A 71,788-nucleotide genomic window follows, 5' to 3' on the forward strand; every position below is an offset into this window, starting at 1 on the left:
GCAAATCCTGAGTAACTCCATTGGGCCTTCTTGTCCTTTTGCTTACACTGATGTAAATCAGAAGCAACTCGGTTGAAGTCAATGGAGTCATACCAGTGTAGCTATGGGTATGAAAAAGAGATTCAGGCCCACTGACTTCAGTTTACACTGGTGTAACAGCATACAGGATTTTGAACCTTACGCTTGTCTGCATGAGAAAGTCGCACTGATTTAACTTCAGATGCAATCTTAAACATTTGTTTCATTAAGTTAGTGGAAAAGGCTGTGTGGACAGTCTTATTTCCATATAGCTTAAGTCAATTAGGAATCAGTTTAAGCTAATCCAAAATAAGGCACTCTCAAACCGATATAAGTGGCCATCCAGCGATTTGCACCAATTTCACTATGTTTAAAATCACACCTGAGTCTCCCTTTTTGCTGTCTCCTTCACTATAAATGGTGTGTCATTATATCAGCATTTCTGTGTGCTACATACACCCACACACACACATGTACAAGTGTGCAGCAATTTAGTTACAGTCTGATTTCACACACCCTCCTCCCAGGCAGCTATTTTGAATTGGGAGGCTGTTAAACATTAGCCTTCGAAACACACAAGCATCATTTTTGTGATGTATCTTAGGGGAACAGTGATCTTTCCTTAGCTGACCGCCCTAGTGTTGCTGTATGTCATTAATCTGTAGCGGCCTGAATGCCACATTCTGCGAATTGTCAGAAGGCGCCAGGAAGTTCATACATAAAAAGCTTTGTTAACAGTAATGCTTGTTCTCTGGGACTGGCCACCCAGAAATAATTATAGCAACTGGCTTGCTTTCAAGAAGCTGCCGTCTTGGCTGAATGAAATATGGAGGAAACAGGAGGAGCTTAAACAGGTCCCAAATTCTTCCTTGTTAGGCGAAACCAAAACCTCAGGCGGGTAGTCTGAAGCCTCAGCTTTGATTTTTCTCTGCATAAATCCCATTGAAGACTATACTGAAAAACAAACATTTCATGGCACTGGCCTCCACACCAATTGAACTATTTTTCTTGGGTCGTCACATAGCAGCCTGGTTGCTCCCTAACCTGGCTTTCCCCGTCCAGGAAGCCAACTCCTAAATCTTTAGGTTTTGCAAAGCACGGCTCATCCTAGTGCACTGCGCCTTCTAGGACAATGCTTCAGCCTACGGCAGAACAAGCCAAAAAACGTTCCCTAAGACAGGCTCACCAGGACTGTGTTGGACTTGGACTTCTGGCTGTTGGCTTCTGCTTGATCCTTCATCTATCCAGAGTTGCTAAGCTGAGCTTCATGCGGTTTACAATGTGCTGATCTTTCAGATGGGATGGTTGACTCGATGGCCTTTCAACAGAGCCGGTGTTTGGCCTGCTGACTTTGGATCTGTACCCCAGTTGTGTGGAATTCTGCCCTTCGCACAAGTGGCCCCGTGGAAGTCACTCACACGGGTAAGCTGAGCACTGCGGAGCTCATTGCCCTGGTGAAGGGAGTGAAGGTGGTTTTAAGTCACCGTTGCACTCTCCTGAGCCTGAGTCGTTCTGTGGATCCCATATGGCTTAGAGCACCCAGGTAAGTTATCGCAGCTTTCCTGGGCTGCTCTACTGGCCACAGCAGTGGTTCCCAGCATCTCTGCAGCACGTCACTTCATCATGCCCCTTCTGCACTCAAAACTACGGCTTGCGAAGGGTCCTCTGATGGCAGCCTTACAGGGTGTCTGTGCTGAGCCAATCCTCCCTGGGTGTGAGGCTTTTACACTGCTCCAGCCTGCTCCAGTTTACAAGGGCCAGTGCTGGGGTGAGGGTCTTACTCTACATGTCTTGCAAACTCCCTTTGACCTAAGGGGCCCTTTACCCCCAAGTGCTTATCAGGCACTGAAGTTAAACAGGCATTAACCACTAAGAACAGTGAGGCCTGGTCTACACTAGGACTTTAATTCGAATTTATCAGCGTTAATTCGAACTAACCGCTCAACCGTCCACACCAGGAAGCCATTTAATTCGAACTAGAGGGCTCTTTAGTTCGAATTTGGTACTCCACCCCGGCAGGTGGAGTAACGCTAAATTCGCACTTGCTAGCTCGAATTAGGCTTGGTGTGGATGCTAATCGAACTTAGCAGCTCCGGGAGCTATCCCACAGTGCACCACTCTGTTGACGCTCTGGACAGCAGTCCGAGCTTGGATTCTCTGGCCAGCCACACAGGAAATGACCCGCGAAAATTTGAATTCATTTTCCTGTCTGGGCGGTTTGAATCTGACGTTCTGGTTGCACATCGGGGCGAGCTCCGCAGCACCTGCAACGATGCAGAGCTCTCCAGCAGAGGAGTCCGGGCAATCCCAGACTAGAAAGAGGTCCCCAGCATGGACTGACCGGGAAGTCCAGGATCTGATCGCTGTGTGGGGCGAGGAGTCTGTGCTCTCGGAGCTGCGCTCCAACAAGCGGAACGCGAAGACCTTCGAGAAGGTCTCTAAAGCCATGAAAGACAAAGGATACAGCCGGGATGCGATGCAGTGCCGCGTGAAAGTGAAGGACCTAAGACAAGGGTATCAAAAAGTCAGAGCGGCAAACGGACGCTCCGGAGCCCAGCCCCAGACATGCCGCTTCTACGAGGCACTGCATGCCATTCTAGGTGGGTCTGCCACCAGTGCCCCACCAGTGACGGTGGACTCCGAGGACGGAATAGTGTACCGGGACAGTTCCCCCTCCCTGTTCGCCGATGGGGAAGATGAGGAAGGGTCTTTAGAGGACGGCGCAGGCGACATGGAACCCACTCCCGCTTTCCCTGACAGCCAGGATCTCTTCATCACCCTCACAGAGATCCCCTACCAACCCTCCCCGCCCGTTAACCAGGACTCGGAATCAGGGGAAGGATCAGGCGGTAAGTGCAACACACGTATAAACATTTATTTTTTATAACATTGTTATAGAAAAAATAGAAACAGTATTTACAAAATTCTAAATATTAAACTATAATATATATTAAATTATATGAAGAGAAGGTCCACACAAATGGACTTTAAGAAATTCTAAATATTTACAAATTAAAACATTCTAAATATTAAACTATAATATATATTAAACTATATAAAGAGAAGGTCCACACAAATGGGGATAGAAAAATAGTCCTCTAGCGACATTTCTACGAAGGTGTCATTCAGTTCCTCGCAAAGCCTCCGCATGAGGTTCGTCGGAAGAGGTCGCTTGTTGGGCGCTCCGTGGAAGCAGACTCTTCCACGCCAGGACATCCGAATATAGAGTGGAACCATCGCCTCTACTAGCATTGCTGCATATGGTCCTGGTCTGTGCAGTGCGTCCCGTAACATGCGGTCTTTCTGGGCACGAGTGACCCGCCTCAGGGTGATCTCGGTCTGCAAATACTGCATCTAAGTAGGGCAATTAGTGTAGTGTTACTATTGTTAATGGTTTACAATTAGGTTGCATAACAATGACCCTCGCCTAACAGCCACGTGCGAGAGTCCACAGAGAACAAGCATGCATTGATCGTTCCCGTGCGCTGGCGGGAGGGGCTGCTAAAGGCTTATCCTTTCTGCTTTGCACATTGCCTTTAGCAGGAGAGCACAGCTAACCAGTAACTGATAAGCAGTATGTACTGTAAGGCTTACCAGGACTTTGTGCAAGAGGGATGCAGCTATCTTTCCTCGCTTGTGCGCTCTCCAGTGCAATGGCGCCGCCAATGAGAGCGTATTCCGAAATCTCGGACTAGTTCTGAGATCTCCTGAGACTTGGTTCCCTCTTTGGTCTTGTTAACTGAAACTGACTAGACTGTGTTTACTGTTGGCAAACATGTATGTGTTCAAGGAAATCACCTACTTTTTCACATCACACAGCTTCGGCTCCTTCCCGGACTGCCCCGCCATCCCCCTCGCAGAGGCTGGCTCGGATTAGACGCCGAAAGAAAAAGACAAGGGACGACATGTTCCAGGAACTGATGGCCAGCTCCAGAGCGGAGGCGGCAGAGCAGAGACAGTCGAGGGAGAGCCTGTGTCAGCAGCATCGCACACACCTGGAACGGGAGGATAGGTGGCGGCAGGAAGACCAGCAGGCGACTCAAACGCTGCTTGGTCTAATGAGGGAGCAAACGGAGACGCTCCGGCGCCTTGTAGATGTTCTGCAAGACCGCAGTCAGGAGGAGAGAGCCCCCCTGCAGTGCATCTGCAACCGCCCTCCAACGCCAAGAAGTCCTGTCCCCCCCTCACCCAAAGTGACAAGACGGAGGGGCGGTAGGGGCCGTGAGAACTGTCCCTGCACCGCAGCACACCGATAATGTTAGAGACAACTGTCGCGCTGTAAATTTGTACAAGCTCTTTCTTTACAGCATCAACCAGTCCCAACTCCAAGTTCAAACCCCCCACTGTGTATTACATTATTAAAAGCGGTTTGGTGTTACTGACTGTTTCCGTCACGTTTCTGGTGTCAGAAGACTTTCTGTTGTTCTGTGGGGGGGGGGGGGAATTGTAATGTCACTGCATAGCCCACAGTGCCATGCTACAGACTTGGCTGCAGGGTCAACTGCAGGGCACACACAGACTGCAGTCACTAGGCACCAGGGACAGTCTGTGTGGTGTATGCTGCCCCGGGTCTTTCCTTGATGTGTATGCTTGTGCAGGGTCCTGGTGCCTGACATCCCCGAATGTAAAGGCAGGCTTCCCTTCACATGCATTTGGACCGTAGTCACGATCCTCCCCGGTGCCACGAGCCCCAAAAAGAGACCTCATCCAGGGGCAGATACTCACCCTTCCCCCACACCCTCCCCCCTTCCAACGCCCAAACCCACAGCCGTCATGGTAACCCCTATCCAAGGACAGCACCCCTCGCCCCTTCCTGCAAACCCACCCATCAGTGCACACCTTAACCAGCACAGAATGCTTCCATGTTTCAACGAATAAACAGAAATGCAAAGTCAACGAAAGATTTATTATTAATTACTAAAACATGTCCTTAGTTTTAAAACGTCCTTGGGAAGTGGGGAAAACTTGGTTTATGATCAGGCTCTCTTAAAATCAAGTGGACAGTCACAGGTTACCCTGCTCTGCGAGGAAACTCGCTTTCAAAGCCTCCCTGATGCATATCGCTTCCCGCTGGGATATTCTCTCAGCACGGGTGTCTGGCTGATCGTAAACAGCAGCCAGGCGATTTGCCTCAACCTCCCAAGCGGCCAAAAAGGTCTCGCCCTTGCTCTCACAGAGATTGTGGAGCACACAGCAAGCAGCAATAACTACGGGGATATTCTTTTCGCTGATGTCCGAGCGAGTCAGTAAGGTCCGCCATCTCCCCTTGAGACGTCCGAAAGCACACTCCACCACCATTCTGCACTTGCTCAGCCGGTAGTTGAAGAGTTCCTTTTCAGTGTCCAAGGCGCCTGTATAGGGCTTCATGAGCCAGGGCATTAGCGGGTAGGCCGGGTCCCCGAGGATCACTGTAGGCATCTGCACATCCCCAACCGTTATTTTGTGGTCCGGGAAGAAAGTGCCTGCCTGGAGGCGTATAAACAGACCAGAGTTCCTGAACACACGCGCATCATGAACCTTGCCCGCCCACCCGACGTTGATGTTGGTAAAACGTCCCCTATGGTCCACCACAGCTTGCAGCACCATTGAAAAGTAGCCCTTTCGGTTAATGTACTCGCTGGCCTGGTGGGCTGGTGCCAGGATAGGGATGTGAGTCCCATCTATAGCCCCACCGCAGTTTGGGAATCCCATCGCGGCGAAGCCATCTATGATGGCCTGGACATTTCCGACAGTCACTACCTTTGAGAGCAGTTGCTCAACGATTGCGTGGGCTACTTGAATGACAGCAATCCCCACGGTAGATTTGCCCACGCCAAAGTGGTTCGCTACTGACCGGTAGCTGTCTGGCGTGGCAAGTTTCCAGAGGGCTATGGCCACTCGCTTCTGCACAGTCAGGGCTGCTCGCATCCTTGTGTCCTGGCGCTTCAGGGCAGGGGACAGCAAGTCACACAGTTCAAGGAAAGTGCCCTTACGCATCCTGAAGTTTCGCAGCCACTCTGTGTCATCCCAGACCTGCAGCACTATGCGGTCCCACCAGTCTGTGCTTGTTTCCCGGGCCCAGAATCGCCGTTCCACACCATGAACTTGACCCATTGCCACCATGATCTCCACTGCCCGGCGTACCCTGCTTTGTGAGAGGTCTGCGCCACTCTCCTCACCGTGCTGCCGGAGCCTCCTCGCCCGGTTTCTCAGCATCTGACTGTGGAAGAGGTGGACGATAATGTGCGAGGAGTTGACAACGGCCATAAGTGCAGCGATGATCGCAGCGGGCTCCATGCTCGCAGTGCTGTGGCGTCCACGCTGTAACCGACCAGAGAAGGGCGCGAACAGATTTCCCGCCGGCGCTTTCAAGGAAGACAGGGAGGGCGGGATTGACGGTTCAATGACGACACATTTTTCCCCCCAGCATGCATTGGGGGGAAATCCCACAATTCAAATGGGCAGCGGGGAGTGCGGGAACTGTGGGATAGGTTCCCACAGTGCACCGCTTCCAAAGTCGAAGCTGGCCCCGTGAATGTGGACTAAGAAGTTCGAATTTGTGTATTTAGTATGGATACACAAATTCGACTTATTAAGGTCGAATCCACAAATTCGACTTAAGTAGATTCGAAATAGTCCTGTAGTGTAGACAAGCCCTTCTTACTTTACAGTAAATACGATTTATCAAGATGTTTTCTCTGTGTAGATCTCACTGAGGACATCCCCTCCCCTCCCCTGCATGCATGAGGGATTGGAATCATGGACTAGTAGTATCTGTTGCAGCCAGGCCTGTACCCAGCATTTCATATGGGCCAGAGCAGCCCGGGCTGCCTCTCCGTTCCCTCACTAAAAGTCAGAATCCAGTAAAGAGGTCTCCAAAGGCACAGGGGTGGAGAGCAGCTTGTGGGCTCCACGTGGTTAAAATATCTCAAGGAGCCACAGTTACTGCAAGGTGGGAGGCATGGATCAGAGTTCATGTCGTGCTCCCTGTTAGTAGCCAGGAAGCCACTGATCCAACCAGCAGCCTAAATTCAGTGATGAATCCTGGTCACGTGCCGCCTGAGGCACATGGCACTTATGCTAAGACTGCCAGGTAAGAAACCGTTCATCTGTCTTCAGGTCTTTGGATCCCACTTATGGTGACTTGCTCGCTACCGCTCACCTGAATTTGGCATCTGAGCTAGTTGCCAAATCAGGGCATAATGCTGAGGAAAGGTTTGGGCTGGGCACCAACGGACGGCCTTGCAGCGTGTTGACATAGAAATATTTCTTAGTCTGGCTGAAGAAGCCACCTGGGATCTCACTGAGGGGGCATATCTGCTCGCTGGTTATAGCTTGTAATGCACTGAGTGATCCACTTGGCTGAACTCGGGGAAGAGGTGGCCTGACCTTTCACAGCCTTCCCCGAAGCCACAAATAAATGGGGTGATTGCCGGGATGGCTCTGTCCTGGCTCAGGAATAAAGAAGGGCTCTGACAGCACCTGCAGCGTGATGCTTGGGCTCTCCTGCATTTGAGTGTGGTTTGGTGAAGAAAACAGAGACGTTGCTGGTTTGGGTCAAGTGAAGCAAGACTCCACCAGGGCGGCGCTTAAGGTCTCAGCCCCAGGAAGGCAGTTTTGAACATGAGGTGACGAGAACACTCGGATGAGTGTTCAAAAGGAGGAGGGGCTCCCAAAGGCTCGTCAGACCTACATTAACGTCCCTGAATGTGGGAGGGCCCCCTTCTGAAGGCAGTGTGTGTGGGTGAACCAGTCTTTGAGCGATTTTGGAAAAGTGAGCTGAGAGAACACTGTATGGGGTTGAACAGGAGGGTGATGCAGCAAAATGGAACCTGAGAGTGTAGCTACGCAGCTGAAGACCTCCAGTAGTGTCTCTCAAAGCCCGGGGTCAACTGCCTTTAGCTTGTGGGGCTCAGGCTATGGGGGTTAAAAATGGCAGTTAAAAAAGGGCTTGGGCTGGAGCCCAGGCTTGGAAATTCAGCAAAACAGGGAGGGTCTCAGAACCCAAATGTCTACACTGATATTTTAGCCCTGCCGTGCAAGCCCGAGTCAGTTAACCCGGGCTCTGAGACTCACTGCCGCAGGTTATTTTGGTTTGTAGCCACCCCCGAGAGAGCTGATGGTGACGCCCCATGACATGAGTGAGAGGACGTAAGCCAGACTTTTGGGACTAGGGACTTGCACTGGAGCGAGACCATGTGACACCCAGACAGAAAAGCTCTTCCACGCTGAACTGGTGGAGGGTTTCCAGCTCCATATCAGGAGCTGCTGGCCAGCCATGGAGCAATCCTAGGCTGTGATGCTCAGCCAGCCAATGTCTGATCAGTCACTTGTAGCGCCATGGGTTCTGGGTGGAGAATTTGTCCTCAGTTCTGGGAGTGTAAAGCTGATAGATTGTGGAGAGGAGTTAGTGGCTGTGTTGACAAAGGTCGTTAGCTTTGTGAGCCAATACTATCTGGGCCAATAAGGAGCTATCAGAATCACAGTGGCTGCAATCTGCCTGATCTTCTGTATCACCCCTTAGGTGGGTGGAAGAGCATGCAGACTTTGGCCCATAGCCTAAAGGTACCATTAAAGCACCAATGATTTTCAAAGTTACCGCTTGGTTGCTGCCTGACCCCCGTAGGTACCTTAGTTTCTGCTGGTCAGCATTGACAAGGCTGCCTAAGCCCTGCCCTGACCCGGCTGCTAACGAGCAGCTCAGAGTCCTCGCTCGAGCTGATGTCCAGGGTATGTCTATGTTGTAATCAAACACCCACGGCCGGGCTGTGTCAGATGACTTGGATTCAGGCTGTGAGGCTATAAAATTGTGGTGTAGAGGTTCATGCTCAGGCCGGACCCTGAGCTCCGGCCCCCCACATGGGGGGGAAGGGGGAGGGGTGGGGAGGGTCTTAGAGCTTGGGCTCCAGCCCGAACATCTACACTGCAGTTTTACAGCCTGTGCCTGAATCAGCGGGTATGGGCCAGCTGCGGGTGTTTGATTGTGGCACAGACTTGGCCTCAAAGCAGGATTCCCACTTCCTCATGCACTGTATGGGGAGCCTAGGTACCTAATGCAGGGGTGTGAATTCCACTGGGCCGCAGGGCACCTGGGGATTAGGTGTTGCACTGCTGAGTGGTGCAATGCCTAAGCACCTGGGGCCTTGAGAACAGCATGAAAGACTCTGCGCTAGTACCTGCTCTGGCCCAGAAGCAAGGGCATTTGCTGCTGGCAAACAGCTCTAAGGAGAAGAGCCCCCATCTGTGGAATGTAGGCTTGAGGGGTCCATCAGGGACCATTCATAGGAGAGAGGCATCATCTGGGCCTTCCTCCTGAGCCTCTGCCTCCTAATGTTCTCGCTCTCGTTGCCTTGGGAGATCTAAGAAAGAGCCACAGCTCACGAAGGGGATCTAAGAAAGAGCCACAGCTCACGAAGGGGATCTAGGAAGAGCCACAGCTCACGGGGCCTGGGCTTGGGCCAGGGGCCCACAATGGCAGGGCTAGAGCTAAAGGGATAGGATAGAGAAGGTGCTGAGGCCCAAGGAGATGTCTCACAGGGATATTGGAGGCACTAAGGCATTCTGGAAGGGATCTTAAGGAGGATCCCTAAAGTCTGCTGGTGGTGATCAAGGGTGTGATCTGAGTTGCTCTCTGGGGGATCCCCAGGAACAGGTTGGGGATGGATGTCTGGAGGAGGGTCCCTGCTAGATTCCGGAAAGAAAGTGTTGTGAGCAAAGAGGAGGAGGAGGAGGAGGAGGAAGTCTGTTCTAGAGGTGATGCTGATAGAGTCTCCTGCTACTGAAAATTTTAATTTTTTCAGGTGCCAGAGAGATTGGTGCAGGTGGCATTGGAACCAAGGCTGGTGCCCTGGTACAATTGACGACTCCGGCACCCCTACAAAGCGTGTGGGTGCTGGTGAGAAGTCTCTGCCAGCACTGGGCTTAGTTCTGCTCAGAGCACGGTGACAAATAATTGGCCCTGCTAGTTTGCCCAGGCTGCTCAGGTCTCAGGGGAAGGGAACTCTTCTGGTTTAGAAAAGTCAGAAGGCCCATGACTCAATTTCTTTGGTCTCTACTGTTCAAAGGAAGAGGATCAGAACCATGAGTTTCTCTTAGACTAGTGCTCAGCTCTGCCCTGCCTCCGTGTAGCTTCAGCGGGAATCTCCCAGATTGTGCCAAATTTGCTGCGAAGGACCAAGTATGTCTGACTGAAAGGGGTTGCAGTCCCTTTCTTGATACCAGCAGTGAACCTTCACCTTCCAGTCCCTTTTTACCACTACAGAACACTGTGGTTTACCCTGGAACGAATGTCTGGAGAATTTCTAGAGTAGCCTTCATAAATGCCAATTAGCTCAAGCTAGTTAACAAAATCAATTAGCTAGAGGTAAAAACGCTATCATGGACATACCCATAGGCCTGGTCTTCACTAGAAAAAGACAAGTGAGTTTTTAGTTAACCCATGGTTTTAGCTAACAGGTGGTAACTAAACACCAGGTTAAGGCAAGATAGCCTGTAATTTTAACATGTAAATTTTAAGATGTAATTTTAGCAGGTCAAGGTAAACCTGGCTCCACCCCCCCAGTCTTTTACATCAACCTACTCCATATTAAAACTACAAACTGCCTGGTTTCCACTAGGATTTTGCCTTGTGTTACCACATTTGCGAACATCAGTTAAGAATGCACCTTTTTTTTCCCTAGTGAGGCTGTACTCATATTAACACAAGGGTGTTATGAAGGCTAGTTAATATTTATACACTCTTCAAAGGACCTGCCATTATCTGCAAAGGCTTATCTAATTCTGGACTGTTTTAAGAAAGGTAAGAGATACTGGTAGCTTTCGCTCACAAACCTTTTGACTGGAACGAGTTAACACATTTCAGCAAACACTTGTACTGAAATAGCCAGGAAAAAAAGGCAGGGGCACTACCATATTCAAACAAAATTGTTTTATTGAGAGTGTAAATGGAAATTTCTTCATATTGCTTTGATGAAATGACAGACAGCAGCTGTAGACAAATATGCTTTTTTTTTTTTTTAAACAAATGAAAATGGATAAGGTAAAAATAAAGCTTTTTTTACTTGTACCTTTAAGCAACATAATCACAATATATACACACAAAGAAAGCTAAAATAAAGCTATGTTGAAACCAAAGCGTTTCAATCAATACATTAGATAATTACAGCTTGTGTCAATAAATACCCAGTTTTTAAACTGTTTAACAGGCAACTTTTTACACAGATACAGAGAGGGGAAAATATATATATTTACAGTTCAGTGCCCTGAAGAAGGGGAAAAAAAGAACCATTTTTTTTTGGCACCAACACAAATAAAATGAATAAATTATAGAAAAAAAATCCATGAAGGCAGGAATCTTCATCCCCATCGTTCACTTTTAAAATGATAGATATGCAGAGAAACCTAGGAATGTTCTAAAACAGAATCTTACATTAGTGCCAATAAATACAGAATGGTACCGGACACTTTTTGTCAGTATTTTTGATGCCGTCTGAAGAATAGAAACTACCACCAGTTAGATAACTGAATGGGATTTTCAGAACAACAAAGAAAAATTCTTGAAATCCTCCATCTGCCAGTAGTTCACCTACAATGGCCCTCCTGCATGGCAGCCAAGTCCCATCCAGCAACTCTTGCTAGGTGAGACTTGTATGCAAGTGTACCATTGCTCTGCACAGCACGGTGCAGGGTCCTCAGTGAGGGTTCCAGTGTGGAAGGAATGCTGGGGGCTCAGTCAGGGTAGCTGGGGCTCCAGGAGCGAAGATGCAGGCTGTCCCAGAGAGGCCAGTGGAGTCTGATGAAGTTAAATCAGACAGCACCAACGGACTCCTGAGCAATGCAACCTGCAGCTATACAGAAACCCAGCTATTAGTCACAGCTGCAAAGGGTCACAGTTCAATTTGTGTTGTTGTAATATGTCCATTTAAAAGTTGACCAGCTCAGGACAAGCGAAGATCTACAATGGACAAAATAGCTCTCCTGGTATGTGAGAATTTCCTAATTGCTCGTAGCTGTGAACAGCTTGCCCTGCCAATTAGAATACCAAATAATCATTTATTAACTAGCAGGTACAAACCATTGTAATCGCTACAGTCAGCTAGATTTATAGTTCAGCCAATGGAAGTGTTTTGCCTCAGCTTTTCATAAGGGTTTTTGTTTTAGCCTAAAATCAGTCAAACTGACACCATCTTTTCTTGCTTGGGAGTCTGCCTATGCTAGCCTAGTCAGCAAAGCAGACACCACGGGGTTACATTCAGAGTATGGGGTCGCTACATGCACCACTTTTGTTTCAAACAGCTAGAGCTGGACATTGAACTCAATGTACACCAGGCTTTAAAAAGAACAAAATGTATTCCCTAGCCCCCATTTGGCTATTGCTCAAGTACAGGTATCACTGTATCACATACAAGAATTTAATCTTTTAAACCTATTTTTAAAGCTGGTAGATTTATACCATGATACCGGGATATACAAACTAGACCAACACACATGAGTACTGTTGGCACAGGCACTTAGTGTACTGCTAAAATACAGATTATGTCCAATTATATGTAATGGCCGGTGACCTGTTTTCAGACTGATTTAAACACACGTGCCTAAGAAGGCCTCTGATACCCTTTAAAATGATACTATTTGATTTCTTATTTATTTTTTTTTAAAAGATGCTCCAAATTATTCAGCTTTACTTTTTTATTTTAGGTTTTTCTAAAACGTATAAAAGCAATAAATAGTCCAATATCTTCATTTTCATCTAATTGACTTGCATCACTTTATCTATAAAATGCATATAAATAGTCTGGCCCACTATGTTTTATAATGGTTAGACCCTTTACACTTCAGTGTACTAAGGAGCACTTAAATCAGGAGCATGAGCAGTGTTGCTATCGTCTGCTTTGCTCTCAAAGTTCTACAGGCTGGAAAGGTCCTCCTCATTACATCTGCTGCTGCTAATGGTTCCTCTGCATATTCAGGCACCATAATAGATCATTATCGATCTCATGGCCAAATCCTTAGGCAATTAAATAAAATTATAAAATAATTTATGAAAAAAGTTTTTTTAAATATAGTTAGTTCATATTATTTCTTGACAAGTTTAGGGGGGTTGTTTTCCATAGCAGAATTATGGACCTCACACAACATTGTATAATTCCATCCATGAAAGGATTTTTAGCTACCAAGAGGATGTTTTTAATTATGAAAAAACCCCAACCCCCCCCTCCCCCAACTTCACCTGGCTTAGGCTCTTTTAGAAATGTTATGCAAAGACGGAAAAGGTATCTGATCATCTCTAAAGTTAATACCTTTCCGCCTCTTTTAAAAAACAGTGTTGTCGTCTTTAGGATCTGTGCTGCTAAAGACTTTTATTACACTTCCAGGTCATTAATAAACCACAGTGCTATTCATGTATTAAAAGGTAAAAAATAAATAAATACAGATATATTATGTAAAAAATATGATTGTACACATAATACATCTGAGGTATTACCAATTTAAATAAGGTTTCATGCTAGTTCAAGCTTCGGTGGCTATTTAAATTCTGGAATTTGCAATAAATAGGTGAAAATGATTATGGATCTAGTGTATGGATCTTTTCTGTAAACTTCTTCAGATTTAAACGTAAGAGCATGGCAGGCTCACTCTTATGCAAATCATTTTTCACAATAAATATGGATTCAAAAGTTGTTTTAAAAAGTTTCTGCAACACTGAATAGTTTCTAGAAGGGGCTGTTGTGTATGACTGGCAATGTTAACAAGGAGTATTTCTTAATAGGTCTTTTTATACAAAACACAGGTAAATTCGTACTTGAAAGTCTTCTATTTTTTCCAAATTATGAAAGTTTATAAATTTTGCACAAACAGCAAGGGAACTGATTGTAGCTGCAGTATTTCAAAGTGTCCATGTTCTATAAAGACAAAAAATAATTTGTCTGCTTAGAAAGCTTTTTGTAGTATTTTCTCCTTCAGTGAAAGTTTGCTCAGTACTTCAGTTTTAATTTCAGTTTTCCTTCTTTTTTTTAAACTTTCACTGTTTCCATTAGTGATGACTTAATGGCATCTTCTAAAAGCTGATTGTCTGTGAAAGGGACTGGGGTTTCTGGGACAGATTCAGACAAGCCAATTAGAGATTCCAGGAAACAGGTGCTCTGGTCTCCTGCCTGGGGAAAGCCAGGAAAATTAGGCAATTGAAACTGCAATGCTGAAAAGTTATCAAGGTTCTCATATTCCTTTAACGAGTTATAAAGAGGTCCCAAGTTGTAGTCGGAAAATGACTGAAAAAGATCCAAGGAGTCAGAGGAAAGGCTGAGATCTGTGTAGCTCTTTGAGCACTGCTCTGCAGAGGATGACATGCAGCAAGAAAGCCCATCACAGTGTGTATCAGCAGTTTCGTCTAGAAAACAACCAGCATCCTGATTGGCATTTTCATCCAGGCATTCGGAGATGTTTGACAAATGGCCAGAGTACTTTCCAGTGCTGAGTTTTTCAGCAGTTGTACCACACTGGTCTTCAATGTTAGCACTAAAGAAGTCAGCTGGATGGAAACAGCTCAAGTTGTCTTGGCAATTATTACTGTTGTCTTCGATGTCGGAATCATTGAAGTGGAGTATTCTTGCCAGGCCGTCGTCATCAATATCAGACTGAGACTTATCTGACGGGACACTCTCGTACTGTTCTTCTGAATCCTCGCTCTGAATGGATGAAATCGAAGAGTCTGTCATATCACTACTACAGCTATTCTCCCCAACAGTCTCCAGGTCCATGTTGAACTGAAAGGCTGGAGTCAGCGGGACAGCTCTTTCCTCAAACACGTTTTTCCCTGCCGAACAGCCAAACTGATGGAGCCTGTCCCGGAATGATGATTCGGGTTCTACATTCCTTTCGCTGCTCTGCTGGTTCTTTTCCAGTTCCAGTTTCATGATGGTGTGGATAAAGTGAGTTTGCACTCTAGCCTGGTTGAATTCTATTCTCCCTTCTGTATTTCCACAGCCATCTTTTGTGCAGCCACAAGGGAACGAAGTGTGATCCATCTGCCAGGAAGCAAAGACGACAACAGTGTTAGACCTGGGAGATTCTACCTCTGCCTAGGTGCTATAAGGCACAGGGCCCGTAAACCCCAGCATAACGTGAAAGAAAGTGACTGAAAACTATGAGGAAACCCCTAAACTACAGCATAGCAAGATCTATGTAGCAGAAACAGCCTCTTTTCAGTGATTCTGAGAAACCATCTTCATAACAGGGCATACCAGGTAGCAGGTAAAAACAAACACTCTTTAGAAGAAGGATAGGTCTCAGTACAACTTAAGACCAAAGGAGCTGAAAAGATCTAATGGGTAAAGCATATACCCTTTCAAAGGAAGTGTGTGTGGAAAATGTTGGACAAATAATATAAATAGCTATGTATTGATTATATCATAGGCACATGTAACAAGAGCTATCGGAATAGTCACTGGGGACTGATCCCAGGACCCAAGCTAGTAATAAGCAGAGCTTCTACCATCTGAAGTAAACAAGTAATTGCTGTAACTGGCACCTGCGGTCGATTCACCCTCTGAGGACCAGCCACTAGAGGGGGATGTGTAAAACGCGCTGTACAGTAGGTTGCATACTTTCCACACACTTCTATCCCCACAGCCATGACATATAATGAATTAACATTTCAAAATCCATGGAATGCATCTCGCAGAACGTATTTCAAGAGGCAAGCAGATCCAAGGAAAAACTGAACACAAATTCCTAAACGGAATTACAACGAGAGGTGATACAGGCCAAGTCAGTCTGAAGTTACCTACAGGCAGAAACTTGCAGTTGGCACGCCCAACTCATTTCTTGGGGGTGGGAGTGTTTTAAAAATGGAGGACTCTGAAGATTGGGTGAAGCTACGCATGACATCACATGCTGTAGACTGTCAGCCCGGCTTGACCTCACTTCAGCATTGGGATATAAACTAAGAAAAGCCAGGAAATCCAAAGGGACACGATCGAGCCCTAACATGAGACCCGAACGCGTTGTTTAAGTTTATGGGCATGTGCTTCTGATGCAGCCCTCTGCTCTACCTGCCTGCTCGGTTTTGGCAAGCCAGTGGAACATTAAATATGCATCACTCCTGCTTTAAGTGATCAGTATGGGAGTACAAATTTCCACACGTGGTGGATTTGCAGAAACATGCAGAATAGAAGGGCATCAGGACATGCACATGACTGCAAAGAAATGCAGCACCCAATGGGCATCCCAAGGTGGGGGCTGTCCAACAGAGATCTTAGAACTTTATCTATACTGTTACCCTCATTTTATCTTATGCTCTTGAGAGGCGTAAGAAGGGCCTAGTTTTCTATGCTCAGAAATAGTCACAAAGATATGTACACATATACCATTTTTAAGGCAGGTAGCCAGAGCTCAGCCTGTCAATTTCAACAGGGTTCCTTTGACAGTTACCATTTTTTAAATGCAAGTTAGAATTAGTGCATTTTACAATCTGGCTTTGCAAGCAGGAGAACCTAATCTATACTACTGCGCTTGCTCCTTGCTAGCGAACCTGCTTTTCCTTCTCCTTGCGTCAAGTCTGCAGATGCTGCCAAAAAGCCTAGCTGTGTACATAGTTCCAATCTGTGCAAGGACCCTTCTGATATTAAGTTTCAGCCTCGTCTCAGTCCCAGCCTCGCTCACATATGTCCCTAATGGATGCAAGGTACGACACACAGCCTGGGTGGCATAGCGAGCGGCACGTACCTGACATTTAATGCCTGCTAAGCTACAGCTGCAGGTCTCTGGATCGCAGAACTCCTGGCAGTCACAGCCGCAGTCTTCACGGGACAGGCGGATGCTGTGCAGCTCCCGTTTCTCCTCTCTGTCGATCTTCTTCACCCCCATGGTTTTGAGCAGAGCACGTCTCTTTTTGGCAGGGTAGGGCTGTAGGAAGAAGCCGTCCTCCAGCTCCACATTGCTCACATCCACGTCATCGTCGGATATGTCCTCAGTAGTGAGCTGGCTGGCCTCCTCAGACTCCGCCGTGCCGTTCACGGTCAGCTGTGCCCAAAGAACAGGAACACAGAGTCAGTGCACCACATACACTAAAGAAATGCATCTCAATCTAGCCAATAGGCCGCTGTACCAACAAACGCACACTTAGAACTAAGCCACAACTACATCCCTCCTCCCCTCCCCCGCTATTACTGCACCGTGGCCTTTCCAAAATGGGTGTCTGCCGTGTGCCTGGGGTAGAGGTGAAGAGACGGCTGTGGGAAGAATCAGAGAATAGTGACCTAAAACTGGTGACCATTAAGACCCAGAGGGGCAGAAACTAAAGGGAGGGAGGTGACAGGTCTAGTCCTGCTTCCGAAATGCAGCAGCTTCTTGGGTGGTGAGGCAGACACCTGGTAAACTGCTCAAGTAGGAAGAGGAACATTTTGGCCAAGGACACCAGGGCAAATCTTTACTCTTCTCAAGGGAGACGTGAGAGGGCCACTGAACACACAGGAACAAGGTCTCCTCTAAAGACTTGATAAATTATATTAAATTAATGGAATTCAGTTTCTTTACTTTTGGAGAACAGAAGAGCTGAGCTGCTCATATCTGCATTTGAACACATGCTTCTAGATAATCTGGCTATGTCAAAACTGATACTTAGACCTCCGAGAGGCACCTAATGGTAAAGTGGCCATAAACTAATCATAAGTAAGGCTGCGGTTTAGTCACGGAGGTCACCAATTCTGTGACTTCCAAAGACCTCTGTGACTTCAGCCAGCCCTGGCTGGGAGCTGCAGGGTCCCCTGCTACCAGTGGTGGCAGGTGGCCTCCCGCAGCTCCCGACCACCACGAGTGAAAGGGGGGACACCCGCTGCTCTTCACAGCCCCAGGTGGCCCGGAGACCACTGCAGCTCTCTGCTTGGGGAGGAGCAGGAGGGACCCCCCAGAGCTTCCGAGTTCGGAGCCCCCAGCGGAGGGGGACCCTGGAGCTCCCAGCCCATCCGCAGCTGCTCAGGCTCCTCATTTTATCATGGATATTTTTAGGAACAGTCAGGGACGGGTCACAGCTTCCGTAAATTTTTCATTATTGCCTGTGACCCATCCGTGACTTTTACTAAAAATATCCTTGACAAAATCTTTGCCTTAGTAATAAGGACTTGCACCAGCTAATGATAAATGATGCCACATGTTATTACTCACCTTCCATTTCAATGCCTCCAGCTTCTCCTCTTTTAACCGCTCCTTGAGTTTCTCCCGCCGAACATTCTCTTGTTCCTTTGAAAATTCTGCCAGTGTAAACTGCCTGGACGAACTGTGCTTGCTCATCATCCCCAGGGTACAGCCACCCCGGCTAGGCACGCTGGTGAACCCCTGGCAGCGTGGAAAGTAAAACACAGTGACCTGGTCGAACTCCACATTGTTCTTCTTTAACCGCTTGGTTTTCTTCAGGATGGATGTAGCTAGAAAGACAGAAATGAAAAAAAGGCACATGACATTCCTCTCCTATGAACAGATGTACATTAATGTTAACAGCTGCAAAACAGTGTACGACTACATAAATCAACAAGTTAGTATTAGGCCAGTATCTCAGCAGACAGATCCTAAAGTGCAATATGCAAACACATTTCAAGGCAGGTGAAGGTGGTGCAAGAAATCATAGCCAATATATTTCTGCTAGCAAAGAACATTAAGAAGCAACTGCTTTTCTCCTCCTCACATTGATTTCCTCAAGGGCATTGACATTTTCTTCAAGTATAGCAGAGCATAAAAAGTAAGTGAGAGTGAGAGTGAGAGAGAGAGAGAGAGAGAGAGAGAGATTTTAAACACCTCAGTGTCCTCTCTATATGCTGTTAGCATCACAGCTTTTAGGGTACTTCACATTTACTCCTCAGATTCTCTTTTGCAAACCCGCAAATAGTTTGCTTACTGGAGCTTATATGGGAGAGCAGACAATTACCAACAGCTGCTTTTATGGTACTTCCTTTTGCAGCCACTGGGAGGAACTATGAATCTGTAGTTTATTCTCAGGAGACTAATTTGAGAGCAGCTGCAAAGATGTTAATCTTTATACAGGTGATCCCAATATAAACATTGGCAACACAACACTGTGGTTTACCTTAAACTGCTATAGCATGCTTTATGTATTTAGAAAGTTTAAAATTATAATCTCTCCAGAGATACCTCGTTTTACATTGTCTAGTGTGAATATAAATTTATAACAGATCGGATTTACTAGTCTACAGGAGTAATTCCAGAATCACTCTGTTGCCCTGCACCTATCAGGACATGTAAAATGGAATGCAAAATTGTGGCAATATTGGTTTAAGGAACTACTTTTCCTGCAATATGAACATGTTAGGAAGAAGAGGCAGCAAAAGACTAAATTAGCTTGTTTCTCCACAATCTCTGCTAGATTCTCATAGAAGGTGGATGAAGTCCTAGTCAGCAAAGAGATAATCAAATTTTAGAGCCCAAACCATTGACAATTATATAAACAAACCTCACATGGCAGGCGGAAAGTCTCCAGTTACTGGGGGGACATCTCTTCGCAATGGCAATGGCCTCCCATCTCACCCTCTCAGCTAAAACAGCAATTTAAAAACTTGCCTTGTCTGTATATGAAAAGTTGCGCCAGAACTTATTCTACATCTTTCCAACTATACCGGTACAATGCCCTAGTGCAGACACACTTAAACTGGGGTAACCCTTGTTTACACTGGTTTAGCTTAAATCAGTAGTTTACTGAACCCTACTGTGCTAGGCACTGTATACACACAGAGTAAAACAATAAATGTCCTGAAGGAGCTTGGAATCTAACTACACAAGACAGAAGAATTATCCCCATTTTACAGATGGGAAACTGAGGCTGCAAAGAGATCCAGTGACTTGATCTTGCAAAGGGAATCATTGGCAGACTGTTCTGAACTCTGATCTCTGGATCCCAAAGCTAGGCCTGAACCATCTCCTTCCTCCCCTGACCAGAACTACTATGTATATGGAATTGGAATGGCCAGCTATAAACTCAAAGGGTGTTTGCAGAAGTGGGGTGGGATCAGGTACCCCTGAAGCTTAGAGAAATGCAGAACTGGAGTTAGTCATGCCCACTTTTAACAGTAAGCCTCATTTACCAACAGATAAACAAACATTTCTTAGTTTAGTCTAAAGGAGCATTGGTGCAGCTATGTTAGCAGCTTCTGCTAAACACATCAGCAAAGCTTTCAAGCTCTCACACTGGTCACTGTCATCATTTTAATGACATCTTCTCACTCGGTACAGCATTATTGTGTAGTCTTGGCTTAACCATTTAAAAATATTTATTCTTTACCAGAACACCCCACCCACAAAAAATAAAATTAATATAATTATACTTTGCTTCCCCTTCCCCCCCCCAAAAAAAAATTATTCTCATTCCTGACACTTTTTAATCAAGCCAGAGCATACAGAAAGTCCATTGTTATTTCACAAAACCCAGAGGACAAAAAAGAATGAGACTCTTTATTATTACAAGACTTCTAATGCCTTTCCAGACCAGCGCATGTTTGTGTATGTCTGCTAAGTGGACCTTAACTGCAAGATATTCGCAGGGCTCAAGTATAATTTACTTGGTAAAGCTATTTCCCTTAGCTGAAGATTATGCGCATTATAATTTTTGGATGACAAGTGAGGGAAGTTCTTATGTGTTTCCCCAAAGCAACCCAAACTGGTAGTAGCTGCTAGGAAAACAAACTAGCATTTGTCTGCACCAGCAACGTGTCAGATGTGTCGAGTTATTTGGCAAGTTCTCCAGTTTGCTTACGAAACCATTCTGAAGTGGTTTGTATTAACTAAGTAAGCCATTGGTTAATCACTTATCCGCTGCCTTTTTTTTTTTTTTAAATGGGCACCTACAACTAACATTTAGGCCCATTTAGATACCTGAAGGTAGATTTAGGTACTTAACTTCAGGCTCCTATCTTTGCAAATGAGGACCTCTATGCAAATTCATAGAGGCCCTAATTGTTCTAAAATACAGGAGTAAACAGTTGCGGAAAACTAGCCTTAAAATGCAGGCTAAGTAAATGGACCATATTTATAAAATTATATGCACTAGACTTCAAAGACTCATTCCATAGTTCACAATGAATAAATCAGTGTCTGCCAAGATCTTGGGAGTGACTGTAATAACTATCCACAGTGATAGTGCCATGTTTTAAAAATCTGTTTGCAAAGTCTTTGCATATATGTAGACTCCATGAGAATACATATACCGTCGTGGGATACTTACGAGTGAAACTGGAGGGTAAGGCAGTGCTGGGCTTGCTGTCTCCCCGGGAGTTTTCTTCGTCTGTTTCCCAACCTGACGAGGCCGAAGAAGAGGAGAAAGGGGAGCAGGAGGAAGAGGAGCAGTAGGTGGCATCATCCTCCAGTTCATCATACTTCCTTTTCAATACTCCACTCATGGTTATTCGGTATTTTTCATATAACTGAAAAATAAAGGAGAAAAATAAAGCATGGGTGACAATGGATGTTCTTCACAAGGGGTGAAATTCGCTCCTGCGCAGGGAGCCAACACAAATACCAAGTACCACTTAAGCCTTATTTTGAGGGCTTGACTGGCATTTCAGTGGCTTCTGTGCCAGCTCTCTGCACATGGCTAAGATTTACCCCTATGCACCTAAAGATCAGAGGGGAAGATGTTTAGGCCACCTACCTATAAGTCACATATTTGCTACCTCACATTTGCAGGGCTGTTCCCTCACAACCTTGATAGGTGGTGGAGCCCACCATGATTTCAGTTCCTACATCCATGAAAGCTGTCCCCTGATTTCCACCATGATACAAACGGTTACTGCTTAAATTGCTATGTTTTTTGAACACATCCAAGCCTCTCTCCTAGGTTAACACACACTCTCTCTCTCTCTCTCTCATTCATTCCATCAACAGAAATGTTAATAAACAATAAGTATTACATTTTGTACAGTAAATCTTTTATGTTAACTCCTAAGCCAAATCACTTACTAGGAAGTTACAGCTCTAGCTTCTTGCTAATTACAAAAAAAAGCCAGTTTGTTGAGAACAATCCCTTGCCATGATTTACTTGCTTCAGTCCCCCGGGGGCTTATTAAATGAAGCACTGAAATACAAATATATCAAATGCAAGAAACAACCCTTCCTCTGTTTCTTTCAGATTCAGTCCACTGTTCACTAAACCATGTGTTTATTTTGTGTTATATATCACACACAGTACCAATTAAAAGCAATAGAGCTAATTAAAAACAAAGTAATTCTGTACTTCAACAAAATTTAGAAATCCAGAAATTTCCTTTTCCAACTTTCAACCCACCAAACAACTTCACATTTAATCCTTTAGCATCTTTGGAATAATAATTTCCTAGAACAAAAAGACACTACACTTTGCATACAATATACTAACTGAATCATATCACTTACTCTACAGCTCAGAATGCACTGAGTCAGAACACTCTTGGGGAGAATTCTGTTTGGACCAAAGACCTTTTCTCCCTATAAAACCCTACATACAACAACCTGGATGCCTCTCTATTTTGATAGAAATCACCACTGGTCTATTTAGGTTTGAAGTGGGTGAGCACGTAACCAGACATCACGACAAGATTATTACTGGAAGAATGACTCACTATGATTCAAACCAGTGCATTTGTATATTTATCAGCAACAAACATGTGAGGCTACAAATCATGACATCCCAGAGCTAGAGTTCAGAAACTTCCTTTGGCAAGGAAATAGGTGCAGTTTATGAGAATCACCCACTCTTACTGACGGAGGGATGATACAGTGGGGCTCCAGTCACTTGGCATGGCACAAGAACGGCTGCTTCTTAGTAAGCAATTTTAGCAGCCTATGAAACTAAGAGGCTATTATCAGAAAGTGTCGCTGAATGATAAGAATGGAACTCGATCCAAAGTCCACACAGCCAAACACAGCTGACATGGGAAGCAAGACAAGCAGAAGGATGCTGCCCCCTTTCTCTTTTCCAGATGCCTTACAAAAAAGGTCGACAATTAAAATATAAAAAGTCACAGTTTAAGAATCGTTAGAAAACATCTAGTGAATGAAGCTTGGCCACGGACACTAACAGTTACCAAGCTGCTTATTACCAAGTTACACAGAACTTCTTGAACTGCATGGAATTCAGGGATCTCACGGGATTGTTCCATTTAACATCCTTAATTCTAAAAAACCCCAAAGGCATCCTTTAACGCGACGCTAACTTAGAACACAAGGATGTGTCAGATATATATTAAAAACAGGCTTGCAATCTTACAAAGCCCAGTGTTATACCTGACTGCCAAAAACTCTCCTCCCCAATCAAGGTGAGACTTTTCTATTAGCACACATGTGTTTGTGACCATAATTGTATACTACCTCTTTCCTTTGCACGTCTAGTCTGTTAATTCTTTAAAAGCTCCTGCCAAGTGTGGGCACACAGCAAAAAAAAAAAAAATGCATATTTCAAAACCTTTTCATGAGGGGATTTTAACATTTCAATGGCATTGCATAAGAATACTTAGCGCATCTATATAGCTCTTTACATCTTCAAAGCTCTATACAAACACTAATTAATTATGTTGACAAACAGCTTTCCATAAGACAATAGTCTCTAAAAGGTTAAAAATTGCCGGCTGTAATGGCCCTTTGGTTATAAGAAAGTTAATCATTTACTACAGCATGGCTTCAAAGGCACTAGGCTATGCAACTTTCTAATCTGAAGCTGGGTTCACTAAAGAGCATTTTTTATATAATATTTTCATACTAGGGAAAAACTAACTGTTTCCCCAGCCTCTTTTTACACCCTTTGTTGACAGCTCTAACATGACAAGGAGACAGAACTAACATTGCAGGTGGTTTAGCCACAGTTGTTTTTTTGGCCTTAATCCAAAACAGATGGGGAGGTGGTGGATTTGGATATCTTCCATCAGTAACACCACATGTACTACCTGACACCTGGCTTAACCCCTTTGCTACTTTCCATTGAGCTCACCAATCCCATTCAGCAAGAACTCCCCAGTGACCACAGGGAAGCTCAGCTGTTAGTATAAATTCTCACTGTACTTATGTGCTTTCTCCCCCATTTTATGAAATGAACACGAACTCGGTAGCTTAAAAAACAACAACCACCCATCTTCTCAGTGTGGGGGTTGAAACAAGCTCTGTGCAGAAGTCTGAGGTTTTATTCAGCTCCATTTTACAAGTCTGTTCCAATGATATCGTTGGAAAATTAGGAATGACTGAGCTAGTACTCAACTACTCCTTCCTCTATTGTTTGTTTGATTTCCCTCCTCCTATTTCAGAGCACTGGGGTGGAGGGGGAAGTAATTTAAAGCAGCCCCAGTCGTGTTAAGGAGTAATCACTCTTCACTCTCTCATGCCTCTATGCTTGTGGACAGCTCATTTGTAAAGCATACATGTGTATACAGCCTGGCAGCTGCTCCTTACGTCACAGTCACCTTCCACCCCAACATGCAGACTTTTGAGCTACATCATTTGCAAGGGATCCCACATTTTAAGCAAACAGGGAGGAAAGTAACCCCTCTCTTTGCTTGTGCCATCTGAGCCGGCCCAGTGGCTACTATGACAGATGTCAAGCAGCAAACACGGGAAACTTTTGGAACAGTCAAGGTTGCACTACAAAAAAGATAAATAAATAGGGAAATAACACAGATCATGTCAAGCTCACTTAAAGCAAAGCCCTCCCTCCCCCCCAATGTAAACTACTGCTTTGGAAGAGTGTTACCTTTGAAATCTGTGCTCACAGACCACCTACACTGAAATCAGCCACAACCATCTTCCAACCCAGCCTGACCAACAGCCAAATTCTGGCCTCTCTTCCATCTCCCTGATTGCTCAGTCACTAATCTGTGCCTCAAGAGAGATATTTGGCAGTTTGGTGGTACCGATAGGCTACCACTGGGCATAAAAGAGAACCAAGACCACAACAGTTTCACTTGCAGGCAAAAAGGTGGCACATTAGAAATATTGAAAGCAAAGGCTACAACAACATACCTGATTGCTTACAAGTTACATTTGTTTTTATTTTGTTTAATGGGCCTGTACATGCACTTCCAAGATGACACTCAAAGTTGGCTGGCCTAAATGGCTGTTGACAGTGGGCTCATTATAAAGTGGGAAAGTATCAATGTGAAAATCAACACTGACCAGAGAAGCACATGAATAAGGCACATACACTGGTCTGTTTATAAAGACACAGCAAATCATGTTACAGATAAACAGATGGCCTTAATGATTGTTGGACTGAAGCACAAAACCATGATCAAGGTAGGTTATAATCCAGGATTACCTAATGCAATGAAGTCCAGTATAAAAGTGCTCACCATGCATAAGGTATTTTCCCCAAGAGTGGGAAGAAGGAAAAAATGCATCACTTCTCTTCATAAGAATGAAGTGAGCTAAACATTTAGAGAAAAAATAACCCACTACAGCATGACAAAGTTATTTCAAATATTTGATTGCACTGTCAATGCATAAGTAGAGATCATGCAAACACAGTTCTTGATCAATGGGGAAAAGCTTTTACTGAAACTGCCCTCCCCCTCCCTTTACCCAAAGCATTTTTCCCTTTTCTGTTTTTGATTTTAAGATGGAACATTTCCCCAGGTAGAGTTTTAAAAACCTTTTCACAAACTACACAGATACAGTGAAGCTGCATCCTCAGTGTCTGGTTGCACCCACCCAAAAAGAAAATCCTACAGAATAGAGTTAAACATTTGAGGCAAAGCCAATTACTTTTCCGTGAGAGCAGAATTCGGCCCAGGGATCTGAACACCGCCTTGAAACTCTGATGTCTCTTAGCCTGTTGAATGATCAGCCAATAAAACCTGAATGCCAATTTATACCCAGTGAGGATATTTTAATTGCAGTAATTCCACAATTAAAATATCTGTATTGGACATAAATATGGTTTTAAGAATAAGCCACCAAAACTACAGAGCAGCTTGAAAAAGGGTCCTATTCTTGCACTCTCAAAGTCTGCAAATACCATATACACTTTTTTTTTATATAACCTGAAATAAAATAATCCCATCTTCCTTTTGGTTGCCAAAAAAGACATTCTGTTCTTGGCTAAGGCTCCTTACTCATCTATTTTACTGAAAACAGCTTTTTGAACAAGTACATAATGCGATGGATGAAACCCGCAGGAATTCCACTAGCACCGCAACTCCCACTATCTTGGGAATACTTTCTAACAAATATTTAGCTCAGATGTGCATTCCTCTCTCTTTTTTTTGAACATCAAACTTAGGGCAGAGGGGGGGATGTCTAGTAGGGGAAGGGGAATTGAAATGGCTAAATCCTATTTCTGGCTCTCAGCAAGTTGCAAGGCAAAGCCCTAGTACACTGGAATGCAAGGAATTAATGTTTTAACTATCCTACTCTTGGACGACATGTAAACAGTAAATATTTCAAGTAATTTAGATTTAAGAAGATTTGGCATTTATTTGGTCAACCAGAGGAAAAGCAACCAAAAACAATAGTGTTCCTTTAGTCTATTTATAACTAACCCCACAAGACATTATGTTTGTGTATGCAAGTTGCTGGTCGTTTTACTGCAGAATATAAACTATTTGCATTTTTACTTCATAGCTGTTATATGCAATTGTATAATTGAATGGTTGCAGGGTAATCAACCAAGTCAAACTACAGAAACTTCTTATACTAATCCAGTTGCTGTAGGTTCTGCATTCACTAGTACCAGGCTGGACATCCATGCTAATAAAGAGCATCAGAAAGGACATCAGCCTGCAGTGACATTTTAAAGTTTGGTTTCATGTCTGAGCAGCCAATGCATGAAGGAATTCAAGATTTGTGCAAAAGTAATTTAAAGTGCAGCTCTACTCTGAAAAGCAACTTCGTAAAAATATTGTCATGGACTTAAACATTTGTTTTTCAGTAACTTTCAGATCAAATCTGTTCCATTTACAAGTAAAAAGATGCCAGCTCTGCAAGCAACCTGGAATCCGAAAGTCTAGGTGGGTTCTTTCTGGCTCATGGATCAATAACAACAAAGAGTCTGCAACTGGAAATTAGTTAGCAATTCTGTTGATCCATGAGTCAGATTAGAATCCAGCGCTGTCCACCAGGGCTATGGTGGGTCTGCACGTCTGACAAGAGCAAATATTAGTTTAAAAACACCACCATGTATTTTAGTTGGGAAGGACACTGAATACACTCACAGAGCAAGTCTGGAGAAAGACAGTGCAATTTTTAGTCTCTCTTTAGACTAGGTGGCACTCATTAACATGCCTCTGTTGACTGCAGGTCAGATGACCTTGGTATCTAGCATTAACAAAAATTGGTGTAGAGCAGAGCTTTTAATTTAACCATCTGAATATCAGATATCTAAAAACAGAGGTGCTTTCACTGAAGCTTCTAGATTACTTAATAATCAGTACTCTCCTGGCATTGATTCACTGAGCATCCATTCATTTAACTATTTTAATTCTCTGGATAGCTGAGTGGTTTCCATAGCATGCTGTTACATGCTCTCGCCTTACAATATCACCAGGTTTGATGTAGGCATTTTGAGGAAGCTACCATAAAAAGAAGCAGCCTAGAAAGGAAAGTGCAAGAAAAAAGGTCTCCTCCCAGTTTCCTGCTCAAGCATGGAGTGAGAAGGGATAACCAGACAGTATTCCAAGAAACACAAGCCTTGCTTTCCAGTTCAAACTAGATCATTTTAACCCAGCTGGGTATGGTTTCATAACCTTACTCTGGGTAAAAATAGACTCTGCCTACCATGCAACAGCAAAAACTGAACTAGTCAGTGCCACAGAATAAAAGCATGAATCAGTTTATAGTGCAAGTTTATTCCTATGCCAAAATATTTTTCATAGGAAGCATTTAAGAACTTTCTCTAACACTTTTCAAAAAGCCAAGCCTGTACTTTCCCCACCAGGCCATTATCTCTTGTTCACAACCGGAAAGGTAAATAAAAACAGCAAAATACATAGGAGATTATCTGATTTGGCTGCTAAGAAATTAAACTTCCAGGTCTCCTTGACAGGGATCTTACTATAATAAATACGAAAATACAGTGTGCACTTTGTCTAGGAAAATCCTCTATTTGATTACCCCTTATGAATAATTCACAACAGGTTTCCATATTTGTCCTCGAGTAGGTACACACTGTACATTACCTTTTCTCCTATGTGTGCACACTTTTCCTGCACTAAATTATTAAAAGGCTTGCCAGCAGCTGTATGGTCTATTAGAGTGAAACACACATCTACCAGATCCTAAAACAAACCTCCCAACCCTGATGGCTTCTCTTAAAATTGCTTAGCAAAAGCTCCAGTTGTAAAATGTTAGATGACTCGTTAGTTCAATGCAACAAATAACTCCACATTTACATTTGTAGATGGCTACAAACATTTTCTGTTGATTCCAACGATTTTTTTTTAATGGGACATTTTACTAGGACATCATTACTTTAGAAAAAAGTTTTCATGCATATCAAGCTTTTTCTAAGACTAGATTGTATAATATGTGTGTGGCATACAATCTAAAGAAAACCTGTTTGGTTTGAGGGGAAAAAAATACACATTCATGAAACTTAACCATTTTAATCCAGGTGTAAACTTGAAGAAAAGTCAGGTTGTTTACTTAATAAATTAAGACAAGAGCCACTGCTCTGGGAAGATGAAACTGATTTGCATACATTTCACAGAAAAAGTCACAGGCTGTGGGGGTAAAAACATCTTCCTGCCTGATGTTTGGACAGCAGGACAATGCAGCTGATCAATTTGTCTCTAAACCAGTAGGTGTTGCTGTGGCAATGGAAAAATACTGTCAGTTCTGCAAATTTGGGTGTTATAACTATCAAGTGTCCCCATTTCTTCAAATATCAACAGAAAATTCAAACTGCAGCCTTTAAACATGGAGAGCATTAGGCTCTTTTTCTCAAGGCAAAACTGAGTGTCACCACCAGAATAAAAAGTTATTCTCTGCATTTACATTTATAGTATGAAACCAGTTTTGATGCATGAGCAGCATTAATATATCCTTAAGGAATGCCATATAATAAATGCCCTGGTTGTTTTTCTCCTGTTGCCACTGGTGTACGAATACTGAAGCTATTTCAGACACCACCTGGGCATCTAGAAAAGAACCTGATTTTAATCGTGAGTCATGGGCAGAAAACTACATCCAAAGGCATCTCCACTAGCTTGCCTACTGGGAAGGGATCTTATGCAGCAGTCTATATGGCAGAGTGGAAAAGCTTCAGTTTCATTTCCTCAGTGGATGAAACAATGTTAGTGTCTTCCCTGCACGCCTGGGACCACGGAAGGAAGAGAAAAGCAGGCATCAAATTCCTTAAAAGCAAAAGAAATCCCCTGCCTTGTTAATTTGCCCAGAGGGAATGTGCATTCCCTTCAGAGGAGATAGCCCAGCATGGAGCCAGAGATCATTATCTCTTCGGACTGGGGGGGGGGGGAAGACCTGGGTTCCTTAATTAACTTCTTTTGAACTGATTTTGTGCCCATCACTCCAGGACATGGGGAGGGGACGGGCCGGTTCTCAATGCAGCCGCTGTGAGCGAGACTCAGCAGCTGGAGGAACAACTTTTGCCAGCTAAATGTTACTGACCACGGCCCTGGGGACACCAGCGCCTTGTACAATCAGGGGCTCGGATTATGGGGCATGACACCCCCCACCCCGGCTGCACCAGTTGCCCGCCGCCATCTCGCACTGTGCTCCCCACCCCGACTGCAAGGGGGCGCTACCCCCCAAGGCATTTCCTCTGCCGCCCCCACGCCAGCCCCCGACACTGGCCTGTGCCCCCCCCCTTTCCCATGCGAGGACCCGAGCCGGCGCCCGCTTTGCGCCCCCTCCTCCCGGCTGCCAGGTCCCGCGTCTCGGCAGCGCCCCCGCCGTGCGCCCAGCTCCTGGGGCGCCCCCACTCCGCTCTCGGGTGCTTGCCCCCGCAGGCTATGTGCGCCCCCCGCCCCCTCCAATCCGGGGCGTCTCGGCTGCGCCCCCTCCTCAGCTCCCCGCCCCCTCCAGTTCGGGGCGTCTCGGCTGCGCCCCCCTCCTCAGCTCCCCGCCCCCTCCAGGCCGGGGCGCCTCGGCTGCGCCCCCCGCCCCCTCCAGTCCGGGGCGCCTCGGCTGCGCCCCCCTCCTCAGCTCCCCGCCCCCTCCAGTCCGGGGCGTCTCGGCTGCGCCCCCCTCCTCACCTCCCCGCCCCCTCCAGGCCGGGGCGCCTCGGCTGCGCCCCCCGCCCCCTCCAGTCCGGGGCGCCTCGGCTGCGCCCCCCTCCTCAGCTCCCCGCCCCCTCCAGTCCGGGGCGCCTCGGCTGCGCCCCCTCCTCAGCTCCCCGCCCCCTCTAGCCCTGGGTGCCCCCCCGCCCGCTCCGGCGCCCCCCTTTCCTCTCCCCAAGAACTGCAGCTGCGCTGGAGCCAGCCCGAGCCCCGGAGACCTTCCCCCTCCCCAAAGTCACCCCGGCCCCCCAGCCCCTCCGGGGCCAGGCACCGGCCCCCCGAGAGAGCAGCAGCCGGAGACACCTACCTGCGCCTGGGTTCCGGGGGCGGCGAGCGATGGAGACGGAGGGGCGCCGAGCAGGCGCCAGCAGCCCCGGCGGATCGGCTCGGCTCCGGGCTCCGCAGCTCGCAGGACGGAGCCTTCGCTCAGCCTCGCATCGTCTAGACGAGCGGCTGCTGCTGTGTCTGGAGCTGCGGAAGGACTGGCTGCGCCTGGCTCGGCTCTGCGCCTCCCTCCTCCTCCGGGCGCAGCAGCGCTGCCCTTTTTCGTCAGTGGAAAACTCCTGGGCGCTGACGCAGGCGGTGACAAGGGAGCCGGAGCCAGAGCCCTGCCTGCCTCCAGCCCACACTCCGCTTCCTGCCCCCTCCCTCGGCGCAGCCCGGGAGCAGAGCGAGTCCTGCCTCCCCTCCAGGAGAGAAATTACAAGGAGCAGGGAAAGGGGAGAGAATGAGTCAGTGTCTGGCTGCTGGGAGAGGCCCCGACTGACATCAAGGGCTCCTGTGTTCAGGGGGACAACATGGTACACACCTAACAACAATCGGGAGGGCGTCAGACTCAGGACTCCTGGGTTCTAGCTCAGATGCCCTTCGTGATTAACTGAGTGACCTTTGACATCATGTCACCTAACAGAGCCTTGGTTTGCCCATATGTGGAGAATTGGATATCCTGATGCTAGGTTCCCTTCTCTGTCGGTCCTTTGATCCTGGGCAGTTGATGGCGGCTCTGTGCCTCAGTTTCCCAATCTGTCATGGGGAGGACAATTATACCTGCCCAGCTTTGTAATAAAGCGTTCCAAGATCTATGTGGCTGAAAAATGCCAAGTGTTACATCAACGAGACCAGTATTACAGAGTGCTTTGGGTGTAGCGTGACCAGAGGTCCCGATTTTATAGTGACAGTCCCGATATTTGGGGATTTTTCTTATATAGGCGCCTATTACCCCCCACTCCCTCCACCCCATCACGATTTTTCACACTTACTATCTGGTCACCCTATTTGGGCGCCACAGGCAAAAGGTGCTATATGGTATTTTACAAGCAATAGATGTACAATATCTATGAAAGGCAGCCACTTGAGGGGTGGAAAGCAGCAGACAACTGGTAGAGAAAAGGAGGGAGGGCATCTTTAGCCAAGGACGCATAGGCAAGAGAAACAGCACTGCTTATGGAGCATGCACTGGAATCTTTACTGTCCTGGTGGCACAACTGGGACGTTGGTTTTGAAGGCCTCTTCTGAACTCCCCCCATGCCATATGTAGTTCCCTTTATGAAGAGCTTATATTAAAGCAGTCCAGAATTGAACCTTTGGTGCCAGGATGTTCATTGCTTTTAAATACCACTGAGCTATAGGAAGGTTTGTTAGAGGATGACACCTTGGGGTTTCCCTGTATAATAAAGAAGGGGGAGGGGTATCACCTTTTTTGTGAAGGTGCTTTCTGCTTGAGATGCATTATTTAGAGGATTCCTAAAGACAAATGAACAAAGGGGATGGTTCCACTTCAAAGAGAAATGACCCTGATAAAAATCATGTGGGCTGGAGTGGAGAGACATTTGCCTATGCCAGCCTACCTTTGTGGGGTAGCATTTAAACTTATAGTGCAAGCTGAGGTTAGGAATGCAATTACCAGAAATAACCTGAGAGTTTCGGGAGCTTTGGATTTTTAATAGTGAATTTTGAGTTAATGCGTATTGCCAGATTGATGCTGCTATGAGTACCTGTTCTTGTTGGGGCCCTTCGATGGGATCGAGACCCCCAAGTAACATCTGTTTATCAATAGACCAGATATGAGGACTGGCTGGGCAAACTTGCCCTCCAGCATTGCTCAGCTTTGCCATTATGCCCAACACTTAACCCAACTTCTGAGGTTAGAATAGTTCACTCCTCTCAGTAGACAGGACCATGAAGGAAAATTGCTAGTTAGCACCAGATCCATTTACTGGGATACCCAATGGCAGTCTTGGCCTGTGTCTACTCCAGTTGAAACAAGACCAAGTACTCATAGCAGTCCTGGTTCTGCAGTCCCATGGTGGACCCCAGGGCTATCGGGCGGAGGTCTTGCTGATTTATCTTGGGATCTAAACTGTGTGGTTCTCTGTGCCCCCCCTTCCCAGCCCAGGAGCTGCATCCCCAAAACTATTGTTTCTGCCTTAATTCAACACTGTATCCACCTGTTCCCTCTAAATGAGATGGACAAGAGTCTCACAAGAGCACATCTTAATTTGATTATCCAGCTTTCTTGCATGCAAGAATCATCTGTGAAATACTCAGTGTTGAGAAGCTGCCTTTGCTGTGAATGGGGAAGTTCACACCTCTCCCCAGAACTATTGTTTCAGATGTAAACACATCAAGGCATTATGTATATGGTGGCTTTTGACTTTGAAGGTTTTCTTTACAACCATATAGAGTGGAGAATTGCACTGAGAACTTCAAAGCTGTATAGCCTTCTAGACTAGACTGTTTTGAAAATGTTGTGCTTAATTATTTTCAAAATGAAATCTTAATTTTGGAGTTAAAATGTCAGTCATCTGGGGAAAGTATCTGATCTGGCCTAGTCCAATGTTGATGACCGCAACCATTTCAATTCACATAGTCAATTAAAGAGCCAAGAGGTGTGACTGACACTCATCGGCTCCAGTCCCAGGTCAGATTTAGAAGTTAATATTTCTGCATTCTGTTACCTTGAGCCGCACAGCTCAGCACATCCATTGGATCCAGAGCTGGAATCCAGGACGTCCAGTATCCTGATCCCAGCTCTGCTCACTATGTAATCTTGGGCAAATAAGTAAGGTAAACATTTCCAAAAATGTCCACTAATTTTGGATGCCTACCCTGATATTCTTGATTTTTCAAAAGTGCTGAGAACCTGCAGTTCCATTGACTTTGAAAATCAGGTTGGAGACCCGAACATGGAGGCACTCAAAATCAAAGTCTACTTCAGAAAACCTAGACCTTGCTTTCTGTTCCTCAGTTCTCTCCATGCCCTGAGCCGCTGTCTGTAAAATGAAGATGACAGTTACCTACCTCACTGGAGTCTAATGAGGGTTAGTGAACGGCTTGTATAGCATTTAGAGGGCACAAATGTCATAAAGGCAATATTTATAGCTTCTGAGTTCAGAAGGGACCGTTGTGATCATCTAGTCCAGCCGTTCTCAAACTGTGGGTCAGGACCCCAAAGTGGGTCAGGACCTGGTTTTAATTCCAGGGCTGGCATTTAGACTTGCTGGGGTTTGAGGCCAAAGCCCAAGTCCTGCTGCCCAGGGCTGAAGCAGAAGCCCGAACTGCCCCGCTCGGGGCCGAAGCCTAAAGGCTTCAGCTTAGGGGAATGGGGCTCGGGCTTCAGCTCTGTGCAGCAAGGCTCAGGTTACAGGCCCCCAGCCCGGTGCTGAAGCCCTTGGGCTTGGGCTTTCATCTGCTTTCATCTGCGGTGGGGTTTGGGCTCAAGCTTTCCCCCCCACTCCTGGGGTCATGTAGTCATTTTTGTTGTCAGAAGCGGGTCGCGGTGCAATGACGTTTGAGAATCACTGATCTAGTCTGACCTCCTGCATAACACAGGCCGGAGAACTTTCCCAAAATAATTCCTAGAGCAGATCTTTTAGAAAACCCACCCAATCTTGGTTTAAAAATTGTCAGTGATGGAGAATCAACCACAGCCCTTGGTAAACTGTTCCAATGGTTATTTACTCTCACTGCTATAAAGGTACACCTTGTCTCCAGTCTGAATTTGTCTACAAAAACAACAAGGAGTCCGGTGGCACCTTAAAGACTAACACATTTATTTGGGCATAAGCTTTTGTGGGTAAAAAAAAAAACCATTTCTTCAAATGAATTTGTCTAGTTTCCACTTCCAGCCATTGGATCATGTTATACCGTTCTCTCCTAGAGAGCACATTATTAAATATTTGTTCCCCCTGTAGTTACTTATAGACTATAATAACCCTCTCTACCCCTACTCCAGATTCCCCTGTTCATGCATCTCAGGATCACATTAGTTCTTTTGGCCACAGCATCATACTGGGAGCTTGTGTTCAGCTGATTAACCACCATGACCCCCAAATGTTTTTCAGTTGCTGTTTCCCAGGATAGAGCCCCCCATCCTGTAAATATGGCCTACTGTGTTTGTCCCAGATGTATACATTTACACTCAGCCATATTAAAGTGCATATTGTTTGCTTGCGCCCAGTCTACCATGTGGCCTGGATTGCTCTGAATCTGTAACCTGTCCTGACAAGGTGGGTGAGGTGATATCTTTTAGTGCATTGGATGAGATATACCACCTGCTGTGATGGGCATGGGTAGGACCCATGGATTTTGAAATATGTGTTATGGGGCAAGGGGGTGGAATTGATTATCATAGCAGTAGAGTTATGGCTGCAGGTTGTATCTGTTGTTCTGGCAGGGTCTGGTACTGCTTTGAGTTGGTGAGTCCTGGTCTGTGGGAAGCTTGTGTCTGATAATGAGCTTCACAAGGGTGAAGGCCAGAAGAGGGAATTTGGGAAAGATTTCTTTCAGGATGTGGTTCCCATCAAGCATGGGTTGTAATTATTGGCTGTAACCCCGTAAGGGTTCCAGTGTGGGGTAGTAGGTGACAACTAGGGGTTCACCAAATAACCATCTTCATCTAACAAAGATACCCCACTAGAGAAGTAGATCACACATGGAATGGGCCACCCTAATTCCTCGAGAGAACCAGCTTCAGTACAGAAAAAAAAAACAACCACTGACCGCACACCCCAGTTGTAATTTTGAATGGTTTCTTGCACTATGTATTAACAATCTGTTCCACTTCATATGTAGCCGTGACAAGTACTTTTCCCAGACCTGAAGAGGAGCTCTTTATCACGTTGAAAGCTTGTCTTTTTTACCAGCACAAGTTGGTCCAATAAAATACACCCCTCCAACCCATTGTCTTTCTCATACAGGCAAAATGTATTTATATAGCTAACCTGATAGTGCGCAAATTACAGTTCATTCTTATCAGTAGTGTACGTGAGTCTTCCTGAATATGATGGCTTACAGCACTTGATCGTCAAAGGAACGATTTCCTTGAGGTTTAGTTTACCATGTTTGGACACAGCTTGGATTAATATTTCCTAACAGGAAAACGTCATGAGTGTAGGCTTTCCTATGCAGGGCTTGGGTCGAGGGCTAGTGAGACTGGGTTGTACTCTGGTTCCTCACTTCCTCCTGCTTTGAGACCCACCCCAGACCTCTGGCTGCCTCCCTATCTACTCTGCAGCTTCTGAGGCTCTGATGATACCACGTGCAGAGGGAGATTTCCCCTACGTCAGTGTCTGTGGCTCTGTGTTACTGACATACTGTGTCCATTCAAATCTCACCACTCAAAGGAGAAGCTCAATGTTAGGAGAGTTTAATGTAGTGACACCAGGACAAGGAAAAGTGCAGGTATACCGAGAAGACATGTTCATGAAATTAAAGATACAGGACCTAATTTATCATTGTGGCCAGACTGAGTTTGGCACTGGATTTGGGGTGGGAGGAAGGGACACCCTGGCTTCAGGCAAAATTAGAACTGCTCAGGAGCTGTTATTTAACTCTGCAATCAAAAGATTGCAGGCCAGCAACAGCAGGAGCACAGTAGCTGTCCACAACCACGCTCCCTGTCTCCTAGGATTCAACATCTTTACCCTGCTGACTATGGTGAGGGTTACTGGGAGAGCTGGCCCAAAGCTAGCTATGCTGGCTCTATGCCAAGCTTGTATTCCTCCAGTGCCAGGGGGATGCCCTGTTGACCAGTTATGGCAAATTGAAGGGACTTGGTACAAAGCGGTAATCTCATGTCTGGCCCAGCGGAGCGGAGAAGGGTGCCAAAATCAGGAAACTTAGGGTACGTCTTCACTACCCACCGGATCGGCGGGTAGCAATCAATTTCTCGGAGTTCGATATATCGCGTCTCATCTAGACGCGATATATCGAACTCCGAACGCGCTCCCGTCGACTCCGGAACTCCACCGGAGCGAGTGGCGGTAGCGGAGTCAACAGGGGAGCCGCGGACGTCGATCCCGCGCCGTGAGGATGAGTAAGTAATTCGAGCTAAGGTACTTTGACTTCAGCTACGCTATTCACGTAGCTGAAGTTGCGTACCTTAGATCGACCCCCTCCCTAGTGTAGACCAGGCCTAAGTTAGGGGAGCTAACGGGTATGAATGATTTGGGTCCAGAAGCACAGTTCCAAGTTGCTACTATTCATATTCCTGCAGACGCCATTCTAATCAATGCAGAGCAATCTGTTTTTCCAAATATAAAAGTTCTCTAAGTACTTTCAGAATTAACAAGTTAGGAGAATTTGGTTCTACTTTGTAACATTTTTATGTGCCTAGTACTAAACCAGATTTTAAATGTTAAAAGCCTTATCAACCTTTTTTTATCTCCTTTTATCTTATCACCCATGTGCTACTGGACAGTGTAGTTACTGATTTCCAAATGAAGATACAGGAGAAAAAGAAACCCTTGGTCAATCACATGTTTGGCAAAGCTGTCAGTTGGCATCCCTGCTCAATCCAGTCACTTTTCACGTTCAGACGAAATGAGTACTTAGCCTTTGTAATACACTGTGTAACCCGGACAAATCCTTCTGCTTCTGCCAATGTGTTTGTACCCCTTCCTCACCTATCACACCTGAAACAAAAGTAGAACAGAGCCTGAAGTTGGGTCTTTCCATGTAAAACTTCTGTTTAAATGATTGATCGATAAGCTATATGTAGCTTGCATTCTGTGCGGTCTGTTCCACTATTTTAGTAAACCAAGATTTTCATGAGGAGTGTGTCCTGAAGTTGCCAGGATGGTGGGAGAAATGTGTGCAAAGAAGGCCGTGTCTACCCTACAGAGTTCGGTTGACACAAGTGACGCAAGTGATATATCTTTTATTGGACCATGTATATAGGTGGCGGCTTTCTGTATATCCCTCAGATGCATGCTCACCTGGCTGCTTGTGTTGGTGCAGTGTGTATTCACTATGATGGAAACTGGTGCACCGCAGGTCAGTATCCCAATAAGCCCCTGGCTGCTGTCTGGCTCAGTACCTTATGGGACATTGTTGTGGTGCTTTGTGGAATACAACAATTCACCCCGGGATTTCTGGGAACTAGGGATCAGGTCCCCTCAATGTCATTTTCTCCATCCTATAATGCTTTCCCCAGCCCGTATATTTTGTGATGTTTTTAAAACTCCCACAGTCCTGTGGACCGCTTTTTGGCCTCTGCCATTGCTCTGACAGCTGCATGGACCCTGCAGAGCTCAGTGCGATTCTAATGACCATTGCTTACAGGGGAAGTATGATTCTCCTGTATTTGCAGAACTTGAACAGCTCAGGGAGGCCTTAAAAGACCATTTTAACAGTCAGCCACAGTAATGTGTGCTGATTTTATGAACTAGTGAATCTTCATGTATATGGAGCCATAGGCATTGACTTCCCTCTTTCCTGTGGGTGCTCGGCCCCTGGGCCCACCCCCACTCCACCCCTTCCATGAGGCCCCGCCCCTGCCTCGCCTCTTCCCCACCCCCATTCCAACCCCTTCCCCAAAGTCCCCACCCCAACTTGGCCCCCTCTCTGCCCCTGTTCCAGCTCCTTCCCCAAATCCCTGCCCCGGCCCTGCCTCCGCCCCTGAGTGCCCCATGTTCCTGCTCCTCCCCCTCCCTCCCGGAGCATGCTAACGCTGCCGAACAGCTGTTTGGTGGCGGCTGGGCAGGAAGCGCTGGGAGGTAGGCGGAGGAGCGGGGACGTGGTGCACTCAGGGGAGGAGGAGGAGGTGAGGTTGGGGGTGAGGGGAGCTTGGCTGCCAGTGGGTACAGAGCACCCACTAATTTTTCCCCATGGGTGCTCCAGCCCTGGAGCGCCCATGGAGTTGGCACCTATGTATGGAGCTTAAATATGGATGGGGTATTGACTCCCATTATGAATTCTGTAATGCAGCAATTATGCCTGGTGTAAACTACTGTAATAAACTAACTCTGAGTTTCCAAAAATAGAACTTTATTGTACGCAAAGGAAGAGGAAATAAAAATATATATACAGGTTAAAACTATTTTAGGAGTACTGTAAAAACACAAGTAAACAATAAATGCTTATGTTTATGTATTAAAAAGCATGACAGTGTTTCAGCTCTGGTACAAAACGTGTAGTTCACTGGGGTTGCTCCTGTGGTTTTGCCGGTCTGTGTATGTATAGGAAAGGCTGCTGTGTCTCTGGGTAGTTGGGTCAATAAATGTTGCCTAGCACTGAGATTGTTGCCTGAGTGAACCCATGATGTCCTGATGAACTTCCCGATGTGCCTTTCAGTCCTCTCTTCTAGCAACCACTCTCTCCATTTTCAGTCCTTCTCCCTGGTCACGGTCATATAGCCCCTCCAAGCCCTGTGTTCCCAGTCTGTGGCTGTAAAAGACTGGAGGATAGCGCAGAATGTATCCTCCCTAGTCTGCTTCTTTCTCCTCTTGATCGGGAACAAACGTTCAGCAGGCATAGAGGGGGCACCTCTCTGGGCCACCATGCCAGGCTACTGATTAAAACAGACAGATCCACCATTAGATTTACAGTAACAACGGAAAGGGAAGGAGAAGCCTCAGAACCCCCTTACGTTATTCCCATAAACACCTGTAATAAGAACTATTAAGTGTCACTGTAGTTTTGGAGTCCTTGTTACAGCACTGCTCTGCAGCTCAAACCATGGTGGGTCTGGCCTAGCCTGGTGGGGAGGAGGTGGGGTGTTCTGTGGCATAGAAAGTTTTAGATGCTTGGGCACCAATGGGCACGGGAAAGTGGAGTGAATACTGCCAGCATATCCCCAGGTAGTGGTTATTCTGTCTGAGCTCGCACTCCTGAGGGTGACAGGCGCAGGCACAGAGCAGAGCCATAACAAGGAATTTTTGCGCCCGAGGCTCTTTGGTGGCAATTCGGCGGCGGGTCTCTCCCTCGGAGAGAAGGACCCACCACCGAATTGCCGCCGAAAAATGAATGAAGTGGCGGCAGCAATTCGGCGGCAGGTCCTTCCCTCCGAGGGAAGGGGACCCGCCGTCGAAGAAGCGGCAGTGGTAGAGCTGCCGCCAAAAGCGCTGCCGATCACGGTAGAGCTGCGCCCCTCCGCTTTGCGTGCCCGAGGCAAGTGCCTCACTCGCCTTGCCCTTGTTACGGCACTGGCACAGAGAACCCAGCTGCGACTGGCATCCCAAAGCCGCCTGGGCCCATATGCTGCTAGCCTGTTTACTGCAATGGTGCCAGTAGAACTCATCGCGGAGTGGCATGGGAAAGTCTCTTATTGCAGGGGAAGAAACCAGGCTGCCATCCCTAGAAATGTTTGGGAGGGGATTGCAGAGTATCTCCAGGGAAGTTTTATGGAGATCACTCAATAACGTATCCCTATTCAGATAAACAAAGCACTGTGCATGGCCCGCCGCCTTCCAAAGAATGGAAAAGTGGACGCTGCCTCTACCTATTTCTTCTACTTCTATCTGAGTAGAGATCACTGATCTGATGTGGACTGTGTAATGCGGACTGCCATGCTATTTTTAAAATGGATTTTCTAATGTTTTATGAGTGACGTGAGCATTGAGAAGCCAATGCCTTTGTTCTGTAAACATGCGGATGGGATGGGTTCCATTTTTAAATGGGGAAAAAGAGGCACCCCTTCTCCCCCTGCCCCCGGTTGTGTACTGCAGGGGTCTTCATCTCAGACTCCCACAAAGTGTCCACATTCAAATGTGGGGTGCTTGTGGGGTCCACACCAAGTATGACGTGCTGGTCGTTGTAGGAGAGGAAGGTCTTCCAAAAAGCTCGTAGAACATTATTAGTCCCAGCAGAGCCAACTAACAGTAGATTGAACTCCAGCCTTCGCCAAAGGTAGCGACAATAAACGATCTATAAGCACTTACAATTTGTCATGCTCCTGGATTCTTAGCAGGCCCTGAAGAAAGTGGAAGCCACAATGTGGCTTCTTCATTAACAGGATGGTTGAAATATGGTAGTTTTTCAGCATTAAAACCTGTCTCCTACTCCAGGTTTGTAATTGGTGTTGTTGGCAGCGAGCCAGGCACTGCGAGCAGTTCTGTCTCGAAAGGACAAAACCTCCATTACTTTATGCTCTCTAATTCTTACAAGGTGTGCTGGTGTCTATCAATAGAGTCGCCATGAGGTAATAGAAATTACAAGCCTCCCCAGACTTATTTGTCTGAAAGCATTTCTTGGAAAAATAATTATGCGAGTCTCCAGAACTGTGATACATGAGAATAGCAGAAGAGAATTTTCACAAATTAAAATGCAACATAAGGTTCTTTATCATAAGCTGAGAGAGAGAGAGAGAGAGAGAGGTTTCCATTCTACTGCATGGCAGTAGCTTATGCACATACACACAAAAAAAGCAAACCCTGCTACCTCTTTCCCTTTGCAGCAGAACTGGTACAGACCTGATGCCCAAGTGAGGGTGTGATTAAGGAGAGAGATGGTTTTATGGTGAAGGTAATGGCTTGGGATGCAAAAGAACTGGGTCCAATTCCTGCCTTTGCCGCAGATTCCCTGTGTAATCGGAGGCAAGTCACTGCCTGTTTCTGGACCTCAGTTCAGGGGCCTGTGAAATGGGGATAATGCTTTCTGCCTTGTCTCTTTAGATTGCAGGCTTTTCAGCTCAGGGCCTTTGGTGTTGTCCTACACACTAACTAGCACTGGTTTAGTTAACTTGTGGCAAACCTCTGTGTGGTAAGTGTGATTTACTGTGGTTTAGTTTAAACCTGTTCCCAATCAATTTAAGCTAAACTGAAATAAAGGATGTAACTAAGGTCTGGTCTACACTAGGGGGCGGGGTCGATGTAAGATACGCAACTTCAGCTACGGGAATAGCGTAGCTGAAGTCGAAGTATCTTATTTCGACTTACCTCCCGTCCTCACGGCGCAGGAGCGACGGCCGCGGCTCCTCCTGTCGACTCCGCTACCGCCACTCGCCATGGTGGAGTTCTGGAGTCAACAGGAGTGCGTTCGGGGATCGATATATCGCGTCTAGGTGAGACGGGATATATCGATCCCCAATAAACCGATCGCTACCCGCCGATCCAGCAGGTAGTGTAGACATACCCTAAAATGCTTTAAGATAAACCAGTACAACTGTTTCCTGTAGAGAAGGCTTTACTCAGGCTGGGTGCTGGGGACTGGATGTCTCCAGAGCTGAACAGTTGTCATGACACTTGGCTTGTAGCAAGAGAGCAGCGTTTTTATTATAATTATTATAACCCGATTGCATTAATCCATGGCAAAATGTGCAGTAAAAGCACTGTGTCACTCACAGATCAAGCATCTTGTGGTGTACATCACTGCACAGTGCCACACACCACAGCTTAACTCAGAGCGACTCAATGTTAGTGTATCTACGCGCCCGCAGATAAAACCTACTTAAACAAGGAAAGCAAATAAAACTGCAGCAAATCTCGATTGGTTTTAACTGTGTGCCGATTATCTTAACTCTATTCTTCTGCTGCTCACATGGTGCCTGCCCAGTGTCATTCAGTTTCAGCGTGATATGCTGACAGTGCAGAGGATTTGCTTCAATCAGAGCTCTTAGCAAGGATGAGTGAAAGGCCAGAGCATGGAATGAGGTACAGGAAGTTTATTATTTATACATACGGGATACATTCACATCAGGACTTAGGGAGCCTACCTGACCCTTTAGGAACCTAAGTCCCAGACTCAGGGATTCACAAAGCCCCTGCTCAGCTGCCACCAAGCTAAACTCGCTCGGCGCCCGGATTTTTGCAGTAGAAGGTCCCTAGGCACTTACGCTTCTGCTGCTGAGTGGGCTCCCGACAGCCTTACACCAGGGGTCTGGATGCGCGAGCCCCAGAGTGATTCATGAAGAAGGTGGGAGACCCAGGGTTCAGTCCCCCTGCTCCAATGACTGTTTTTTTAATAAGCCACGGTGGAACAGCTTCAAAAGGCGAGAGTGAGGGAGCCCCACCTCCGACTACTCCATCACCTGGTGGGTAGGGTACGCCGTAACACCGCTGAGAGGTGGCAGATCCCAGTTCAACTCCTTTCTTGCACTCAGGTGGAGGGGGGGAGATTTAAACCAGGGTCTCCCCCATCCTTTCCCACCCACTGTAGTTCTTTTGTGTAAGCTCCTCTGTAGGGGCCTGATCCAGCAGGCGAGCTCTGAGCATGCTTACCTGATTGGGCCCTGCTAGGGTTGCCAGCCCTCCAGGATTGTCCTGGAATCTCCAGGAATTAAAGATTAATCTTTAATTAATGATTATGTCATGTGAGGAAATCTCCAGGAATTCGTCCAACCAAAGTTGGCTCCCTAGGCCCTGCCCATGAGTTAGGTGGAGGAGTTCCAACCTTTGCCCAGCTTGCGAAATGCTCTGGGGCTTAGGCATCTGGACGTCTGGCCTGGGGCTGCTGTGCACGTACTCAGAGGCTGGACCATAGGTACCTAGGGAACTTTTACTGCAAACATGTAGGTGCTGAGCAAGTTTAGGCACCTACAGGGATTGGGGGTAGCTGAACAGGGGCCTTGTGAATCCCCGTGGGGCCTGATTTTGGCATTTAGGTGTTTGAAGTGGCAGTTTTGTGAGTCTAGCCCAGAGAGGCTGTGACTTGCCTAAGGTGGAGCAGGAAGCTGAACCAAGGTGTCCCAAGTGCTAGGCTAGTGCTCTAACCACTGGACCACACTTCCTCTCTGCTGTCCGGCGACTCTTATGGAGCTGTGCCTCCGTCCACCAGGTTTGAATTTTAACCATCCCAACCTTCTGCTTGCCTTGGAAAGAAGGAGCAACCTGCATTTGCACCAGGGTTCCTGATGTTGCAAGGCATGTCTGAAATGCCCTTGGAATTTTTGAGGGGAGGGGAGCTCTCTAAGGAGGGCTCCTAATGAGCTATTTCAATTTGAAGGTAAGGTACACAAAGTACCAGACTCTTTTCATTTCTTTAGGACATTCCCCAGTGCTCGTACGCACAACACTTTTTCAGGACCACCAGTAAAACAAAGGGCTCAATTCTGTCTCAAGATCAGCCTCTGAGCGGCTCTCTCGAAAGTGGGATGCACACAGAGAAACTAGCACTCCAGGAATCTGTGCTAAATTAGCAATCTCCAAAAATGAGCCGAATCCGTTAAAACATGTGAGGTCATCACTGTTTGGGACGACAGCTCTGCAAAAGGAGGGAGGCTGAGCCTAAAGGTGAGCACAATGCACCAGTTCCCCTTCTACCATCTGAAACTAGGAGCTAGTTGCATGAGCCAGTATTGCTCAACTAACCAGCGATTCTGTGACTGGGCCTAGCCTGCTCCCAACTCAAAGATCCAACTGCAAACGCTAGAATCCATACTACTTTGCACTTAAATTATATCCATAGATCAAAGTGCTTTACAGAGATAACAGGCACTGGGAAAGTCAATGACTTGCCCATGGTCACACAATGAGTTAGTGCAGGGAGGCAGATCTCCCAGTTCCATCCTCAACCTAGACTACAGGAGTCAGTGGGTGTTAAAAGTGCTGGATTAGGAGGATGCGGAAGAGCTGGGTTCTATTCACAGTTCTGCCATCGACATCTTGAGTGCTCTCGGGCAAGCTGTGTCCCTCAACTCCCTGCCTGTAAAATGGGGACAAAGTTACTTCTTTTCACCCTGCTTTTGTCTTGTCTATTTGGGTCATTAGCTCTCTGGGGCAGGGATGGAGCCTTATCATAGAATATCAGGTTTGGAAGGGACCTCAGGAGGTCATCTAGTCCAACCCCCTGCTCAAAGCAGGACCAATCCCCAACTAAATCATCCAGCACTTTGTCAAGCCTGGCCTTAAAAACCTCTAAGGAAGGAGATTCCACCACCTCGCCTTCCTTTCAGTTTGTACAGTGTGTGAGCTGGATCTCCGCGGGGTTTTCCGGTGCCACTGCAATATGCCTGAAAATGACACAGCCCTTCAGGACAATGAGATTGCCACACTAACACTCCCGGGAGGAATTTGGGTCCGGAAAGCAGCGAGTGATTTCACGAGTTGTAAATGTAGCCCGTTCTGTTTGTGACAGATGTTCTGGATAATCCGATTTGCATATGTTACTGATGTAAGAACACAAAATAGAAATTGCGTCTAGGAAATGTGAGCAGGCATTGCATCATTCTGTGGCATGTGCCATGCTTTCCAATGGCAGTCCACAGCCAAAATGCTAGCAGTGACGTGCCTTTTGACACGGCTGGACCCCTGCCATGAAATGAAGCACTGCCCTGCTGTAAAACAATGCTATGCGAGTATAATCTCACCAAGGAAATGGATTGCTGGGCTATATAAAAATTAAATACTTGCCATTCTGTGGTGTCTGCCATGTAGGGATCTCAGAGCATGTTATATATTATTTGTACTACGGGAACAACTATAGGACCCAGCCGGGATCAGGCTGCATGGTACCAGGCCTGACACATGCACATAGTGCGGCATCCTTGGCCCAAACACTTTCAGTCTAAATACGCCAGCCCAGCAGTGCAAAGGCTGGAAGGGGAAATTAGAGACACGGCAAGGTGAAATGACTTGCCTGTGGGTCACTCAGCATGTCAGTGGCAGAGGCAGGAACAGAAACCGGGTGTGATGATTTGGGGGTGCTTAATGTGACGATTTGGGGTTGTGGCTGTATCACTTCTGATTTGTGGATGATTTTATGAAATTGTACCATAGGAAATTACTGTTCCCCCCATGAGTTAACAGGGTTGTGTCATGTCTTGGCCAGACCAGAGACAATGATGAATGATCAGCGCTCAACAATTATCTATTCAAAGTGAAACACCTGGAGGCAATGGGTTTACTCTAGCTGGGAGAAGACACTTCCCTGCCTACGTTTGAAGGTGTGGGGTTGAGAGGAATGCAAAGTTACTCCAGGAGGAGAAGCAGGTGACCCCAGCAGGAATCTCTAAAGGTCCTCACAGGGTGGAACTGGGGCGGGGGGAGAGACCCATTTTGAACCAGATTCAGATGAGGGTGGCTGCTGCATTAGCCCAGTGGGAAGGGGGCAGGGGACCCTGCCTTACGGAACACAGAGAATCCCCCAAGACCTCCCAAGGGAAGGGTGAGCTAGTGAGGAACACTGCATTTGGGATAGTCTATTGTTTTGTATAATCTGTACACTCCTGTGCTTTATCTGTTAAGTAAAGAACATGGAAGTGCTAGACTATGCAAAGTGTGTGTGTGTTGTCTGCTTCACAGCTGCTGCATCGTGCCCCTGCCAAAGTTAAACTGTAACCAGGGGCTGCGTATGGGGCAGAGTTCTGAGGAGGGGATGAGTTTAAATACTGGGGAGTCTGAAGGGTCCGTGCTGCTATGTGGCTGGACAGCAAGTTCCAACACTCGCAGGAGGGTGCGAGCTAGAAGGGTTGAGCCCTGAGTGTGCACCAAGAGACCCTAAGCATGTGGCAATGGCTGGACTCCATCCAGCTTCCAGGAGCTTGAAACTCCCCAGGGATCAGAGTGGCAGAGGCTTGGATTCTCCTCACAGCAGTCCTAGTGGGTGACCAGGAAGCGACGCTTGCTAGGATCTGTGATCCCAGGTCTCCTGAATCGCAGTTCACTGGACCACAGCACTTCCCCAGCATTAGTGTATTAAGGAAGCATCACAACATCCCCAGGAGGTAGCTGTTACACCTGTTTTATGGACCAGAAAATTTATGTGCAGAGAATGTGTGACTTGTTCAAAGTCACATGACAAATTTATTGTCAAGGCAAGAATAGAACCCAGGTCTTCCGATTCCCAGTCTTGTCTCTTGCCTACGTCTTTCTCCAAATAAAGTAACGTAGAGAGAAGATGAGACGTGTATTCATATACACCGTGCTCAGCTTCTTTGTGGTTATTCAAGGAGAAAGAGGCATGTCCAAGTACATGACAAGAATCACAAACTCTCGAGTCTAATCTAAGACCAGCTCTGACTCATTCCCTGACAGGCCCAACGCCCTCTGCCTCTGTTTCCCCAGCTATAAAATGGTGATGCTAATACTTACCTCCAGGGATTTGTGGGGATTAGGTTGTTTGCAAAGCAGTTTAAGAAGATGAAAAGCGCCATAGAGAAGAGCTAAATGCTGCTATTGCGCATGGTGCATAAACTGTTTGGACACTGCAAGTGTCAGTTTCCTCACATGCTGATAGTCACGGTTACTATGATTTATGTTGTGTGGTATAGAAGTGACTAAGAAGCCAGCTCTAGATTGGTCACACTGAATGAGGCAAATGCTAGCTACGAAGCGGTGTAGCCCATATATAGGCAAAGGGTATCGGAAGTGCAGGAACGGAAACCCGCCTAACCACAGCCAAATCCACTCCCACCTCTCCCATGAGAGAAGCAAGCAGCAAGAGTCCAGCTGCTCTTGTAGCACAGACACTGCAGAACTTCCTCCTGGTGGGAACAGAGCCAGCCGCTAGGCTCAGAACCTTTCATACAGCAAAGTCTGAGGGCACCAGGAAGGGAGAACGGGAAAATGGGACTTTTGTTTGACAAATGATTAGCCAGTCTATGGTAGCTGTCAGTATTAAGGATGCAATACAGGACCATGCATGGTGGTGGCTGACATCTGTGGGTGTGAAAGACCGGTGTAAGGAAATGACTGACCACAAGATAAACACTTACGGCTACCCACTTAACGAGAGGCAGATAGGGAGGGAAGGCGAAGGCATGTTTCTTAACAAGCAGCACAACTCTGCCATGCTTACTCAGGACAAAATACTCACTGAAGTCACAGATGACTAAACCCAGCATGACCAGGCCCAAGTTAAGCATTACCGTGCAGATGGGTGCAGTGTTGCCAATCTCAAACATTCAAAAATCATGAGCCAGACTGACCCTCAAAATCATGCAATTGGTTGAAAAACCAAGAGATTAAAGCAAATCAATCAATCTAGGTTATTTTAAATTGCCTTCTGGGTTTGGCGTCTTTTAAGGGTTCACATTTTCAAGCTTTTCCCTTCAGCCATTAGGGCGACACACTTACTTTTTGATTTTTCAACCAAAGCACAGATTTTTGGGTAATCATTTGACTCCAGGAGCTGAGGCTGTCGGAAAACAAAAATATCGGTGGCACTTGCAATATAATCGCGTCTGCCTGTGTCATCAGTGCACATATGGAAACTGGAACCAAACTATGGCTTTATCACACCAATAGTTGATGTACATTTCATGCCTTCACTCATCCTTTGATTCCATAACAAAGCCATTAATATTTGTATGTAACTTTGCGTGGTTGATTAGCTCATCTTCCCATGTGTTTATGACTAAATCAGAAACCTACAGAAATGGGATCCCAGTTGTGTTTTAGAGATCTAAAGCTAAATTACAGTGTAATATGCAAGTTGACTGTATTTATAAACACTTTCCCTAGGTAGGTTCCTCTTCCTTGGTGGTTATGAAGTTTTCATCTTAGTTATCAGAACATTTGTTATCCTTCTTTAATGGGAAGTTTGAAGGAGCAGTGAGCTAGGACTGTACCAATGAATTTTATTTTGTCCAGCTCTGTAACGAGTAGCACTATTTATTTTTCCAGTGAAACTAAGACCCTGCTTGTAGCCTATGTCATACTCGCCGTCTCACACAGTGTTGTAGCACCATAGCTGTAATAACTCAACATAAAAATGCTGCAGGGGAGAAACAGTTCTTAGAGTCGAGCGTTATAATTTACTAACAGATGTATTAAAATCTTAAAAACGAAAAGTTCATGTTACGCAGTTGTGCTTTTGCTGCTGTCTAACGCTGGAAAAGCTGAGCAAATGAGTCATTTGTACTTACTTTCTATAACACCCTTTTACTATAAACTTGAGTGTATGTTTGCTTCATAATATCAATGGACCCTTAATTCCACGCACCAACCAAATTCTGAGGCTTTTTGCTATACTCGCTTAAGCATTTCAGTGTGGTTACACCGCATGTTCAGGACCTTACATGCTTATAAACAAGTGAACCCATTGCTTTAAGTAAGCATCCAGTAGTCCTCCTGCTTTGCTGTTTATGAAGAGGGTTTTAGTATATTTATTAGGGCTTTGTTATATGTTAACCACATTGTGGAGTATTTAGCGTATGCAAAGTATTGGACAAACTACTGTTTTATAGGGACAGGATCAAGCAGTGAACTGCGTTGACCTTCATTGTTTCTCACGAGCATTGTGCAGCAAAGAGCACATCTTGGAAAAGACAATCAGGGCTACGAACGATGTAAACATTTTATATGTGTACAGCATTTAAATGGGACTTCAGGCCTTAGAATTCTTCCACTCGGACATCTCTAAGGGAAAAAGGTCACTGTTTCCAAAGTCTCCCGCCAGTTGAGAGGAGCAACCAAATCAAAGGCATTGAGGGGGCACTACGAGCAAAGACGCATCAGTCCTGTAGCTGCACTCGGGAGGAAATCGATGAGATAGTAATAAAGGTCTGTGCTTATGCTCCAGCCCTTTCATGCCTCACCTCCTGCACTCCAAGTGACATCCCCCAAATCCTTCCAGTCAGAGAGCCGCACCACTGCTTTCCTTAGCCCCTACACATTTGACCTCTCACCCTTAAAGGCACATATATGCAGCAAGTGTTCTCTGGCTGCCGAGGGCTGAATGCATCTTCCTCCAGTGCCCCGTGATGCTCCTAACCCAGCCAGAGGGACTGCTAGAGGGAGAAGTGAGGACGCTCCCATTTGTCCCAACATGCTGTCTCTGCATGTGCACACCAGATAGTCATTAGGCCACCTTGGTGGCGTTTTGCCCAGGGCTCGAGGGTGGAATATTGCTCCGAATTAGAGCTGTGGGAATAACAGATTGTCATTTTCAGTTCAATTGCTGAACCGAAAAAGAAAAATCAGGTTGGGTCGAACAAAACATTTTGTTCAACTCCAAACTAAATGTTTGTTTTGTTTGGGTTTTTTTTTTAAACCTTCAAAACTAAAATGGAATACTGGACTGGCACTCAGGGGAGTGAAAAATCCATCCCCCTGAGCAATGTAGTTATACCGCCTTAACCACCTGTGTAAACAGCGCTATGTCGGCGGAAGAGCTTCTCCCGCCAACATAGCTACTGCCTTTTGGCGAGGTGGATTAACTAAGCCGACGTCGGTGTAGAGCATCTTCATTAAAGTGCTACAGCAGTGCAGCTGAGCCGATGCAGCAGAAGTGTAGACTTGCCCTTAGGCCTTATCTACACTACGGGGGTAAGTTAACCTAAGTTACCAATAACGTGAATAACGTAGCTGGATTCAACGTACGTTAGGTCGATTTACTGCAGTGTCTGCACCAGTCTGGTTTGACGGGAGACACTCTTCCATTGACTTACCTTATGCTTCTTGTTCTGGTGGAGTACTGGAGCCGACGGGAGAGCGATCTGCAGTCGATTTAGCAAGTCTTCACTAGACCCGCTAAATCAACCCCCTGGTAAGTGTAGACATGTCCTGAGTCTCACTATCTGTAAAATGGGAATAACAAAGCAGCTCTCTGTAAAGCACTTTGAGATCTGATGGAAACTGCTATAGAAGAGGTAGGTGTTGTCACTGTTCCTTCCTTGTGGGTGAGGTTTTGAAAATGTGGGTGGAGCACTGAAAGTGTGCCCCACAGACCTCTGGGCTTTAGAGTTTTTCATAAGAACATAAGAATAGCCGTACTGGGTCAGACCAAAGGTCCATCTAGCCCAGTATCTATCTACCGACAGAGGCCAATGCCAGGTGCCCCAGAGAGAGTGAATCTAACAGCCAATGATCAAGTGATCTCTCTCCTGCCATCCATCTGCATCCTCTGACAAACAGAGGCTAGGGACACCATTCCTTACCCATCCTGGCTAATAGCCATTTATGGACTTAACCACCATGAATTTATCCAGTTCTCTTTTAAACGCTGTTATAGTCCTAGCCTTCACAACCTCCTCAGGTAAGGAGTTCCACAAGTTGACTGTGCGCTGCGTGAAGAAGAACTTCCTTTTATTTGTTTTAAACCTGCTGCCTATTAATTTCATTTGGTGATCCCTAGTTCTTGTATTATGGGAATAAGTAAATAACTTTTCCTTATCCACTTTCTCAACATCACTCATGATTTTATATACCTCATACATAAAGTGTCTGATACTAAAGCCTGGTACATGCATTAGTGTAACTAAAGGTGTGATTTAAACTGATTTAGTTAAACTTGTGCACCTTATGTGTGAACATCCTTATAATGGAATAAATCTGATTTGTAAGTGCATTTGCACCTGTTTAAATTGGGTTTGTAAGCTGGCGCGTCGGGGCTCAACCCTCCTGCTGGGCCGGAGGGGAGCCACACCGACTCGCTCCTTGTCCCCTCTACGTGGGAAGTCCAGACCCTCTGGAGCAGGGGGGCTGGATAACAGCAAAAAGTCTCAATGTGAGTCCAGTCCCTCTGGAGCCGGGGGGCTGGATAACGGCAATCAGTCTCAATGTGAGTCCAGTCCCTCTGGAGCCGGGGGGCTGGATAACGGCAATCAGTCTCAATGTGAGTCCAGGTCCAGGCCCTCAGGCCGGGGCCGCACAAGGCACACAGTCACTAGGTGTACGCCCGGCCCTCAGTTAGGGCGGGCAGCCGGACAGCAGTCCTTGGGCTCAGACCTCTGGAGCAGGGGCTGAGCAATAGCAAAGTCAACGTAGGCTCAGGCCTCTGGATCAGGGGCTGAGCAACAGCAGAGTCAATATAGGCTCAGGCCTCTGGATCAGGGGCTGAGCAACAGCAGAGTCAATATGAGCTCAGGCCTCTGGAGCAGGGGCTGAGCAACAGCAAAGTCAATATGAGCTCAGGCCTCTGGAGCAGGGGCTGAGCAACAGCAGAGTCAATATGAGCTCAGGCCTCTGGATCAGGGGCTGAGCAACAGCAGAGTCAATATGAGCTCAGGCCTCTGGATCAGGGGCTGAGCAACAGCAGAGTCAATATGAGCTCAGGCCTCTGGAGCAGGGGCTGAGCAACAGCAGAGTCAATATGAGCTCAGGCCTCTGGAGCAGGGGCTGAGCAACAGCAGAGTCAATATAGGCTCAGGCCTCTGGAGCAGGGGCTGAGCAACAGCAGAGTCAATATGAGCTCAGGCCTCTGGAGCAGGGGCTGAGCAACAGCAGAGTCAATATAGGCTCAGGCCTCTGGAGCAGGGGCTGAGCAACAGCAGAGTCAATATAGGCTCAGGCCTCTGGAGCAGGGGCTGAGCAACAGCAAAGTCAATATGAGCTCAGGCCTCTGGAGCAGGGGCTGAGCAACAGCAGAGTCAATATGAGCTCAGGCCTCTGGATCAGGGGCTGAGCAACAGCAGAGTCAATATGAGCTCAGGCCTCTGGAGCAGGGGCTGAGCAACAGCAGAGTCAATATAGGCTCAGGCCTCTGGAGCAGGGGCTGAGCAACAGCAGATAATTGCAGGCTTCCGTGCCTGAGCGCTGAGGTGAGGGGGAAACTGCCACCCGCGAGTGGGGTGGCAGGGGGAACACAGGCCCGCCCACTCCACTGTGTTCCAGCCCGGGGCCCTATTAGCGGCTCACGGCCGCTGGTCAGTGGGGTCCTGACCGCAACACACTGACATAGGCACCTCAATGTCCGTAGCCTGACAAGGGTCGGCTATCCCCGGGCTACACTCCATATCCCCCTCGGGGCCTACCTGCTCACTTGACCAGGTCCGGGCCAGTCAAAGGTCCTCTGCTCTTCCGGGTCCGGGCTTGGTGGGAGGTCTGGTAGCACCTCCGGAAAGTCCGGCCAGACCTGCTCCGGCGGCTCCTCCGGGTAGCAGGGCCGGGGAAGCCCCGGCGGCCCCTCTTCTGGGGGGGCGCAGGGGCGGTCCGGCGGCTCGTCCCAGTACCGGTCACGGGGCAGCTCTGGCGGCTCCTCCTCGTAGTGGGCGCGGGGAAGCGGAGGCCAGTCTGGGCAGCTGTCCTGGTTCCTAGAAGGCTCCTGGGCAGGAGCTCCCGCCGGCACGTCTGCTCTCGGCGGCTGCTGGCTCCTGACTGAGCTCTGGCGTCTTCCTTTTATACTTCCTGTCCCGCCCCTTGACTTCCGGGGGGCGGGGACAGGAAGTGGTGTCTCAGCCCACTTGGGCGCCTGGCAAGGAGCTCCCTCTGCTGGGCCGGAGGGGAGCCACACCGACTCGCTACACACCCCCCCCCTCAAGTCTGGCTCCCGCCGATCGGGGCCAGACCCTTCCATTCCCCCAATCCGGGACATGAAGTCGGCGTTCGCATGGTCCTTGCCAGCCCGGTGCAGAATAGTGAACGCATACGGCTGCAAGGCCAAGTACCACCTCATGATGCGGGCATTCTTGTCTTTCATCCGCGTTAGCCAGGTGAGGGGGGCATGGTCCGTGACCAGAGTAAACGGCGCCCCCAAGAGGTAGAAACGGAGGGCTTCGCAGGCCCACTTTATGGCCAGCGCCTCCTTTTCCACCACCGCGTAATTTCGCTCACGGGGGAACAGCTTACGACTTAAGTACAGCACGGGGTGGTCCTGCCCCTCCACCTCCTGGGACAGGACGGCCCCCAGTCCTACCTCGGAGGCGTCGGTCTGTAGGATGAACCGTCGATCGAAGTCCGGGCTATACAGGACCGGTTCCCGACAGAGGCAGTCCTGGAGGCGTCGGAAGGCTGACTCGCATTCTGGGGTCCATTTCAGTTGCCGGGGGCTGTCCTTTGTTAGCAGACCGGTGAGGGGTGCTGCTATGGAGGCAAATTGTGGGACAAACCTCCTGTAATATCCGACCAGGCCTAAGAACTGCCGGACCTGCCGTTTGGTGGTCGGGGTCGGGCATTCCATTAGGGCCTGGACCTTCCCCACCAGGGGTTTTACCTGCCCCCTGCCAACAGTGTACCCCAGGTATGTAGTCTCCTGCCAGGCGATCCGGCACTTCTTGGGGTTAGCCGTCAACCCTGCCTGTCTTAGGGACCTCAGGACGGCCGCGACCCGGGGCAGATGGTCTTCCCACCGACGACTATAGACGACCACATCGTCCAGATACGCGGCCGCATAGTCGTGATGTGTTCGAAGTAGGTGGTCCATCAGCCTCTGGAAGGTCGCTGGGGCCCCGTGAAGACCGAAGGGCATCCGGGTGAACTGGTACAGTCCCGTCGGGGTGGCAAAGGCGGTCTTCTCTTTAGAGGTCTCCTCAAGGGGGATTTGCCAATACCCCTTGCTGAGGTCCAGGGTGGTAATAAAGCGGGCTTCTCCCAATCGGTCCAATAGCTCGTCCACTCGGGGCATCGGGTAGGCATCGAAACGGGAGATGGCATTCACCCCCCGGAAGTCGATGCAGAACCGACGGGTGCCATCGGGCTTGGGCACCAGGACTATGGGACTACGCCACTCGCTGAGGGAGGGCTCGATGACCCCCAGGGCCAGCATCGCTCGTACCTCTTCCTCGACCGCTTCCCGCATCCTGTAGGGCAGCGGCCGGGTTGTCTCTCGGACCACCTTTCCGGGCTCCGTTTGGATTGAGTGGCAGACCAGCGTAGTGTACCCCGGGACGGCGGTAAAGGTCTTTTGGAAGGCCCGCAGGAGACACTTGGCTTGTTTAAGCTGGTCCTCGGAAAGTGACTCCCCAAGCAGGGGGGTCGGGGGGTCGTCTGGTTCGGGCACTCGGGGGCCCAGTTCCGGCTCGGGCGGGTACGGGTTGATTAAGAGGCCCTCCCGGTCAGACCACGGTTTTAGTAAATTTACGTGGTACCGTTGAGTCGCGTTGCGTCTATCGGGTCGGCGTACCTCGTAATTGACCGCTCCCACCCTCCGGACGACCTCATATGGTCCCTGCCAGCGAGCCAATAACTTGGACTCGCTGGACGGGAGGAGGAGTAGGACTCGGTCCCCCGGTTTAAACTCCCGGTCTCGAGCCCCTTGGTTATAGGCTCGCTCTTGTTTCTCTTGGGCCTTCTTTAAATTCTCCCGTGCGAGGGTCCCGGCTTGGGACAAGTACCCCTGTAACTGTAGGACATATTCCAGGAGGCCCTGGGCCGGGGAGGCCGACTGCTCCCAGGTCTCCCGCATCAGGTCTAGGAGGCCCCGCGGCCGGCGTCCATACAGGAGTTCAAATGGGGAGAACCTCGTCGAAGACTGGGGGACTTCGCGGATGGCCAACAGCAGGGCTGGTAGGAACTGGTCCCAGTAGCGGAGCTCCTCTGGTGGGAACTTTCGCATCATCCCCTTGAGGGTGCGATTGAAACGCTCCACCAGTCCGTCCGTTTGCGGATGGTATACTGACGTGCGGAGCTGTTTTATCCCCAAGATGGCGCACACTTGTCTCAACAACCTAGAGGTGAAATTGGTTCCCTGATCCGTCAAAATCTCCCGGGGGAGTCCAACTCGTGCGAATATTTTTACCAGCTCTTTGGAAATAGCCCGGGCGGTCGTACTTCGTAGCGGGACGGCCTCCGGGAACCGGGTGGCGTAGTCGACAAGGACCAAAACGTACCGGAACCCGGCCGTGCTTTTCGGCAGGGGCCCCACAAGGTCCATGGCAACCCGCTCAAAGGGTGTCTCCATGAGTGGCATAGGGACCAGGGGTGCTCGAGGCACTCCTGGTGGAGCGGCGAGTTGGCATTGTGGGCATGAACTACAGTACTTCTGGACGTCGGGATAGATCCCTGGCCAGAAGAAACGCCCCAGGATCCTTGCCAACGTCTTTTCCTGTCCCAGATGCCCGGCGGCCGGCACATCGTGGGCCAACTTCAGTACGGCCCGCCGGTGACACTGGGGAACTAATAGCTGAACCTGTGGTTCGCGAGTGCGGGAATCTCGGTCTATCCGATAGAGTCGGTCGCGGCGTAGCTCGAAGTGTGGCCATTGGGCTGCCCGTTGGGGGTCCAGGATGGCCCCATCCACCGCCGCGAGCTGCTCGTAACAGTGGCCGAGCGTAGGGTCGGCTCGCTGGTCGCGGCAGAAATCGGTGTAGAGGTGGGGGTCCCGGGCGGGTCCCGTTGGCCTCTCCGCGTCGTCTGTAGCTGCGGGCTCTCCCTCAACGGCGTCCCCGTTGGACTCGGGTAGGGGCTCCTGGGGGTCCGCTTCTAGGGTCGGTGTAGCTCGAAGCACTTCCTCGAAGGCGGGCCAGTCCCGACCGAGGACAACGGGATACGCCAAGTGGGGAGCAAGGCCAACGGTTAAGCTCCGGGTGACCCCCGCGACCGTTAGGGAGACTCGGGCGCTGGGATACGGCCGAACATCGCCGTGAATACACTGCAAGTGTATCGGTTGCAGACTGGGGTCTGCTCGGGGTCCCAAGCCCTGGCGGACTAGTGTCTGGCCACAGCCAGAGTCGATCAGGGCCTCGACGCTCCGGCCCCCAACAACCGCGTTGACTGTGAGTTTGGGATGCAGGGCCGGCCGGGCCCGGTTGTGTCCCGCCCAAACCTGTCCGTAGCTACAGTCCATGTTGGGGCAATCCCTCTGGAGGTGCCCCAACTTCCCGCACCCAAAGCACGGACCGAGCTCAGGCCGGTGACTCCGAACGGCCCTTTGGCTTGGACTCCGGGGCGGGCTTCGCCGGGGCCCCGGGGCTCCGGGACTGGGGCCGGCCGGTCTTGTTCGGGGTCCGGCTTCCTGCCACCGGGTTCGAGACTCCGGGAGCGAGGCGAGCGTGCGGCCCGGAGGTCGCATGGTGCTCGCGGGGCTCCCCCTTTTCTCTGGGCGGGCGGCCTCGGGCTTAGTGCTGGGCCGCGGAAGGGTTGGCCCCGTCGCCGTCTCGGCGGCAAGGAAGTCTTCCATAAGTGACACCGCCACCGCGAGCGTCGCCGGGCGATGGCGGAGCACCCAGGCCCTTCCTCGGGAGGGCAGGATGCTAACAAACTGTTCTAAAATGACTTGTTCGGTTACTTGTTCCGCGGTCCGGTGTTCGGGGAGGAGCCAGCGGCGGCCGGCCTCCTTTAACATCTGTGCCACCGCCCGCGGCCGGGCGCCGGATGGGTACGTCTGGCCTCGGAATCGTTGCCGGAACGTCTCGGGGCTGATGTCCAGTGCATCTAGGATAGCCGCTTTTACCTGGTCATAGTCGCGCGCGTCCTCCGTCGCTAAGTCCCGGTATGCCGTCTGGGCCGCCCCGGTCAGATATGGGGCCAGCAGTGTGGCCCAATGCTCCCGGGCCCACCCTGCGACTAGGGCCACGCGCTCAAAAGTGACCAGAAAGGCTTCGGGGTCATCATCCGGGCCCATCTTAGTCAAGCGGAGGGGAGCCGCCATCCGGGGGTTCCCTGCCCCCTCGCCAACTGGTCCTCCCGCGGGGCGAGGGGGGTTAACCAGGAGCTGTTGGAGCTGGGTCCCCAGCTGTTGTAGCAGCTGCTGCTGCTGCTCCATCTGGGCCGCGTGTAGCTCCTGGGTGAGCCGGAGGTGGGCGGCATCCCGCTGCTGTTGTTGCTCAAGCTGTGCGGCCTGCTGGTGCTGTTGCTGCTGCATCTGCGCAGCCTGCTGCCGCTCTTGGCCGTCCACAAGGCGCTGAAGTAGGCGCTCCATATCCATGCTTGGTCCTCGGGGGCGGGGGGAGGTAACCCTCTCCCCTCTGCTTTGTTACCCTTGCTCACAGGGTAGGAGTTCGTCAGTGGTCCTCAGAGAAGGCACCAGTGTAAGCTGGCGCGTCGGGGCTCAACCCTCCTGCTGGGCCGGAGGGGAGCCACACCGACTCGCTCCTTGTCCCCTCTACGTGGGAAGTCCAGACCCTCTGGAGCAGGGGGGCTGGATAACAGCAAAAAGTCTCAATGTGAGTCCAGTCCCTCTGGAGCCGGGGGGCTGGATAACGGCAATCAGTCTCAATGTGAGTCCAGTCCCTCTGGAGCCGGGGGGCTGGATAACGGCAATCAGTCTCAATGTGAGTCCAGGTCCAGGCCCTCAGGCCGGGGCCGCACAAGGCACACAGTCACTAGGTGTACGCCCGGCCCTCAGTTAGGGCGGGCAGCCGGACAGCAGTCCTTGGGCTCAGACCTCTGGAGCAGGGGCTGAGCAATAGCAAAGTCAACGTAGGCTCAGGCCTCTGGATCAGGGGCTGAGCAACAGCAGAGTCAATATAGGCTCAGGCCTCTGGATCAGGGGCTGAGCAACAGCAGAGTCAATATGAGCTCAGGCCTCTGGAGCAGGGGCTGAGCAACAGCAAAGTCAATATGAGCTCAGGCCTCTGGAGCAGGGGCTGAGCAACAGCAGAGTCAATATGAGCTCAGGCCTCTGGATCAGGGGCTGAGCAACAGCAGAGTCAATATGAGCTCAGGCCTCTGGATCAGGGGCTGAGCAACAGCAGAGTCAATATGAGCTCAGGCCTCTGGAGCAGGGGCTGAGCAACAGCAGAGTCAATATGAGCTCAGGCCTCTGGAGCAGGGGCTGAGCAACAGCAGAGTCAATATAGGCTCAGGCCTCTGGAGCAGGGGCTGAGCAACAGCAGAGTCAATATGAGCTCAGGCCTCTGGAGCAGGGGCTGAGCAACAGCAGAGTCAATATAGGCTCAGGCCTCTGGAGCAGGGGCTGAGCAACAGCAGAGTCAATATAGGCTCAGGCCTCTGGAGCAGGGGCTGAGCAACAGCAAAGTCAATATGAGCTCAGGCCTCTGGAGCAGGGGCTGAGCAACAGCAGAGTCAATATGAGCTCAGGCCTCTGGATCAGGGGCTGAGCAACAGCAGAGTCAATATGAGCTCAGGCCTCTGGAGCAGGGGCTGAGCAACAGCAGAGTCAATATAGGCTCAGGCCTCTGGAGCAGGGGCTGAGCAACAGCAGATAATTGCAGGCTTCCGTGCCTGAGCGCTGAGGTGAGGGGGAAACTGCCACCCGCGAGTGGGGTGGCAGGGGGAACACAGGCCCGCCCACTCCACTGTGTTCCAGCCCGGGGCCCTATTAGCGGCTCACGGCCGCTGGTCAGTGGGGTCCTGACCGCAACACACTGACATAGGCACCTCAATGTCCGTAGCCTGACAAGGGTCGGCTATCCCCGGGCTACACTCCATATCCCCCTCGGGGCCTACCTGCTCACTTGTACCAGGTCCGGGCCAGTCAAAGGTCCTCGGCTCTTCCGGGTCCGGGCTTGGTGGGAGGTCTGGTAGCACCTCCGGAAAGTCCGGCCAGACCTGCTCCGGCGGCTCCTCCGGGTAGCAGGGCCGGGGAAGCCCCGGCGGCCCCTCTTCTGGGGGGGCGCAGGGGCGGTCCGGCGGCTCGTCCCAGTACCGGTCACGGGGCAGCTCTGGCGGCTCCTCCTCGTAGTGGGCGCGGGGAAGCGGAGGCCAGTCTGGGCAGCTGTCCTGGTTCCTAGAAGGCTCCTGGGCAGGAGCTCCCGCCGGCACGTCTGCTCTCGGCGGCTGCTGGCTCCTGACTGAGCTCTGGCGTCTTCCTTTTATACTTCCTGTCCCGCCCCTTGACTTCCGGGGGGCGGGGACAGGAAGTGGTGTCTCAGCCCACTTGGGCGCCTGGCAAGGAGCTCCCTCTGCTGGGCCGGAGGGGAGCCACACCGACTCGCTACAGGGTTGTAAGATGATTTAAAGTAAAACAATGCAGCTTGAGTGCAGATAAGCCCTGGGTGTGATGATGCTTTGTCATCACAGTAACTTTTGCATTTTCATGTGTTATAATGGCATGATCTGGACCTAAGGGGTTTGCCTATGGAGACACACTAGTTCTGGGGCAACAATGGGATTATAATGGAAACAGCTGCAACCTTGACAAAAGAGTGACTATCTTAACCTCAGCCTTCAAAATAGCTAGTAAAGCCAACTCCCTCGAGCACTAAAAAAAATAGCAGAACAAATATCAGAAAGAATCATCAGTGAGTCTTTGTTACAATTCAAATGATTTAATCATGTTTTCCATTTAATCACAAAATAGTAACATTAAAGATGATTCTGTTTAGATTCAAGTATTTTATATTTCCAACCCTGTCACATCCACATGTTTCTTGATAGCTGTGTGAAATAAAACAGCTCTTTGTTATAACCCTACTAGTCCACTTCATCTTTATAGATTAATAGGTCATAATCCTCTTGTAGCGAAATCATAAGCATTCCTGCAACTAACTGATTCAGATTTCGCAAGCAGGAGGATTATGGCCTCGTAGTCTACGCAAGGAGAATGAGATGGACTGTCAGGACAAGAGCACTTGTTAAGAAGAAAATCATGGTGCAGTTAGGGAAAAAAGCACCACCACAAACACATTAAAAATGGACTCTCACAATCCAACTTTTCACAAGCCTCAAATGAAACGTCATCATAATCAACTGTTTTGTTTTTGGTTTTGACCAATTGAAAATACAGCCCAGTTGGCTGCTGCTACTATAATAGGTACAAGTAGTATACTTACATTGTAAATAACATGGCTGTCGGTATTAAAGGTTTTGCTAATAGTTACCCCAATTTTCTCTTGTACTTAGAATAGAAAAAGGAACTAATAGCCACTGGCTAATCTGGAGATTTTAACCACTGCATACGTTATTTATAAGGCTACGATTTAGTCACGGGTATTTTTAGTAAAAGTCATGGACAGGTCATGGGCAATAAACAAAAATTCATGGCCTGTGACCTGTCCATGACTTATACCATGAATACCTCTGACTAAATCTTAGTGGGGGGGTACTGCTGAGGGGGGCAGGGGCTGCTGCTGGGGGGGAGTCCCCAGGGGCCTGCTGTTGGAGCGGGAGCTGCGGGCCAGTGGCACCAGCTGCTGGAGGCCGCCGAGCAGCAGCTGCTCCATCAGCCCCTGAGGCCACCTCCCCAACGTTGCTCCGGCCATCCCAGGACTGCTGCCAGAAGCCACCCCCTCACCGCTGCTCCAGCCATGCTGGGACCACTGTTGGGGGCTGCCCTGGGACCGCTGCCATGGGCAGCTGAACAGTAGCTGCTCCAGCCACTCCCAGGACTGCTGCTCTGGCAGTCCATGGGGCCAGCCGTACCAGCTGCTGATCAGGGGTCCCTAAGACTATCTGCCTGGGGCTGCCAGAGCAGCAGCTGGGGCACCTGGCCCCAGGGCCGCTCCAGCAGTGGCTGGTGTGGCTATCCCCAGGGCCACTTGAGCAGCTGGCCCCGGAGCCAGCTGCTTGGGTGGCCCTGGGGGCAGCCACACCGGCTGCTGCAGAAGTCACGGAAGTCACGGCCCCAGCTATCTAGGATCCAGTTTGATGGGATTGTGATGCTGCCTGCAGTGACTCAAGAGCCCGAGTACCAATCTCAGGGCAGGCGGTTTGGAAACAGGGCATGAATCCCAAACTGGTTGTGAGGCGCATTTCTCTGTTATCATGGTGTGCTCTGCTAGGGGCAGGCTGTGACCCCGGATTTCCAGGGGAATGCACTATTTTGTAAGTGAAATCTGGCAGGTTGGAAAATACCTGCCTGTGGTATTTCAAAAGGGCCAACATCTCCTGCTTTTAGGTTGGGTCCAAACCCTAAATCCCGAGCTCTCTAGAAGAGTCTGTTCCTTTCTCTCCCTGACCAAAAAGGGGCAATAACTGTTCCCTCTTCAGCACAACCAAACTCACCACCACCTCCCTTTCGTGGTAAGCGTTCCATCTATTGCCGTGTACTGTTTGCACAGCTCCCCTACCGTGGGGTTTCATTCATAAATGACCGAATCCACTCGCTCTATCACCTCAAACGGTCCCTACCAACAATCTTGTATCTTGGTCGTCCCCACTGGAATCAACACTGACACCAAGTCACCTATATCATGAGATCTTGCTCCAGCATACCAAGCGCTCCGACACCTGTCTCATTTCAAGGTTCTGAAACAAAGTCCCTCATTTTGAAAATGTGGGTGGAGTACTGAATCATTAAATTCTGTTTAAAACGAGCGACATATTCCCCTACAGACCGTCCTTGCTCTTTGGTAGTAACTTCCTATGAGCCTGAAATTAAATCTAGGCGTCTCCTCACCTGCCCCCCCCCAGAGGAGACCAAAGAGGGTGAACCCTACAGGCTCTTGGGGTACACGCCTGTAAACAAATAACGGAGTAACACATCCCAGTCATTCTCTCAGCTGGTAACATACATCCTCAGCATGTGCCTCAATGTCTCGCTGAATCTCTCTACCAGACCGTTGGTTTCTGGAGATCAGGATGGCCCTTATAAGCCTCACTCCACACAACGCCCATCACTTTTTGAAAACTACAGACGGGAAATTTGCACCACGGTCTGACAAGATGTCCCTGGGGAAACCTACTTTGCTAAGAAATGGTAATTAGGGCAACAGCCAAAGTTTCAGCTTCTATATTCGATAGAGCGGTGGCTTCAGGGTACCTGGTGGCAGAATCAGTCGACATTTCTTTCCATTTCTGGAAGGTCTGGGTAGGGGGTCCCACAATGTCTATAGACACTTGGACAAACACCACCTTAATGATGGGCAATAGCTGCAGAGGTGCCTTTCAGGTTCCCTTTAACTGCTTATGCTTCTGACAGAAGACACACCTCGTATAGTCATTTTTTACTATCTCAAACACGCGAGGCCAATAAAATTCCGTTTGAGTCTTTCACAAGTTCACTCCGCTCCTACATGTCCAGCAAAGGGACAATCATGAGCAATTTGCAGCAACTCTGTCTTGTGCTTATCAGGCATTGCATCTTTGCATTAAGAAGTCTCTGGCAAAGCAATGGAATCTCCAAACTCTTCCTCTTGGGAAAAACTGTTACTTTCAGCTGACAAAGGACTGAGTAGTTTTTCCTCCACCTTGCAGCCCTTTCTGGTGCCCACAAATAAGCCAGGCTTGGCAGGGCCTTACTCTGTGGCTGTGAGTTATGATATTAACCTGCTTAGACATGGCTAAAATATTGTTACCAATTCAAACATCAGCGGAAAGTAAATTCCTGCTGCCCACAACAATATCTCCTTTAACGTTCTCGCACTCAAGATAGACCTGTGCCAAAGGTACAATTACAGGGGATTTGGCCCGAGCTAATGTATTTAAGTTTTTCCAGGAGGACTGTCTCCCTCCCGTACCAAACTTTCCTTGACCAAAATGACACGGGGATGCTGTGTCCCTCCAGCCCTTACAAACACTGCCATTTACCGTAGCATTTTTAATGAATTCTTCACTCTGAAGATTCAGTCCTAATATAGGTCACTAGGATTTCCCCCTGCTCTACCACTGGGTCTGGGCAATGGTAGTGGCACTCACTGGGGGTGTGTGGATTGTAGGGTTACCTTACATTTTGCATAATTTGGTTTTATATGTCTGGGAGCCCCACAGTGATGGCAGATTACTTGCCTTCCTTTTTGGTAGGGGGCTTTAAAACCTGAACTCGCTTGGGGTTTTTTTAATCCAAATTGCGGTTTGGTTTATATCCAATCCTCTCTTCCCGCTTAGCCTGGATGATACGGGGATTTGTCCTTCTGCTGGGGTTTGCTCCTCCTATAGGCCCTTGATTCAACATATTCAGCTGCAATTTCTGCAGCCTCTAAAACGGTGGAAGGTTTTTTGTCATAAATGGCTGCCTTTACCTCATCTGTAACTACTCATAACACTTGCTTCTGGGCCATCAGATCAAACACAATCACTTTCAGCCCTCCCACCCCCATTACCCATTATCTTATAGACTTACACATTTTATATACATATTCAACAGGGGCGACATTGTCAAACATTCTGAGGTTTCTATACTTCAGTCGACAGGCCTCAGAGGTGATCTTCAATCTTTTCAATACATTTTCTTTAAATTCCTTGTATGCCTTAACAGCACCCTCCTCCATATCATTAAAACCTTGTCTCACTTTCCCAGTTAATCTGCGTACAAGGGTAGTCAGCTGCTTATCCTCTGGAATATTGTGCATCCCACATAGTCACTCAAAGGTGGACAGGAACTCTTCTAGACAGTCAGTCTCTACACATTGGCAACTTTCTCCCACTCCCTTGTATAGTGTGTGTGTGTGGGGGAGGGGGGGTGTACTCACTGGATGGGGAAGCCCCTTTTGCTGCTCCACTATTCTGAGCTTCATTGCTTGTGCTTCCATCAGCTTCCTGTGTGCCCTCTCCTCAACTTCACTGCTGCTGTTGGTTCCATGTGTCTTGGAGGGCTCTCTCCTTAGCTGCTTCGATCTCTCTGATCTGCAGTTCTGCTGTCAGTCTCTTCCTTGGCTCTCAGGTGCTGCAGTCAGGCCAGTTCCCCTGTGATGGTCGCCTCTGCGGGGTCTGGGACAGGAGAGTTCTCACCCTCTGGATTGACTCCATCTCATCTTCTTCTTTTGCACCCGATTATGAGCAATTATGAGCAAAGCTCTCCACTCCTGACCTGAGGTTTTCATTTTAAAGGATATTCCCCACTGCAAACATAAACTTTCAAGGTCTTTTCTCTCAAGACCATCATATGGTTCACTCCTGTCTATTCTTTAGCCTTTAAAACTCTCAGTGTTAAGTAGCGCTGGAGTTATGATCTATAAGCTTACTTGGCCTGTGGCATATGAATCCTTCCACGGCTATGCCAGCGTAACACTGCCTACAGTGACTCAGGAGCGTGAGGACCTTGCCATGAGCTGGAACCTGGTCTGCCAGGTTATCTAGTTTGATTGTAAGATCATCCAAGCAGGGAACCGTCTCTTATTATGGGTCTATACAGCACTTAACACAAGGAAGTCCCAATCTTGGCCGAGGCATCTAGGTGTTATGGTGATAATATATTTGGAAGGCACCACATAACGCACAGGTTGTTTTGCCCATATTTGTAATGTAACCACATTGATGTCAATTTCAGAGAATGCATTAAGGTATTTCCATGCCAGTGACACTGATCATCTTACACATGCTCAGAAATCAGAACCACTGAACAAACCACCTCCACCAGCCCTCTACTTAGCCTTCTACTGCTCAATTTTTTTAAAAAAAGGTATATTTCTTCTGTTATGCAGTTAATTAAACTAGGTTTCTCGCATCTGTAAAATTCACCACTTCTTTTCTGGGATTTCTCTGTCAGCAGGTTGTTATGAATCCCAGATGTTAAAATATGGATCTGCTCATAGCTAGCGGATTACAATGGCACACTCAGAGAAAGGCACCATTTTTATTTAAGGAAGTGGCTGGTTGGTATTTTTTTGCTAAAGTGCATTCAGTTGACTTTGCCCATTTCAGTGTGAGTTAATTAGCCCAGTTTTAGGATTGTGGTGAATTAGCTCACAGTCTGCAACAAAATGTCAAGTTTGAGGACTGAGCAGAGGTTCTACCCTTCTGAACAGCAAGTGTCACTGCTAAGAGACCAGGAGTGGGTTGGGGGAGGAGAGGCATGGGTGGAACTAAGGGTATGTCTACACTACCTGCGGATCAGTGGGCAGCAATTGATCCAGTGGGAACTGATTTAAATCGACCCCCGAGCACTCTCCCATCGACTGCTGTTCTCCAGCGCCGGGAGAGGCACAGGCAGAGTCAATGGGAGAGCGGCAGCAGTCGACTCACCGTGATGAAGACACTACGGTAAGTCGATCTAAGTACGTCGACTTCAGCTACATTATTCATGTAGCTGACGTTGCATAACTTAGATCGATCCTCCCACCCCCACCCCAGTGTAGACCAGGGCTAAGCCTCAGGAGTTAGTTCACTGGCAAAGCAGGTGATTGAGCAGGTGAGCAGTTCTGGACACCCAGGCAACTTGGAACCGGAGGTGTTCTGTATCTATTGCTGCCCCTTAGGAAATGGTCTGGCCAATAAAAAACAGCTTCTCACAGCTGGTGACCATTACCCAAACATGGTGTTGGACACACTGCAGGGCTCTTCGGCCAGAAGGTGGAAATGTTTGTGAAAACCAGTTATAAAGCAATCATCCTATTAACACATGTTGTCGTCCCCTCCACCTCATCCTGCCCCTTATCTTCCAAGACACTAAAATAATGCAGTGAGCAGGAAGGTTTCATTTCCCCCTCTAGGGCCAACGCTCTTCCCTGCACAAATGCTTTAGGGAGAGGGAGGGTGGCAGGTTCCTTCAGGCTGCAGAGGCATTATTATTATTTAGACTGCAGTAACATCTAGACGTCCCAGCTGAGATCAGGGCCCTACTGTGCTAAGTGCAGTTCACACATGCGGTGAGAGGCAGTCGCTACCCCAAATACCTTACAATCTAAATAGGCAAGTCAGGCAAAGGGTAGCTGAACGGAATTATGAATAGTCCCATTTTGCAGATGAGGCACAGACAGATTAAGTGACCTGTTTAAGGTCACACAAGAAAGTTATGCCAGAGCATGGAAACCTGAGTTCAGTTCCTGTGTCCCAGCCCACTCAGGGCACTCTCTGGCTGCTATTGCAGGACCCTCTTTAGATGTTGCTTCCCCTTCCATAAAGACTGGTGGAATTACAAACATGGAGGCACCACTGGCGCTCATGGCTCCTCTCCCATAGCACTTTAACTGGGTTACCATCTGCTCGTGGCATCTTGCAGAGGGAGAGGGATTTGTTCTTCAGACTTTAGGTTTCATGAGACAGGTTTCTGCGCCTCCTTTCCAAAAACATTATTCAAGGGGAAACAGCAGTTCTCCAGCTGAAAAGTTCTGTTTTTAAATGGAAAAAAGCATTCTTAGCAACCAGAAGGGGTTGTGATTAGGCCCTGAGCTTTGTGGTGTGGGAAACCTAGATCCCACTTCCACAGCTCAGCCTTACCTCTGAGTGAGCTGGTGTGACAAAAGCCAGGAAACCCAGAGTTAAGGTTAACACTACACTTATCTCGTGCAGCACTGGGAAAAGGGACACAGAGTGTGCCTGGCAAGAAACAGCCTGAGCGTGGAATGTCCTGGCTGTTGGTAGGCAATCAGCAAGGGGCCAGATCCTCAGCTGGTGTAAATCAGCGTAGCACCTTTGTGTTTCAAGAGGAAAATCTTTGGTGGGTGTTTCTGAGGCATTTACTAGCCTGTAAATATTCCGTGGCGCATTGATTTGTGTTTTGAGATTTTTAAAACCCTCATCATTCTAATATTTGCCATCCCACCGTGGAATTGCAATACTCTAATCCTGGGGTAGGCAACCTATGGCACGGGTGCCGAAGGCGGCACGTGAGCTGATTTTCAGTGGCACTCACGCTGCCTGGGTCCTGGCTACCGGTCTGGGAGGCTCTGCATTTTAATTGAATTTTAAATGAAGCTACTGAAACATTTTAAAAACCTTATTTACTTTACATACAACAATAGTTTACTTATATATTATAGACTTATAGAAAGAGACCTTCTAAAAACATTAAAATGTATTACTGGCACGTGAAACCTTAAATTAGAGTGAATAAATGAAGCCTCGGAACACCACTTCTGAAAGGTTGCCAACCCCTGCTCTAATCTGAATATAAAACACACACAACGTTTGCCACTAGCTTGTGTTACTGTAACAAAGCTTGTTAAATGCCTTGCCTAACTACAATATCTTGTATTTGTCCAAACCACATACCTATCTATTACAAGGTCTTTCTGATACAGCTCTAGACAGACTTCAGGTCATGAGATCCTGACCTTGCTGTGTTTTTACTCCCTGCCTCTCATGAATTAACTTCTGAACTATTGCCTCTCCCCTGAATGGATAGCAGAGTTCAGCCACATTTTGCATGCAGGCTTTTACATCCTGTATCTCAACCATTGTGAACCTCAAGGACGAGTAAATACTTCAACCTCAGCCATAAAACTGACATGTTGCAAAATGAACAAAATGACTTTAGTAACTTACAAGCAAGATAACATCAAGTCTGTAATGAGCTGGAACTGAAAGTCAGCCCGTCCCTTCACTCTGCTTGCTGTAAGTGGAACAGAGGGGGCAGATCACCCCTTTCCATCCAGATTGCTTCATTTCCCTCTAAACTGAGTTCCTTTAAGTCTTGCCTTCTTTTTTTCTGTTTGGATTATGATGGAATCCATTGTAAGTATTGACAACATTTGGAAGTCCTCAGTCAGGTCCCAAAAAATCATAAGGTTGGCTTAGAAAAATAAACAAACTTTAGGGTTTTATTTTTTTAAAACATTTTTTTGCCTTCTAGTTTTTCAACCTTTAGAGTTACACTCCAGTCACATTTTTTCCATAATCACGAAGGCTAGAAACAATTTTTTAAAAAAGTAAAAGCTGAGATTCTCACAGGTTCACAGGATTCCAGGAGCTGGGGCTTTCAGAAAAAATACCAAATATCACAAGACATACAATCACCAGAGATAGTGACACTGAGGCATGCTAAGGATTCTCTGTAGAGTCTATAGGACCAGATCCTCAGCTGGTATCAATTAGGATTAATGAAATTCAGTAAAGACAAGTGCAAAGTACTACAGTTAGGAAGGAAAAATCAAATACACAAATACAAAATGAGCAATAACTGGTGACGCAGCAGTACTGCAGAGAAGGGACTGTGGGAAACTCAATATGACTCACCCATGTGATGTAGTTGCCAAAAAGACTAATATAATTCTGGGGTCTATTAGCAGGAGTTTCATATATTGTACTTGAACAGGAGGTAATTGTTCCAGTCTGCTTGGCAGTTGTGAGGCCTGGGCTGGAGTATTCTGTTCAGTTTTGGGAGCCACACTTTAAGAAAATTGTGGACAAATTGGAGAGAATCTAGAGGAGACCAACAAAAATGATATAGGGTTTAGAAAATCTGGCCTATAAGGAAATTTTTTAAAAAAACTGTGTATGTTTAGTCTGGAGAAAAAAAGACTGAGGGGAAGACCTGATAAAAAGAGCACAGTGATCAATTGTTTTCCATGTCCACTGAAGGTAGGACAAGAAGTAATCAGCTTAATTTGCAGTAGGGAGATTTAGGTTAGATATTAGGAAAAACTTTCTAACGATCAGGGTAATTAAGCTCTGGAATAAGCTTCCAAGGGAGGCTGTAGAATCCCCATCACTGGAGGTTTTTAAGAACAGGCTGGACAAGCACTCGTCAGGGATGGTCTAGGCATACTTGGTCCTACGTCAGCATGGGAACTGGACTAGATGACCTCTTGAAATCCCTTCCAGTCCTACATTTCTGTGATCCACTGAAGCCAGTAAAGCTAGGCCAAGGGACATCAGTTGAGGATTATGGCCCATGTTTTGTAAACAAAACAAAACAAAAGCCCTAAAAAAAACCCCTGCTATTCAAGGCAGTGAAAGCTGGTTTTGCACTGAAAGTCCCACTGAGCAGAGTCCTTAAGAAGCTGGAGCCTGAACAACTACAAGGCAAGGAGATAATTTCTTTTAGAAGCAGAGGTCAAGTGGAAAGTGTAGTTTAAGGTCTGGTGAAGACATTTTCTTTAATGTGTGAAGGTTCCCTGGTTGAGGCATCAACTCACTTCACACATCCCTGAGGTGCCCTAGCCTTGCCAATATGTGGTCCTTTGGAGAGATTACAACTTTGGGTGAGCAGGGATAGCAAAATCTGGCTTTCTGTAGTCAGTCCAATGAACTTTTTTGCACTTAATTCCTTGCAAAAGGGATCTAGAAAAAAGAGAAAGGTTAATGGACACACATCAGCGAAGACAAAATGCACGTTGAGCCCTGATTATCATGTAACCAGAAAATTTTGAAGTCCTCTAGTTACTACAAACCTGCTATTGACTACTCTGAGTATCTACAATGAACATTTGTACTATAGAGAGAGGCTGTGCTGTAAAACTCCTACTGAGCGGGTTAGCAGTTGCACATGCGTAGTAGAAGCCTTTCAGACACATCTAGAGCATAAAGCATTTCCTAGATTCCAAAGGCAGATCAAAGAATCCTCCCCAGGTAAAAAGATGGCTCCATAGTACGGGAAACAGCAGCACTCCCATAATCCTCCTAGAAAGTGCTTATCAAGTCTTGATTTGAAGGTTTCATCTGACTTTGATTCCATCACCTGCCTTGGAAGCACATCCTGGTGCTCAGTTGCTAAAGCGCTTCCAACCAGTTAATCTAAACCTTCCTCCATTCCGCTTAAATCCATTGCCTTAGATTTCACACAAAGCAGTTCCTCTTTTTCTCTTTTGCAGCCTGTTATGGTCTAATCACATCCAGAATTGCCCTCTCTTCAAACCCAAGCTGCTGAGTTAGAGTCAATCCTGGCCCTGGGATACTGGGCTTTTCATTACTACTGCATAGATTCCATCCAAATCCCGCCAGACTAGTAAGTGACACAGCGGCTGCTATTCAAAACCTGGCTAGTGATCTAGGTGAAGCGACTTGGAGGGCTCTCCACAATGGCTTCTATTTAGTACCCTTGCTGTCAGCCTCAGCAGAGAGGAGCCAAACCCTTGCTGGGAATGGACAACTAACCTCACTCCTAGAGTTGGTCCTTCCAGGTCCGGGCTGGATCCCAGCACTGGCACGGCCCATGCCAGACCAGTGCAGTGGTGACTGAAGTTTTATTTAGCCACAGCACTGCCATGAATACCAGTCGCTCCCCAGACCGATTTTTTAACGTTAGCTTGGTCTTCCAATGGCTCCTGTCTCCCCGTTGGATTGTTTGCGTGCTTCGGGGGTGGATTGTTATAGAAATATTGTGCCAGGCCCTCAGCTGGTATAAGATGGTGTAACGTCATTGATTTTGGTAGAGCTAGCCCTATTTACACCAGCTGAGGATCTAGCCCATCATCTATATGGGTGTGATGATATCTCCTTCTTGCGCTGCAACGACGAGGCCGAATTGCCAGCATGTGCTCATTCATGTCCGCTGGAAGAGGCACTCCAGAGCCATTATTCTGCAGGCTAAAGGTCAGTGTGCAGCTAATGCAATTTTTAGGAATGACTTTTTAAATAGTTGGGGAAAGGGCATGAAACACTGGAAATGTTGTAACGATGGCTTTACGCTCTGCTATAGACTGAAGGTTTATATACTAACACATAGACAATTGCTAGCCCACCTATATGTTAGTATATAAGCCTTCAGTGTCGCTTATGTTATTCTGTGGAGTTGGTGCTTTCGGGAATCAGAGCAAAATGTGCTGGATCAGACTATGGGGGGATCCCAGTAGTATAACATGGAGTGAGGCAAGGGGGAGATCTGCAAAGGCAAAAGGGGAAGTCAGGTACCCAACTCCCAGTGGTTTTCATTTGTGCTTTTGCAAATCTCCCCTCTACGCAGTATTTTTGCCTGCCAAGGAAAATTGGCCCAGAGTTCGCTGTTTGAAAAGAGTCTTGTCAAATGGGTGTATTCCAAAAGAAAAAAAAGGGGCCACATTTTGTTCTCACTTACACCACTGGAACAGCAGGATCTGGATCCAGGAGATTTTCAGATAGCATTTGTAGATAAATGTTTTTCTGCTCTATTGGAAGATTATCATTTCCTGGTTCTTATTAAAGTCATATGCCCCATAAAAGGCTCTTTCATTTGCAGATAATTTGCAAGAAATTATATATACTATTTTAAAATGCTGTTTATCACAGCCCCTCCCTGCCCCCAGCACAGAACTTAATTGGCTAAATGTAGTAAGGGTATTTGGTGGATTTTTTTATGGGGTTTTTACTTTGATTTTTATCCCATATCCACTTCCAATTCCCAGTTACTACTTCAGACATTAACCGCACACGTAGCTAAGTGGAAGAACAAAGATTTGTAAGTTGTTAAGATACAGAACTGTGAGCTAAATAGCTATGAGAATAAAGTAACCAACCAGATTTAAGAAACACCTTTACATATAACAAGATACAGGAAGAATAGGACAACTCAGTCAGAAATCACTTTGCTTATTGCCTTTACTAGAGTTCTATATTATGAGATCCCAGCCTCTGGTTAGGATTAGGAGGCTGTAGGAGTCATAGCCTTTGCCTCCTAGTACTCTGTAGGTTAGGGCAACTGGTTATTCTGCCTTTAGATCCAGATATTTATCCATCAGCCCAAAAGCCTCTGCCACCCACCTTCACCCCAGGCAAATTCTAGGCCCAGACTGGCTTTACCAGTTGAGAATGCCAGACAAGAAACACATTCTTTGAAGAGAGACCTTGTGGGCCAATAAAAAGGCCAACTCACTTCTATTTTAAGCTCTGCAACTGATTCACCGAATGGCTTTGAGCAAATTTTCCTACGTGGCTGTCTAACTTTAGCCACACAAACATTAATATTTTGACTTTTAACTTTCTGTGCCTCACCCTGCACATACAAGATGACCACCAATGGAGCTACCCTGCGTTCTTACATTCAGAAGCCCAAAAGAACCACTGAGCTACTCAAATGAGAAGTTCAGCTGAGGACAGTCATCTCAGGATTTGAAACCCATGAATTATAAAGAACGATGAGTCAGAATTGTCCTGCATGGCTTGCAAAGAAAGAAAGAAAGAAACCAGAGACTAACAGGGTCCTAAAGGGAAAAGATTGGATTGAGGTAAAAAAGCAGTTTGAAAACATAATTAATTCTAAAACAAGAAATGAGGAGTGAAGTGGAGCAGATGACCGAGTCTGATTAGGATTTTAGGCTAGCTAGAATATGGAATGAACTTCCAGTGTCTAGTGGTCCGAATATAGGACCCCACCTAAATATCCCAGCATTCTTGATCCAGTCTTAGCTTCACTTTAATCTTTGCAATGAT

General features: G+C 47.8%; 1 protein-coding gene across 1 annotated transcript; it reads right to left on the bottom strand.

Annotated features, from left to right (window-relative positions):
* Positions 1-11,270: 11,270 nt before the first annotated feature.
* CSRNP1 (cysteine and serine rich nuclear protein 1) lies at positions 11,271-30,703 on the bottom strand. The gene is made up of 5 exons (XM_045005964.1): positions 30,499-30,703; positions 21,221-21,419; positions 18,157-18,416; positions 16,720-17,016; positions 11,271-15,020 (listed from the first exon to the last, which is right to left on the bottom strand). Exons 2-5 carry the CDS (start codon positions 21,393-21,395, stop codon positions 14,010-14,012), a joined length of 1,743 nt encoding a protein of 580 aa, XP_044861899.1. The 5' UTR covers positions 21,396-21,419; positions 30,499-30,703; the 3' UTR covers positions 11,271-14,009.
* Positions 30,704-71,788: the final 41,085 nt, after the last annotated feature.

Source organism: Mauremys mutica, chromosome 2 (genome assembly GCF_020497125.1).
Source record: "Mauremys mutica isolate MM-2020 ecotype Southern chromosome 2, ASM2049712v1, whole genome shotgun sequence".
In the NCBI taxonomy this organism is placed as follows: domain Eukaryota; kingdom Metazoa; phylum Chordata; order Testudines; family Geoemydidae; genus Mauremys; species Mauremys mutica.

Excerpts from the sequence above, each read along its gene's own strand:
- CSRNP1 (XM_045005964.1), bottom strand. The coding sequence starts at position 21,395 with ATGAGTGGAGTATTGAAAAGGAAGTATGATGAACTGGAGGATGATGCC. Across the intron at positions 17,017-18,156 it reads TGGAGGCATTGAAATGGAAG|CTGACCGTGAACGGCACGGC; the intron begins GTGAGTAATAAC and ends CTTTGGGCACAG. Across the intron at positions 15,021-16,719 it reads TAGCAGGCATTAAATGTCAG|ATGGATCACACTTCGTTCCC; the intron begins GTACGTGCCGCT and ends GCTTCCTGGCAG.